Source organism: Pristiophorus japonicus, chromosome 6 (assembly GCF_044704955.1).
Source record: "Pristiophorus japonicus isolate sPriJap1 chromosome 6, sPriJap1.hap1, whole genome shotgun sequence".
Classification (NCBI taxonomy): domain Eukaryota; kingdom Metazoa; phylum Chordata; class Chondrichthyes; family Pristiophoridae; genus Pristiophorus; species Pristiophorus japonicus.
Genome location: NC_091982.1, coordinates 80,923,277 through 80,995,061, shown reverse-complemented (window position 1 = coordinate 80,995,061; position 71,785 = coordinate 80,923,277). Strand labels below are relative to the sequence as shown.

The 71,785-nt window shown below is 48.5% G+C and overlaps 1 long non-coding RNA gene across 1 annotated transcript; it reads left to right on the top strand.

The window, feature by feature from the left end:
• Positions 1 to 18,722: 18,722 nt before the first annotated feature.
• Positions 18,723 to 71,384, top strand: LOC139265173 (uncharacterized). Its single transcript, XR_011593490.1, has 4 exons — positions 18,723 to 18,808; positions 36,429 to 36,531; positions 70,847 to 70,999; positions 71,286 to 71,384. It is a non-coding gene; the product is annotated as an uncharacterized lncRNA (long non-coding RNA).
• Positions 71,385 to 71,785: the final 401 nt, after the last annotated feature.

Genomic DNA, 71,785 nt, shown 5'->3' with positions numbered 1-71,785 from the left:
CTGTGCCCTGTGCCCTGTGCCTTGTGTCCTGTGCCCTGTGCTCTGTGCCCTGTGTCCTGTGCCCTGTGTCCTGTGCCCATTGTCGTGTGCCCTGTGTCCTGTGCCCTGTGCCCTGTGCCCTGTGTCCTATGCCCTGTGTCCTGTGCCCTGTGCCCTGTGTCCTGTGTCCTGTGCCCTGTGTCCTGTGTCCTGTGCCCTGTGCCCTGTGCCCTGTGCCCTGTGTCCTGTGCCCTGTGCCCTGTGTCCTGTTTCCTGTGTCCTGTGCCCTGTGTCCTGTTTCCTGTGTCCTGTTTCCTGTGTCCTGTGCCCTGTATCGTGTGTCCTGTGCCGTGTGTCCTCTGCCCTGTGTCCTGTGTACTGTGCCCTGTGCCCTTAGCCCTGCGCACTGCGCCATGCGCCCTGTGGCCTGTGGCCTGTGCCCTGTGCCCTGTGTCCTGAGCTCTGTGCCCTGTGCCCTGTGTCCTGTGCCCTGTGCTATGTGTCTTGTGCCCTGTGCCATGTGTTCTGTGCCCTGTGTCCTGCGCCCTGTGCCCTATGTCCTGTGCCCTGTGCTCTGTGTCTTGTGCACTGTGCCATGTGCTCTGTGCCCTGTGTCCTGTGCCCTGTGTCCTGTGCTCTGTGCCCTATGTCCTGTGCCCTGTGCTATGTGTCTTGTGCCCTGTGCCATGTGTCCTGTGTCCTGTGCCCTGTGTCCTGTTTCCTGTGTCCTGTGCCCTGTGTCCTGTTTCCTGTGTCATGTGCCCTGTATCGTGTGTCCTGTGCCGTGTGTCCTCTGCCCTGTGCTCTGTGCTCTGTGTCTTGTGTCCTGTGTCCTGTGCCCTGTGCCCTGTGTCCTGTGCCTTGTGCCCTGTGTCCTGTTCCCTGTGTCCTGTGCTCTTTGCCGTGTGCCCTGTGTCCTGTGTCCTGTGCCCTGTGCCCTGTGTCCTGTGTCCTATGCCCTGTGTCCTGTGCCCTATGTCCTGTGTCCTGAGCCCTATGCCCTGTGTCCTCTGTCCTGTGCCCTGTGTCCTGTGTCTGTGCCCTGTCCTGTGCCCTGTGTCCTGTGCTCTGTGCCCTGTGCCATGTGACCTGTGCCCTGTGCTCTGTGTCTTGTGTCCTGTGTCCTGTGCTCTGTGCTCTGTGCCCTGTGTCCTGTGTCCCGCGCCCTGCGCCCTGTGCCATGAGCCCTGTGTCCTGTGCCCTGTGCCTTGTGTCCTGTGTCCTGTGCCCTGTGCCCTGTGTCCTGTGCCCTGTGTCCTGTGCCCATTGCCTTGTGTCCTGTGCCCTGTGTCCTGTGCTCTGTGTCGTGTGCCCTGTGCCCTGTACCCTGTGTCCTGTGCCCTGTGTCCTGTGCCCTGTGTCCTGTGCCCTGTGTCCTGTGCCCTGTGTCCTGTGCCCTGTGTCCTGTGTCCTGTGTCCTGTGTCCTGTGTCCTGTGTCCTGTGCCCTGTGTCCTGTGTCCTGTGCCCTGTGTCCTGTGCCCTGTGTCCTGTTTCCTGTGTCATGTGCCCTGTATCGTGTGTCCTGTGCCGTGTGTCCTCTGCCCTGTGCTCTGTGCTCTGTGTCTTGTGTCCTGTGTCCTGTGCCTTGTGCCCTGTGTCCTGTTCCCTGTGTCCTGTGCTCTTTGCCGTGTGCCCTGTGCCCTGTGGCCTGTGCCCTGTGGCCTGTGCCCTGTGGCCTGTGCCCTGTGCCCTGTGCTATGTGTCTTGTGTCCTGTGTCCTATGTCCTGTGCCCTGTGCTATGTGCCCTGTGTCCTGTGCCCTGTGCTATGTGTATTGTGTCCTGTGCCCTGTGTCCTGTGCCCTGTGTCCTGTGTCCTGTGTCCTGTGCCCTGTGTCCTGTGCCATGTGTCCTGTGCTCTGTGCCCTATGTCCTGTGTCCTGTGCCCTGTGCCCTGTGTTCTGTGCCCTATGTCCTGTGCCCTGTGTCCTGTGCTCTGTGCTATTTGTCTTGTGCCCTGTGCCATGTGTCTTGTGTCTTGTGCCATGTGTTCTGTGCCATGTGTTCTGTGCCCTGTGTCCTGTGCCCTGTGTCCTGTGTCCTGTGCCCTGTGTCCTGTGCCCTATATCCTGTGTCCTGTGCCCTGTGTCCTGTGCCCTGTGTCATGTGCTCTATGCCCTGTGTCCTGTGCCCTGTGCTATGTGTCTTGTGCCCTGTGCCATGTGTCCTGTGCCCTTTGTCCTGTGCCCTGTGTCCTGTGTTCTGTGCCCTGTGTCCTGTGCCCTGTGCCCTATGTCCTGTGTCCTGTGCCCTGTGTCCTGTGTCCTGTGCCCTGTGTCCTGTGCCCTGTGTCCTGTGCCCTGTGCAATGTGTCTTGTGCCCTGTGCCCTGTGCCCTATGTCCTGTGTCCTGTGCCCTGTGTCCTGTGCTCTGTGCCCTGTGTCCTGAGCCCTATGCCCTGTATCCTCTGTCCTGTGCCCTGTGTCTGTGCCCTGTGCCGTGCCCTGTGCTCTGTGTCCTGTGCTCTGTGCCCTGTGCCATGTGGCCTGTGCCCTGTGCTCTGTGTCCTGTGTCCTGTGCTCTGTGCCCTGTGCCCTGTGTCTTGTGTCCCGCGCCCTGTGCCCAGTGTCCTGCGCCCTGTGCCATGAGCCCTGTGTCCTGTGTCCTGTGCCCTGTGCCCTGTGCCTTGTGTCCTGTGCCCTGTGCTCTGTGCCCTGTGTCCTGTGCCCTGTGTCCTGTGCCCATTGCCCTGTGTCGTGTGCCCTGTGCCCTGTACCCTGTGTCCTGTGCCCTGTGCCCTGTGTCCTGTGCCCTGTGCCCTGTGTCCTGTGTCCTGTGCCCTGTGCCCTGTGCCCTGTGCCCTGTGTCCTGTGCCCTGTGCCCTGTGTCCTGTTTCCTGTGTCCTGTGCCCTGTGTCCTGTTTCCTGTGTCCTGTGCCCTGTGTCCTGTTTCCTGTGTCCTGTGCCCTGTATCGTGTGTCCTGTGCCGTGTGTCCTCTGCCCTGTGTCCTGTGTACTGTGCCCTGTGCCCTTAGCCCTGCGCACTGCGCCATGCGCCCTGTGGCCTGTGGCCTGTGCCCTGTGTCCTGAGCTCTGTGCCCTGTGCCCTGTGCCCTGTGTCCTGTGCCCTGTGCTATGTGTCTTGTGCCCTGTGCCATGTGTCCTGCGCCCTGTGTCCTGCGCCCTGTGTCCTGTGCCCTATGTCCTGTGCCCTGTGCTCTGTGTCTTGTGCACTGTGCCATGTGCTCTGTGCCCTGTGTCCTGTGTCCTGTGCTCTGTGCCCTATGTCCTGTGCCCTGTGCTATGTGTCTTGTGCCCTGTGTCCTATGTCCTGTGTCCTGTGCCCTATGTCCTGTGCCCTGTGCCCTATGTCCTGTGTTCTGTGCCCTGTGCCCTATGTCCTGTGCCCTATGTCCTGTACCCTGTGCCCTGTGCTATGTGTCTTGTGCCCTGTGCCCTATGTCCTGTGCCCTGTGTCCTGTGCCCTGTGTCCTGTGCCCTATGACCTGTGCCCTGTGCCCTATGTCCTGTGCCTTGTGTCCTGTGCCCTGTGCCCTGTGCTCTGTGCCCTGTGCCCTGTGTCCTGTGCTCTGTGCCCTTTGTCCTGAGCCCTATGCCCTGTGTCCTCTGCCCTGTGCCCTGTGTCCTGTGCTCTGTGCCCTGTGCCCTGTGTCCTGTGCTCTGTGCCCTGTGTCCTGTGCCCAGTGTCCTGTGCCCTGTGTCCTGTGTCCTGTGCCCTGTGCTATGTGTCTTGTGCCCTGTGCCCTGTGCCCTGTGTCCTGTGCCCTGTGCTATGTGTCCTGTGCCATGTGTCCTGTGCCCTGTGTCCTGTGTCCTGTGCCATGTGTCCTGTGCCCTGTGCCCTATGTCTTGTGTCCTGTGCCCTGTGCCCTGTGTTCTGTGCCCTGTGTTCTGTGCCCTGTGTCCTGTGCCCTGTGCTATTTGTCTTGTGCCCTGTGCCATGTGTCCTGTGCCCTGTGTCTTGTGCCATGTGCCCTGTGCCATGTGTCCTGTGCCCTGTGCCCTATGTCCTGTGTCCTGTGCCCTGTGCCCTGTGCTCTGTGCCCTGTGCTTTGTGTCTTGTGTCCTGTGCCCTGTGCCCTGTGCGCTGTGTCCTGTGTCCTGTGCCCTGTGTCCTGTGCCCTGTGTCCTGTGTCCTGTGCCCTGTGTCCTGTGCCCTGTGTCCTGTGCCCTGTGCTCTGTGTCCTGTGCCCTGTGTCTTTTGCCCTGTGCCATGTGTCCTGTGCCCTGTGCCCTATGTCCTGTGCCCTGTGCCCTGTGCCCTATGTCCTGTGCCCTGTGTCCTGTGCTCTGTGTCCTGAGCCCTATGCCCTGTGTCCTGTGTCTGTGCCCTGTGCTGTGCCCTGTGTCCTGTGCTCTGTGCCCTGTGCCATGTGGCCTGTGCCCTGTGCTCTGTGTCCTGTGTCCTGTGCTCTGTGCCCTGTGTCTTGTGTCCCGCGCCCTGTGCCCTGTGTCCTGTGTCCTGTGCCCTGCGCCCTGTGCCATGAGCCCTGTGTCCTGTGCCCTGTGCCCTGTGCCTTGTGTCCTGTGCCCTGTGCTCTGTGCCCTGTGTCCTGTGTCCTGTGCCCATTGCCGTGTCCTGTGCCCTGTGCCCTGCGTCCTGTGCTCTGTGTCGTTTGCCCTGTACCCTGTGCCCTGTGTCCTGTGTCCTGTGCTCTGTGTCCTGTGCCCTGTGCCCTGTGTCCTGTTTCCTGTGTCCTGTGCCCTGTGCCCTGTGTCCTGTTTCCTGTGTCCTGTGCCCTGTATCGTGTGTCCTGTGCCGTGTGTCCTCTGCCCTGTGCTCTGTGCTCTGTGTCTTGTGTCCTGTGCCCTGTGCCCTATGTCCTGTGCCTTGTGCCCTGTGTCCTGTGCCCTGTGCCCTGCGCCCTGTGTCCTGCGCCATGTGCCCTGTGACCTGTGCCCTGTGTCCTGTGCTCTTTGCCGTGTGCCCTGTGTACTGTGCCCTGTGCCCTGTGCCCTATGTCCTGTGCCCTGTGCCCTGTGCTATGTGTCTTGTGCCCTGTGCCATGTGTCCTGTGCCCTGTGTCCTGTGCCCTGTGCCCTATGTCCTGTGCCCTGTGCTTTGTGTCCTGTGTCCTGTGTCCTGTGCCCTGTGTCCTGTGCCCTGTGTCCTGTGCCCTGTGTCCTGAGCCCTATGCCCTGTGTCCGGTGCCCTGTGCCCTGTGTCTGTGCCCTGTGCCCTGTGCTCTGTGCCCTGTTTCCTGTGCCATGTGGCCTGTGCCCTGTGCCCTGTGCCCAGTGTCCTGTGCTCTGTGTCCTCGGTCCTGTGTACTGTGCCCTGTGCCCTGTGCCATGAGCCCTGTGTCCTGTGCCCTGTGCCCTGTGTTCTGTGCTCTGTGTCCTGTGCCCTGTGCTCTGTGCCTTGTGCCATGTATCCTGTGCCCTGTGTCTTGTGCCCTGTGCCCTGTGTCCTGTGTCCTGTGCCCTGTATCCTGTGCCCTGTGCCGTGTGCCCTATGTCCTGTGCCCTGTGTCCTGTGTTCTGTGCCCTGTGTCCTGTGCTCTGTGTCCTGTGTCCTGTGCCCTGTGTCCTATGCCCTGTGTCCTATGCCCTGTGTCCTGTGCCCTGTGCCCTGAGCCCTGTGTCCTGTGCCCTGTGCCCTGTGCTCTGTGACCTGTGTCCTGTGTCTTGAGTCCTGTGCCCTGTGTCCTTTGTCCTGTGCCCTGTGTCCTGTATCCTGTGTCCTGTGCAATGTGTCCTGTGCCCTGTGTCATGTGTCCTGTGCTCTGTGCCTTGTGTCCTGTGCCCTGTGTCCTATGCCCTGTGTCCTGTGCCCTGAGTCCTGTGTCCTGTGCCCTGTGTCCTGTGCCCTGTGTCCTGTGTCCTGTGCTCTGTGACCTGTGTCCTGTGTCTTGAGTCCTGTGCCCTGTGTCCTTTGTCCTGTGCCCTGTGTCCTGTGCCCTGTGTCCTGTGCCCTGTGTCCTGTGCCCTGTGCCCTGTGTCCTGTGCCCTTCGCCCTGTGTCCTGCGCAATGTGCCCTGTGTCCTGTGCCCTGTGCCCTATGTCCTGTGCTCTGTGCCCTGTGCCCTGTGTCCTGTGTCCTGTGTCCTGTGTCCTGTGTCCTGTGCCCTGTGTCCTGTTTCCTGTGTCCTGTGCCCTGTGTCCTGTTTCCTGTGTCCTGTGCCCTGTATCGTGTGTCCTGTGCCGTGTGTCCTCTGCCCTGTGCTCTGTGTCCTGTGCCCTGTGTCCTGTTTCCTGTGTCCTGTGCCCTGTATCGTGTGTCCTGTGCCGTGTGTCCTCTGCCCTGTGCTCTGTGCTCGGTGTCTTGTGTCTTGTGTCTTGTGTCCTGTGCCCTGTGCCCTGTGCCTTGTGCTCTGTGTCATGTACTCTGTGTCCTGTGTACTGTGCCCTGTGCCCTGTGTACTGTGCCCTGTGCCCTCTGCCCTGTGCCCTGTAGCCTGTGCTCTGTGCCGTGTGCCCTGTGCCCTGTGTCCTGTGTACTGTGCCCTGTGCCCTTAGCCCTGCGCCCTGCGCCATGCGCCCTATGCCCTGTGCCCTGTGGCCTGTGGCCTGTGCCCTGTGTACTGTGCCCTGTGCCGTGTGCCCTGTGCCCTGTGTCCTGTGCCCTGTGTCCTGTGTCCTGTGCCCTGTGCCCTGTGTCCTATGCCCTGTGCTTTGTGTCCTGTGCCCTGTGTCCTGTGCACTGTGCCCTGTGCCCTTAGCCCTGCGCCCTGCGCCCTGCGTCCTGCGCCAGTCGCCCTGTGGCCTGTGCCCTGTGTCCTGTGCTCTGTGCCGTGTGCCCTGTGTCCTGTGCCCTGTGTCCTGTGTCCTGTGCCTGGTGCCCTGAGACCTGTGTCCTGTGTCCTGTGCCTTGTGCTCTGTGTCCTGTGTCCTGTGCCCTGTGTCCTGTGTCCTGTGTCCTGTGCCCTGTGCCGTGTGCTGTGTCCTGTGTCCTGTGGCCTGTGCCCTGTGATCTGTGCCCTGTGTCCTGTGCACTGTGCCCTGTGCCTTGTGTCCTGTGCCCTGTGTCCTGTGCCCTGTGCCCTGTGATCTGTGTACTGTGCCCTGTGTCCTGTGCCCTGTGTCCTGTGCCCTGTGTCCTGTGTCCTGTGTCCTGTGCCCTGTGCCCTGTGTCCTGTGTCCTGTGCCTGAGACCTGTGTCCTGTGTCCTGTGCCTTGTGCTCTGTGTCCTGTGTCCTGTGCCCTGTGTCCTGTGTCCTGTGTCCTGTGCCCTGTGATCTGTGCCCTGTGTCCTGTGCCCTGTGCCCTGTGCCTTGTGTCCTGTGCCCTGTGCCCTGTGCCCTGTGCCCTGTGCCCTGTGATCTGTGCACTGTGCCCTGCGCCCTGTGTCCTGCACCATGTGCCCTGCGCCCTGTGCCCTGTGTCCTGTGTCCTGTGTCCTGTGTCCTGTGCCCTGTGTCCTGTGCCCTGTGTCCTGTGTCCTGTGCCTGGTGCCCTGAGACCTGTGTCCTGTGTCCTGTGCCTTGTGCTCTGTGTCCTGTGTCCTGTGCCCTGTGCCGTGTGCTGTGTCCTGTGTCCTGTGGCCTGTGCCCTGTGATCTGTGCCCTGTGTCCTGTGCACTGTGCCCTGTGCCTTGTGTCCTGTGCCATGTGCCCTGTGTCCTGTGCCCTGTGATCTGTGTCCTGTGTCCTGTGTCCTGTGTCCTGTGTCCTGTGCCCTGTGTCCTGTGCCCTGTGTCCTGTGCCCTGTGCTGTGTCCTGTGCCCTGTGTCCTGTGCCCTGTGTCCTGTGTCCTGTGTATTGTGCCCTGTGCCCTGTGCCCTGTGTCCTGTGCCTGGTGCCCTGAGACCTGTGTCCTGTGCCTTGTGCTCTGTGTCCTGTGTCCTGTGCCCTGTGGCCTGTGCCCTGTGCCGTGTGCTGTGTCCTGTGTCCTGTGGCCTGTGCCCTGTGATCTGTGCCCTGTGCCCTGTGTCCTGTGCCCTGTGCCTTGTGTCCTGTGCCCTGTGCCCTGTGCCCTGTGATCTGTGCACTGTGCCCTGCGCCCTGTGTCCTGCACCATGTGCCCTGTGCCCTGTGCCCTGTGTCCTGTGCCCTGTGTCCTGTGTCCTGTGCCCTGTGCTGCGTCCTGTGCCCTGTGTCCTGTGTCCTGTGTATTGTGCCCTGTGCCCTGTGCCCTTAGCCCTGCACCCTGCGTCCTGCGCCATGCGTCCTGTGTCCTGCGCCCTGTGTCCTGCGCCCTGAGTCCTGCGCCCTGTGCCCTGAGTCCTGCGCCCTGTGTCCTGTGCCTTGTGCTCTGTGTCCTGTGTCCTGTGCCCTGTGTCCTGTGCCCTGTGTCCTATGTCCTGTGTCCTATGCCCTGTGTCCTGTGCCCTGTGTCCTGTGCCCTGTGTCCTGTGCCCTATGTCCTGTGCCCTGTGTCCTGTGCCCTGTGCTGTGTCTTTTGTCCTGTGCCCTGTGTCCTGTGCCCTGTGTCCTGTGCCCTTTGTCCTGTGCCCTGTGCCCTATGTCCTGTGTCCTGTGCCCTGTGCCCTATGTCCTGTGCCCTGTGTCCTGTGCTCTGTGTCCTGAGCCCTATGCCCTGTGTCCTGTGCCCTGTGTCCTGTGTCTGTGCCCTGTGCCGTGCCCTGTGCCCTGTGCCCTGTGCCCTGTGTCCTGTGCTCTGTGCCATGTGGCCTGTGCCCTGTGCTCTGTGTCCTGTGTCCTGTGCTCTGTGCCCTGTGTCTTGTGTCCCGCGCCCTGTGCCCAGTGTCCTGTGCCCTGTGTCCTGTGCCCTGCGCCCTGTGCCATGAGCCCTGTGTCCTGTGCCCTGTGCCCTGTGCCTTGTGTCCTGTGCCCTGTGCCCTGTGCTCTGTGCCCTGTGTCCTGTGCCCATTGCCGTGTCCTGTGCCCTGTGCCCTGCGTCCTGTGCTCTGTGTCGTTTGCCCTGTGCCCTGTACCCTGTGCCCTGTGTCCTGTGTCCTGTGCTCTGTGTCCTGTGCCCTGTGCCCTGTGTCCTGTTTCCTGTGTCCTGTGCCCTGTGTCCTGTGCCCTGTGTCCTGTTTCCTGTGTCCTGTGCCCTGTGTCCTGTTTCCTGTGTCCTGTGCCCTGTATCGTGTGTCCTGTGCCGTGTGTCCTCTGCCCTGTGCTCTGTGCTCTGTGTCTTGTGTCCTGTGCCCTGTGCCCTATGTCCTGTGCCTTGTGCCCTGTGCCCTGTGCCCTGCGCCCTGTGTCCTGCGCCATGTGCCCTGTGTCCTGTGCCCTGTGTCCTGTGCTCTTTGCCGTGTGCCCTGTGTCCTGTGTACTGTGCCCTGTGCCCTGTGCCCTATGTCCTGTGCCCTGTGCTATGTGTCTTGTGCCCTGTGCCATGTGTCCTGTGCCCTGTGTCCTGTGCCCTGTGCCCTATGTCCTTTGTCCTGTGTCCTGTGCCCTGTGCTTTGTGTCCTGTGTCCTGTGTCCTGTGTCCTGTGTCCTGTGCCCTGTGTCCTGTGCCCTGTGTCCTGTGCTCTGTGCCCTGTGTCCTGTGCTCTATGCCCTGTGTCCGGTGCCCTGTGCCCTGTGTCTGTGCCCTGTGCCCTGTGCTCTGTGCCCTGTTTCCTGTGCTCTGTGCCCTGTGCCATGTGGCCTGTGCCCTGTGCTCTGTGCCCTGTGTCCTGCGCCCTGTGCCCAGTGTCCTGTGCTCTGTGTCCTCGGTCCTGTGTACTGTGCCCTGTGCCCTGTGCCCTGTGCCATGAGCCCTGTGTCCTGTGCCCTGTGCCCTGTGTTCTGTGTCCTGTGTCCTGTGCCCTGTGCTCTGTGCCTTGTGCCATGTATCCTGTGCCCTGTGTCTTGTGCCCTGTGCCATGTGTCCTGTGCCCTGTGCCATGTGTCCTGTGCCCTGTGTCCTGTGTCCTGTGCCCTGTATCCTGTGCCCTGTGCCGTGTGCCCTGTGTCCTGTGCCCTGTGCCCTGTGTCCTGTGTCCTGTGCCCTATGCCCTGTGTCCTGTGTCCTGTGCCCTGTGCCATGAGTCCTGTGTCCTGTGCCCTGTGTCCTGTGCCCTGTGTCCTGTGTCCTGTGCTCTGTGACCTGTGTCCTGTGTCTTGAGTCCTGTGCCCTGTGTCCTTTGTCCTTTGTCCTGTGCCCTGTGTCCTGTATCCTGTGTCCTGTGCAATGTGTCCTGTGCCCTGTGTCATGTGTCCTGTGCTCTGTGCCTTGTGTCCTGTGCCCTGTGCCCTGTGTCCTGTATCCTGTGTCATGTGTCCTGTGCTCTGTGCCTTGTGTCCTGTGCCCTGTGCCCTGTGTCCTGTGCTCTGTGACCTGTGTCCTGTGTCTTGAGTCCTGTGCCCTGTGTCCTTTGTCCTGTGCCCTGTGTCCTGTGTCCTGTGCCCTGTGTCCTGTGCCCTGTGTCCTGTGCCTTGTGCCCTGTGTCCTGTGCCTTGTGTCCTGTGTGCTGTTCCCTGTGCTCTGTGTCCTGTGCCCTATGCCCTGTGTCCTGTGCCTTGTGCCCTGTGTCCTGTGCCCTGTGTCCTGTGTCCTGTGTCCTGTGTCCTGTGTCCTGTGTCCTGTGCCCTGTGCCCTTCGCCCTGTGTCCTGCGCAATGTGCCCTGTGTCCTGTGCCCTGTGTCCTGTGCTCTGTGCCCTGTGTCCTGTGTCCTGTGTCCTGTGCCCTGTGTCCTGTTTCCTGTGTCCTGTGCCCTGTGTCCTGTTTCCTGTGTCCTGTGCCCTGTATCGTGTGTCCTGTGCCGTGTGTCCTCTGCCCTGTGCTCTGTGTCCTGTGCCCTGTGTCCTGTTTCCTGTGTCCTGTGCCCTGTATCGTGTGTCCTGTGCCGTGTGTCCTCTGCCCTGTGCTCTGTGCTCGGTGTCTTGTGTCCTGTGCCCTGTGCCCTGTGCCTTGTGCTCTGTGTCATGTACTCTGTGTCCTGTGTACTGTGCCCTGTGCCCTCTGCCCTGTGTCCTGTGTACTGTGCCCTGTGCCCTCTGCCCTGTGCCCTGTAGCCTGTGCTCTGTGCCGTGTGCCCTGTGCCCTGTGCCCTGTGTCCTGTGCCCTGTGTCCTGTGTACTGTGCCCTGTGCCCTTAGCCCTGCGCCCTGCGCCCTGCGCCCTATGCCCTGTGCCCTGTGGCCTGTGCCCTGTGCCGTGTGCCCTGTGCCGTGTGCCGTGTGCCCTGTGCCCTGTGCCCTGTGCCCTGTGCCCTGTGCCCTGTGTCCTATGCCCTGTGCCCTGTGTCCTGTGCACTGTGCACTGTGCCCTGTGCCCTTAGCCCTGCGCCCTGCGCCCTGCGTCCTGCGCCAGTCGCCCTGTGGCCTGTGCCCTGTGTCCTGTGCTCTGTGCCGTGTGCCCTGTGCCCTGTGTCCTGTGCCCTGTGTCCTGTGTCCTGTGCCTGGTGCCCTGAGACCTGTGTCCTGTGTCCTGTGCCTTGTGCTCTGTGTCCTGTGTCCTGTGTCCTGTGTCCTGTGCCCTGTGTCCTGTGCCCTGTGCCGTGTGCTGTGTCCTGTGGCCTGTGCCCTGTGTCCTGTGCACTGTGCCCTGTGCCTTGTGTCCTGTGCCATGTGCCCTGTGTCCTGTGCCCTGTGCCCTGTGTCCTGTGCCCTGTGTCCTGTGTCCTGTGCCCTGTCCTGTGCCCTGTCCTGTGCCCTGTGCTGTGTCCTGTGCCCTGTGTCCTGTGTCCTGTGTCCTGTGTATTGTGCCCTGTGCCCTGTGCCCTGTGTCCTGTGTCCTGTGCCTGGTGCCCTGAGACCTGTGTCCTGTGTCCTGTGCCTTGTGCTCTGTGTCCTGTGTCCTGTGCCCTGTGCCGTGTGCTGTGTCCTGTGTCCTGTGGCCTGTGCCCTGTGATCTGTGCCCTGTGTCCTGTGCACTGTGCCCTGTGCCTTGTGTCCTGTGCCCTGTGCCCTGTGATCTGTGCACTGTGCCCTGCGCCCGGTGTCCTGCACCATGTGCCCTGTGCCCTGTGCCCTGTGTCCTGTGCCCGGTGTCCTGTGCCCTGTGTCCTGTGCCCTGTGTCCTGTGCCCTGTGTCCTGTGCCCTGTGTCCTGTGTCCTGTGCCTGGTGCCCTGAGACCTGTGTCCTGTGTCCTGTGTCCTGTGCCTTGTGCTCTGTGTCCTGTGTCCTGTGCCCTGTGTCCTGTGCCCTGTGCCGTGTCCTGTGTCCTGTGTCCTGTGGCCTGTGCCCTGTGATCTGTGCCCTGTGTCCTGTGCCCTGTGCCCTGTGCCTTGTGTCCTGTGCCATGTGCCCTGTGTCCTGTGCCCTGTGATCTGTGTACTGTGCCCTGTGTCCTGTGTCCTGTGCCCTGTGTCCTGTGCCCTGTGTCCTGTGCCCTGTGTCCTGTGTCCTGTGCCCTGTGCTGTGTCCTGTGCCCTGTGTCCTGTGTCCTGTGTATTGTGCCCTGTGCCCTGTGCCCTGTGTCCTGTGTCCTGTGCCTGGTGCCCTGAGACCTGTGTCCTGTGCCTTGTGCTCTGTGTCCTGTGTCCTGTGTCCTGTGTCCTGTGCCCTGTGTCCTGTGCCCTGTGCCGTGTGCCGTGTGCTGTGTCCTGTGTCCTGTGCCCTGTGATCTGTGCCCTGTGCCCTGTGCCCTGTGCCTTGTGTCCTGTGCCCTGTGCCCTGTGCCCTGTGATCTGTGCACTGTGCCCTGCGCCCTGTGTCCTGCACCATGTGCCCTGTGCCCTGTGCCCTGTGTCCTGTGTCCTGTGCCCGGTGTCCTGTGCCCGGTGTCCTGTGTCCTGTGTCCTGTGCCCTGTGTCCTGTGTCCTGTGTCCTGTGCCCTGTGCCGTGTCCTGTGCCCTGTGTCCTGTCCTGTGTATTGTGCCCTGTGCCCTGTGCCCTTAGCCCTGCGCCCTGCGTCCTGCGTCCTGCGCCATGCGTCCTGCGTCCTGTGCCCTGTGCTCTGTGTCCTGTGTCCTGTGTCCTGTGTCCTGTGTCCTGTGCCCTGTGTCCTGTGCCCTGTGTCCTGTGCCCTGTGCCCTGTGCCGTGCCCTGTGCCCTGTGTTCTGTGCCCTGTGCCTTGTGTCCTGTGCCCTGTGTCTTGTGCCATGTGCCATGTGCCATGTGCCTTATGCCATGTGTCCTGTGCACTGTGCACTGTGCCCTGTGCCATGTGTCCTGTGCCCTGTGCTATGTGTCCTGTGCCCTGTGCCATGTATCCTGTGCCATGTGTCCTGTGCCCTGTGCCCTGTGTCCTGTGCCGTGTGTTCTGTGCCCTGTGTCCTGTGTCCTGTGCCCTGTGTCCTGTGTCCTGTGTCCTGTCTCAAGTGCCCTGTGTCCTGTGCCGTGTGTTCTGTGCCCTGTGTTCTGTGCCCTGTGTCCTGTGTCCTGTGCCCTGTGCCCTGTGTCCTGTCTCAAGTGCCCTGTGCCTTGTGCCCTGTGCCCTGTGCCCTGTGTCCTGTGCCCTGTGCCCTGTGCCCTGTGCCCTGTGCCCTGTGTCCTGTGCCATGTGTCCTGTGCCCTGTGCCCTGTGTCCTGCGCCCTGCGCCCTGTGCCCTGTGCCCTGTGCGCTGTGCCCTGTGCCCTGTGTCTTGTGCCCTGTGCTCTGTGCCCTGTGCCCTGTGTCCTGTGTCCTGTGCTCTTGTCATGTATGTACATTCTGTTTCTAGCCACCAGATGGCGTCATTGTTGGAGGCCACTGAGCAGCACGCACACGCTGCTGCTCAGGTATAAAATTCCAGCCATTTTGAGAGTCAGGCACTTTGGACCATAATAAAGCAGAGCCAAGGTTGTCCTTGTTCAGTTAAACAGTACTCAGTTTGAATCGTCCTTGCATGAATAACATTTGGCGACACAAATGCAAAATGAGCACGATTTGATTTTTAGAGCGATTCATGGAGGGAGAATATTGGGAAGACTTTGTGAGCTGTTTGAACCAGTACTTCGTGGCCAACAAAATGAAGAGGGTCGACAATGCAGATCGGAGCCGGGCCGTGTTCCTCACTGTGTGCGGTTCAAAGATCTACGGTCTGATAAAGAATCTACTCATGATTAGTGATCCAACAGAGAAAACGTACGAGGAGTTGTGTACATTGGTACAGGAGCACCTCAAGCCAGACGACAGCATCATCATCTCGAGATACAGGTTTTATACACACATTCGATCGGAGGGCCAGAGTGCGACAGAATTTGTTGCCGACCTGAGACGTCTAGCGGGACGGTGCAAGTTCAGGACGGTGTTGGCCGACATGCTGCGGGACTTCTTTGTTATCGGTATCAACCACGAGGTGATCCTGCACAAACTTCTGACAGCAGAGGAATTGGATTTAAAAAGGGCCATCCAGATCGCTCAATCATGTATGACAACGGACAGGAGTTTAAAGCAAATAGCGGTGAAGAACCGAACCTCGGCAAGTACTGTAAATGTGATTGATTCGGCGTTCGGCAGAGCGGCACATGGCAGGGCCTATCCGGCTGCGTTCGCGAAACCTGTGGCCGCCCAAAGTCTGCCAGCGGGAATGTATCCGACTTCTCCGTGTTGGTGTTGTGGGGGAAATCATCGGCACCAGCAGTGCCAATTTAAGCAATATAGTTGCAAAGCCTGTCTGAGAGTGGGGCATCTCCAGCACAAGTGTCCGCAGATGAGCGAGCGAGCTGACACATCACGTGGATATGAGAATCAGACTAGCGCGGATCCGGATACGCAATCTGAGATGTCAGAGGAGGAAGTGTATGGACTGTACTTCATGACCAAGAGTAAACCAATTTTGATTAACGTGAAGTTTAACGGGATACCGGTATCGATGGAACTGGACACGGGGGCGAGTCAATCGATCATGAATGATGGGGCATTTAATAAGCTGTGGGATACTAAGACTGTGAGGCCCAGGCTGAGCCCTGTTAACGCCAAGCTGCGCACGTACACCAAAGAACTGATAAAGGTGATTGGCGGTGCACAAATTAACGTGTCATATAATGGTGCAGTTCACGAGTTACCGCTGTGGATTGTTCCAGGCAATGGCCCAATGCTGCTCGTCTATTGCTTAAACAAAATAGTGGAGGGGAGGGATCAGGTGAGCGGAAATTTAAAAAGTCAAAGAGAAAGGAAATGGCAAAAGTACAGGTAGCCGATCGGGGTAATGATAACCAGAGCATGACAGGAAGGGACAGAGCATATAAACATAAGAGTGTATCAGAAAGTGGGGTCAGAGTAGGAAAAATGGTAAAAAGACAAAATTAAAAGCTCTTTATCTGAATGCACGCAGCATTCGTAACAAGATGGATGAGTTGACGGCACAAATAGAAATAAATGGGTATGATCTGATAGCCATTACAGAGACGTGGTTGCAAGGTGACCAAGGCTGGGAACTGAATATTCAGGGGTATCTGCCATTTCGGAAGGATAGGCAGAAAGGAAAAGGAGGTGGGGTAGCTCTGTTAATAAAGGAGGAGATCAGTGCAGTAGTGAGAAATGATATTGGCTCAGGAAATCAAGATGTAGAATCAGTCTGGTTAGAGATAAGAAATAATAAGGGAAATAAGTCACTGGTTGGAGTAGTCTATAGGCCCCCTAACAGTAGCTACACTGTAGGACAGAGTATAAATAAGAAATAATGGAGGCTAGTAATAAAGGTACAGCAATAATCATGGGTGATTTTAATCTTCATATTGATTGGGTAAATCAAATTAGTAAAGGTAGCCTTGAGGAAGAGTTCATAGAGTGTATTCGGGATGGTTTCTTAGAACAATACATTGTGGAACCAACCAGGGAGCAGATTATTTTAGATCTGGTAATGTCTACTGAGACTGGATTAATTACTGATCTCATAGTAAAGGATCCACTTGGGAAGAGTGATCATAGCATGGTAGAACTTCAAATTCAGTTTGAGGGTGAGAAAGCTAGGTCTCAAACTAATGTCCTGAACTTAAATAAATGCAATTACAAAGATATTAAGGCAGAATTGGCTAAAGTGGACTGTGAAAATAGATTAAAGGATAAGCCTGTAGAAAAGCAGTGGCAAACATTTAAGGAGATATTTCATAACACTCAGCAAAGATATATTCCAGTGAGAAAGAAAGGGTCCCAAATTGGTGAAGGCCCCCACCCGCCCAAGTGCCGCCCAAAGGACCGCTGATGGCCGCCGAGGTACCTGACAATACTTTGGGTGGGGTTTTCGTCAAAAATGTCCTTGAAAGGGCGGTGGGCGGCAAAAGAGGGACTTATGCCACTAACCTAGGTGGCAGCCGGCGGGAGCTCCCAATCTCGGGGGCAAAGGTGCTTGTCGCCGAAGTGCCGCCGAGGATGGAGTCGGGCCCATGGAGGGTCAAAGACCTGAAAAGGAAAATCATCAAAAAAAAACCATTGGAACACCTTCAGGGGACCCCATCCAGATAAGCAGCTCTTCATACTCACCGTCGCAGATAGAACAGTCTCTAGTCAGAGGTCCTTCCCCGTTCTGGCACCGATTCCCGCCGACTTCCGCCCGCATCAATATGGCACCTTGGCGGGAGGGAGCTCAGTTGCGCCACTCGGCCGTCCGCTGATGTCAGCGGACGGTTCCCAACGGGTCTCCCCTCCCGCCCGCTCCACAGCAAATGGAAAGTGGCACTGGGCACAACTTCAAGAGGAATGTCGGTGGCAATGGGCAGCAGTCAGCGGCAGTGGGTGGTAAGGCCATCAATTTCGGGTCCAAAGACTCTAAGAGAAGGATGAACCATCCCTGGCTAACTAAGAAAGTAAAGGATGGTATCAAATTGAAAACAAATGTATACAATGTTGCGAAGAATAGTGGAAGGCCAGAGGATTGGGACATTTTTAGAAACCAGCAAAGGACGACCAAAAAAATAATAAAGAGAGAAAAGATAGTTTATGACAGTAAACAAGCAAGAAACACAAAAACAGACAGCAAGAGCTTCAACAGGTATATAAAAAGGAAGAGAATAGCTAAAGTTGGTCCCTTAGAGGATGAGACTGGGGAATTAATAATGGGAAACAGGGAAATGGTAGAAACTTTGAACAAATATTTTTTATTGGTCTTCATAGTAGAAGACACTAAAAGCATCCCGGTAATTGATAATCAAGGAGCTATTAGGAGGTGGGAGCTTAGAACAATCACTATTACTAGAGAAAAAGCACTAGGTAAACTAATGGAACTAAAGGTGGACAAGTCCCCTGGACCTGATGGTCTGTTTTAAGGGCTCACTTTTCCCCAAAGCTGTTTTTTGGCGTACTTGAAGAGTTACGCCCATTTTTTGGGGGCCCAAGTACACCCAAAAAAATCTTTCAAGTTTCCCCATTTGATTTCTTCGTTTTGGTGCCACCTAGCCTGTCATTTAGTTTTGGGGGTGGAGCCTTGATTTACACCAAAAAGATCGGGTTGCCACGGTAACCAGGGACACAATGTGGGCTGAGGCTGGAAAGTGAAACATACAGCCAGCTCGCAACCTGCAAAAGCACATTGCACATTGCAGCAACTTACCTCCATTAAATTATTAAAGTCCCCCCCTCCCCCCACCTCCTGATGCGGGAGCCGGTCCCCGCTCTGATCCTAGGCCAAAGGACCTCCCGGTGCCGATCCCGATCCCCACACCTATCCCTGGCCGAATGGCCTCCCGGTCTCAGTCCCCGCATCTCTCCCAGGCCGAATGGCCTCCTCCCTCCCGAATCCCCACACCTATCCCAGGCCGAATGTCCTCCCGGTCCCGGTCCCCACACCTATCCCTGGCCAAATGGCCTCACGGTCTCGGTCCCCGCATCTATCCCAGGCAGAATGGCCTCCTCCCTCCCGGTCCCCACACCTAACTATACCCGAAAGGGCCCCCCCTTCCTCCCACTATCTCTTACCTCTCCTGCTGCTGCTGTCTGGGCATCAGCTGTGCTGATTTACTTACCTGCGCCGATTTCCTTACCTCACTAGAAGGTTTTTCTACAGGGGCTAAATACGCTGGCCTAAGAAGAACTAGAGTAACTCTGAGCTGGCCAAACTTGCCTAACTGGCCAGAATTGGTGTAGGTGGCAGGTTATGGCCCCTTTGACTGAAAAAAAAAAGTAACCTAAAAAAATCGTAACTAACTGAGTCACGCTGGTGTAAATTGATTGGGGAAACTTGAATTTTTTAACTTTGACAAAAAAAGCAGTCTGCGTCAAAAAAACGGTGCAAATCACTGGGGAGAATTGAGAAAGGAGGGAGACAGAAAGCAGGAAACTATAGACAAGTTAGCCTAACATTTGTCATTGGGAAAATGCTGGAGTTCATTATTAAGGAAGTAGTAGTAGGACATTTAAAATATCATAATACAGTCAAGCAGAGTCAGCATGGTTTATGAAAGGGAAATCATATTTGACAAATTTGCTGGAAGTCTTTGAGGATGTAACAAGCAGGGTGGATAAAGGGGGACCAGTAGATGTTGTGTATTTGGATTTCCAGAAGGCATTCGATAAGGTGCCACATAAAAGGCTACTGCATAAGTTAAAAGTTCACGGGGTTGGGGGTAATATAATGGGCCAAAAATTGCAGCCTCGCCGGGTCCGTGTGCCAAAAAACAACTTTTCCGATCTGTCAAGATTTCTCCATACAGATCCTCCGCATCCCCAGGAGAAGAACATCCGCGTGGGAGAGATTGGGTTTGCCCATTTCATGCCCAGCGAATTTCCTTCAAACTTTTACGCCTGGTAAAAGCAAGCGCATAGCTTACTTTTCCAAGCGTAACACTTTTAAAACATATAAAAATTTAATTTAAACACTCATTTTTATATTAAAAACCCTGGCCATTAAGGTAAGTTTCCCTATTAAAACAAATTATAAAACATTCCAAAAAATATATATATTTTCTAAAACATTTAATACATTTAATTTCAATAAATTTTACGTGCTTTATTTATTTATTGTGCTGTGTTTCAGAGGTTTTTCTCATTGATAGCAGTGGGAACCCGTACAGAGTTACTATTTTTAGCAATGAGAATACTGCATAGTGATTGATGGTCCAGGCCCACATGACTCTAGCATGTACGTACGTACATGAAAGACATCTCCCCATGTGCTGCGCAGCGAATCTAGGCCTCCAACCGGAATTCTATGTTCCTCTGGGACCATCAGGTAATTTTGTAGATCTTTTTCGGGTCGGAAGAGTTGGTATGAAGGAAGCCTCCGACCACAATTTTCCTCCCATTAGCATGGATAGAGGATTGGCTAACCAACAGAAAACAGACAGTCAGGATAAATAGGTCATTTTCTGGTTGGCAAACTGTAACTAGTGGGGTACCACAGGGATCAGTGCTGTGGCCTCAACTATTTACAATCTATATTAATGACCAGATTTACAGGTAGGTGGCGTTGAGTCGGGTCGGGATCGCGGGGCGGGTCGGGGGGAGCGCGGGTCGGGGGGGTGGTGGGAGGGAGGTCGGTTCGGTTCGGGTCGGGGGGAGGGAGGGAGAGGGAGGTCAAGTCGGGGGGAGGGAGGTCAGGTCGGGTCCAGTCCGGGGGCAGGGGCGGGGGAAAGCGGGAGTCGGGTCGGTGTCGGGTCCGGTCCGGAGGCGGGGGGCGGGAAGCGGGAGTCGAGTCAGGTCGGGAGGAAGCAGGAGCTGGCCGTGGGAGGCAGCCTTATTCACGCAGCCCCAGTGAGGCCATTCGGCCAGGGCTAGGGGCTGCGTGCTTCGGGCCCCTCCCACACAGTTTTGGGCGCCTGGAGCTACTGCACTTGCGCGCCCACTGTAGCGCGTATGTGCAGAGGTCCCGGCACTGTTTTCAGCGCAGGGTCCTGGCTCCGCCCCCTACAGCTCCTGCTGCACTGCGCCGAGGGCCAGAGGACCTGCAGGGAGGTGGAGAATACGGAGGGTTTTTTTAGGCGCACTTTGTGGCGCGAAAAACGGGCGTCCAGGTCGGGACTGTGCCGTTCTAGGCGCAGCCCGAAACTTGGGCCCATAATGTGGGAAAATGTAAGGTTAACCACTTTAATAGGAAAAATAAAAAAGCTAATTATTATTTAAATGGGGCGAGATTACAAAATGTGGTGGTACAGTGGAATCTGGGGATTCTTGTACATGAAACACAAAGGGGTAGAAATTGCCTCCCCACCCCCCCCGCCCCTTTCGATGGTTTTTACCGCAGCTGCGGCTCAGGTCGCCTTTTAAGCAACATTCGGCTCTTTGTTGTTTTCTTTTCCTTGGATCCGGAAGTCGTTCTTAATGGGAGCGGTGACAAAACCTGAGGGTCAGATATGGGGCGATGAGGACTCACTGCCACGATGATGTCATCACGGCGCCACGTCACCACGCTCTCCCCTTCACTTAAAGGGGAGAGCCTCCACGATTTTAAAACTTCAGCCTACTGGGCCGCCAGGGAGGGTTTCGGCCAGGCCAGTAGGCCAAGAGGGGTGCCAGGCTACCTGTTGGTGGCCCGGCTGAACCCGGGGTCATAATTGTCAGGCCGACCTGGCAGTCGGCTGACAAAAAAAGATGTGGGGCAGCGGCAGTGCATCCTCCCCTTTAAGGGAAGCCGCACCGCCGTTGCAGAAGGCCTCAGCCTCACTGGACCACCGGGAAACAACAGGTTTTGGCACCGCCGGGCGGGCCAAAGATTTTCAGAGGGGAATGTCGCCGTCGGGGGTGGGGGGGTAGATCGGCGGTGCGCACGGGTGTTGGCGCGCTTACCATGGATCGGCAGCAGTGGAATGGTAAGGGAGGGATCAGGGCGCTGCCAGGAAACCTCAGGAGGCAGGACAATTGGGTTAACAGCGGCCATTCCACGAAAAATCAGCGGTCGCTCCACTCGGCAGCGTAGCCGGCGATTTATGGCGGTAAGGAGAGGGGAAATTTCGGCCCCAAAATATTAGCATGCAGGTACAGCAAGTAATTAGGAAGACAAATGGAATGTTGGCCTTTATTGCGAGGGTGATGGAGTATAAAAGTAGGGAAGTCCTGCTACAACTGTACAGGGTGTTGGTGAGACCACACCTGGAATACTGTGTACAGTTTTGGTCTCCTTATTTAAGGATGGATAGACTTGAATTGGAGACAGTTCAGAGACGGTTCACTCGGTTAATTCCTGAGATGAAGGGGTTGTCTTATGAAGAAAGGTTGAGCAGGTTGGGCCTGTACTCATTGAAGTTTAGAAGAATGGGAGGTGATCTGATTGAAACGTATAAGATTCTGAGGGGGATGGACAGGGTAGATGCAGAGAGGGTGTTTCCCTTCATGGGGGAATTTAAAACTAGGGGGCATAGTTTCAGAATAAGAGAGTGCCCATTTAAAACGGAAATGAGGAGGAATTTCTTCTCTCAGAGGGTTGCGAATCTTTGGAATTCTCTATCCCGGAGAGCTGTGGTGGTTGGGTCATTGAATATATTTAAAGTGGAGAAAGACAGATTTTTGAATGATAAAAGTCAAGGGTTATGGGGAGCGGGCAGGAAAGTGGAGTTGAGGCCAGGATCAGATGAGCCATGATTTTATTGAATGGTGGAGCAGGCTCAAGGGACCAAATGGCCTACTCCTGCTCCTATTTCTTATGTACTTATGAGTGTCTCTAATCATCTGAAAGGCAATTTATTGAACACTTTAGTGAGATGTGGCTCTTTATAAATTAACTGGTTGATTTATTTTTAAAAAAATAATTGAATGAACAAAACATTTTTTATAGTAAATCTCATCTTACTTTGAATTATTTCCATAACAACGTGCACCACACTGTCCCTGTTAGTGGGCGATATTCAGTCTTCTGATCAGAAGAGTCCCTGAAAATGATCAGCCCTGAGTTTGAAGAGATTACCTTCACTCTCTAGGTCTCACTTCCCTGTCAGATCAAACGAGACTGTTCTTGACAGTGTGCTTCGTTGTTTCCTTATTATTTCCTTAGTTGGACAAGTAGCGAAGGGCTTGACTGCTTACTCTCGCCCAGCTTTCTATTTCCAGGGATTGGCCAGTTGAGTCACCAATTAAACCATCTATTGCCCTTTTAGCTGGGGGTTGCTGGCAGCTACTTTCTTGCAAGCTCAAATGAATGGAACCATGCCCACATAATGGGTGTGAGCATTTACTGGAATGTCTAAATGAGTCTTCATTGTCTTAAGTTGAAGTGATATATGTAAAGTACCAGTCTGGACAGATGACTCATCTGAACCTAAACTATATTTCTCAGAAATTACATGTTGTGGAATTAATCTATTTTGAACTGAATTTAATTTAATGTCATCGTGTTAATATAAATTACATTGAAATATGTCTGTGGTTAAATAGTTAGAACTACTGAAGAGTGACAGTTTCTTGGCTTTGACAGAATCACTTTTACGATGAAATAAAAGTTTTAATATTTAACAACACTTGATTAAATCCCTGTACCTAGTTGAGAGAGAGAGAACTAATTGCATTTATATACCACATTCTGTATCCTCAGGATGCACCAAAGCACTTCACAGTCAATTAATTACTTTTAAAACGTAGTCACTGTTCTTTAGTAGGCAAACTAGTCAGCTCAGTTGTACAAACAGCAATGAAATGAATGACCAGCTAGTCTGTTTCTAGTTGTCTTGGTTGAGAGATAAATACTGGACAGGACATTGCAAGAACTACCCTGCTCTTTAAATAGTGCCCTGGGATCTTGTATAACCACCTGAATAGGCAGCCAGAGCATTTAGCAACTCATCCAAAAAGGCAGCACCTTAAACAGTATAGCATTCCCTCAGTACTGTGTCAATCTAGATTATGTGCTCAACTCTTAGACAATAGTTTTAAACTAACCTTCGCGACAGGAAGGTGACACAATCAAATCACCCATCTGTTTTACACGCCACCAAGTTTGAGTGCTGGGTATGGTAGTGCAGTGGTTATGTTACTTCGTTGTCGGTCGTGTCTTCAGCTACCTTGGTCCTTAGCTCTGTAATTCCCACCCTAAATCTCTCCACCGCTCCGCCGTTTTCCTCCTTTAAATGCTCCTTAAAACCTACCTCTTCGACCAAGCTTTTGGTCATCTGCGCTAACATCTCCTTATATGAATTTTTTTTGATAACACTCCTGTGAAGTGCCTTGGAATGTTTTATTATGTTAAAGATGCTATATAAATATACGTTGTTGTTGTGACAAACCGCAATCAGCTTTTATTTCTGTTGGCACAGCATGAAAGCAAGATTCTAAAGTGAGTTGTTATAAAGTTTTAAGAACATAAGAAATATGTCAGCAGGAGTAGGCTGATCTACCTCAACTCCACTTTCCCGCCCCATTCTCATATCCCTTGATATGAGTGATCAAAAATCTATTGATCAAAGTCTTAAATATACTCAATGACTGAGCATCCACAACCCTATGGGGTAGAGAATGCCAAAGATTCACAACTCCCTGAATGAAGAAATTTATCCTCATCTCAGTCTTAATGGCCGACCCCTTATCCTGAGACTAGTATCCCTAGTTTGAGACTCTTCAGGCAGGGAAAACAACCTCTCAGTATCTACCCTGTCAATCCCCCTCAGAATCTTGTATGTTTCAATGAGATCCCCTCTCATTATTCTAAACTCCAGAGAGTATAGGCTCAATCTCTCCTCATAGGAAAACCCTCTCATCCTAGGGATCAATCTAATGAACCTTTATTGCACCACCTCTAAGGCATATATGTCCTTTCTCAGATAAAGAGACCAAAACTGTGCACAGCACTCCAGGTGCGGTCTCATCAAAGCCCTGTACAATTGTAATAAGACTTCCTCACTCTTGTACTCCAACCCCCTTGCAATAAAAGCCATTTGCCTTCCTAATTGCTTGCTGTACCTGCATACTAACTTTCTGTGTTTCCTGTACGAGGACACCAAAATCTCTCTGAACACCAACAGATTCTCACCATTTAAAAAATATTAATTTTTTTATTCTTCCTGAGAATAACCTCACATTTCCTACATTATACTCCATCTGTCACCTTATTGCCCACTCACTTAACCTGTCTATATCCCTTTGCAGGTTGCTTGTATCCTCCTCACAGCTTACTTTCCCACCTAGCTTTGTATTGTCAGCAAATGTGGACACATTGCACTTGGTCCCTTCATCTAAGTCATTAATATAGATTGTAAATAGTTGAGGCCCAAGCACTGATCCCTGTGATACCCCACTAGTTTCAGCTTGCCAACCAGAAAGTGACCCGTTTATCTCGACCCTCTGTTTTCTGTCTGTTAACCAATTCTCTATCTATGCTAATATATTATCCAAAACCCAATGAGCCCTTATCTTGCCGAGCAACCTTTTATGTGGCATCTTATCGAATGCCTTTTGGAAATCCAAATAAACTACATCCATTGGTTCCCCATTATCTACCCTGCTAGTTACATCCTCAAAAAACTCTAATAAATTGGTTAAACATGATTTCCCTTTCATAAAATCATATTAACTCTGCCTAATCATATTATGATTTTCTAAATGCTCTGTTATCACTTCCTTAATAATGGTTCCAGCATTTGCCTGAAAACTTGTGTCAGGCTAACTGGCCTGTAGTTCCCTGTTTTCTCTCTCCCTCCTTTCTTAAAATTCCTTCCAATCCGCTGGGACTGTTGTAGAATCTATCGATGATGAGAGCTACACTGCCACCGCAAAGGTCTGGGAGGGGAAAGTGGTGGACGGTATAGCCAGGCTGGGAGGCTTCATTTAGGGGTAAGATATCATCACCTCTCAGCCAGGTTTCCATCAAGGCCATGATATCAATGCAATCATCCATGATAAGCTCATGGCTGGCAAGGGCTTTATTCATCAATTTTATTAGATTGCACTCTGCACTGATTGTATGTGTTGGAATTACACGGACAAATCTGCCATAGTAAATTGTTTTCAAGTTGGTGTTGGCGCTGGGGAGTTAAGTATTTTTTCCATCCGGTGCCAGAGTAAAATACTTTAGGACAGATAAAGAAGACCAAATTCAGCCCAAACAAAGTGCTTTAATCCTATTCTCAAAAGACAGATCAGCATGAATTTTTCCCTTTCCCAAACCAGCCCTCTACATGAAATTGCCAATCTGTACTGAGTTAGGAGATTGTCTCAAACCCATTTTGTAAAGGAACCTAACACACAGCAGAGAGAGAGACGATGTTTTTATCCCATCACAAGGCTTGATTCCAATCCATTTGCTGGAGATGGAAGGAGAATGTATTAACCCACTGTACCATCTAGTGCCACTTCTTTTAAAATGTTTTTTGTTTTGATTGGCACCTCAAGTACCTTGCTCAATTGCCAATCTTCAAGTGTAACAACAACAACATAGCACCTTTAATGCAGTAAAGCATCCCAAGGTGCTTCACAGGGGAGAATTTTTCAGGGGGTTAGCAGGCACATTTGATGGAGGGTCAGGTGGGAAAATGTTATTTTTTGACAGCAGGTCGGGACCCCGCTGTCAACCCGCCGTCACACACCTTTCCCAAACATCAGGTTTGTCAGTGCTGAACAGAACCAACACGCAACCGGCGGGGGAGGCAATTGAATCAATTATTGGCTTGTTTACAAACCCTGAACAGTGATATTTTACTCACCTAACTTTACCAGATCACCCATGGATTTCTCGCTACTCCTGGACCCCGTCTGTTCATCTGAGGCAGAGGTTGAGTGGCCATTGAAGCAGATGATCGGTGACAGCGTTAAAACTTGTATAAAGCCTCACAATTTACATCTGCACACTTTCCAAACCCAGAGACTCTTTGGTTTCTCCCCTTGGAAGACAGATTGGGGCAAAATTACCCTGTGCCCCGTTTGGAGGCAGTAACCTTCCGGGACATTTATCACCCAACCCGGAAGTTCTGTCCCCGGCGCGGAATTCAGTCCTTCCGCCCAACAAAAGAAGCGCTACGCGGATGCTTCATGTAGCGCTGATGCGGCAGAACACACCTTCCCTTCAATTAAATGGGATGCCAGCTGCGCGCTCTGCAGTCCCTTTGGCGGCCGCCACTGGGCCACCAGGGACGTCCTCAACCAGGCCAACAGCCCGGCACCCATAACGGAGAGCCGGGTTGCAGGATGGCGGCCCGGTTGAGGCGAGGGCCGCCATTGTCGGGCCGACAGAAGAGTCAGCCAACAGAAAAATATGGCGGCCCACAGCGCAAACGGCCTACCCTTTAAGGGGCTGACATCAGCCGTGCCATCCTCGCCGCCCATGGGGCAATCCCCCCCATGAGCGTAAAAGTGTCAGCGCGAGCCGGTGAGGGGTTGGCATGCACGCCGATTGCGTCATTGCCGTGTGTGCGCTAGCCCGGGGTGAAAATTGCAGGGCACAGCACTAACAGCACAATACCCCCCAAACCTCTGTGGCAATATCCCCTAAGGTGCTATCGACCCCTTCCCTTGGGCGTTAACCTTGTTGCGCCTCATTAGTGCCCACCTGAAAACTCTCCAGCCAGGCTCACCTCATTGCAGCACCTTCTCTCACTTTGACAGAATGCTGCTGTCATCTCACCTTCAACTGGTATCTACCCCATCATGATGGGAACCATTTACACTCTGTTACCTTGGCCCTCAGAATCTGACCACGATGAACCCCAACACCAGCATCACCAGGCAGACCAGCAGCACCAACAACAACACCAACATTCTCCGCAATCAATTGATACCTTACAGAACACAGGGCATCAGCAGCCAACCACATTGCTGCCCGGGACACCAGGATTGGCCTCACCATGGTCAGATTTACTTCAACTGATGCTGTACACCCTGGCTATCACACGATGCACCAGGTTGACACCACCCCACACCACCAACATAAAGCATCCCTACTGTGATATATTCTTTATGACATCACAAACACACACATACACAAGATGGCTCTACAGGAACTTGTCATGTGACCTTGTCACGTGATCCTTTTATTGTATTTACAGCAGTAGTTGCACTACCACAGTAGTCCAATAGGTGGAGCAGTAGTCCACTAGGGTAGCTCTATATTACACCTCCCTCCTTAATGAAGAAGTAATCATAACAAAATAATCATTATACATAACTTACATGGTTATACACAACAAAAGATATGGACTTATTTTGCCATATTAACAAATCAAATTTAACCACTGGTTTTCTGTTTCAAAGAGGATACCTTCAGTCTTGAACAGAACTTTCCAAACATGTGTTGAACTTAGACTCATTCTAGGCTGAGCCTGAGGAGAGTTTTTCTCCAAGGGCAACCTTTGATCTACATTTGGACACTCTACAGCTTCAGACTGTTTATCTGCCTTTCTCGGACTCAGACTTAAATTCTAACATTATCTTGGACTTGTTTTTGGTACATCTGATGTAGGATTTTCTACTGGTACTCTACTTGTAACAAGGCTATATGACTCATCAGAAATAATCGGATAATTCAAATTTTCAACTCCTTCCACACCTGTAAAAAAAGATCAATGTGAACAAATCTAACCTTTCCATGATCAAACATCTTGACCAAATATCTGCGAGGACCATATAATCTTCACTATTCTTCCTGGTAATCACTTTAACCATTTATGGTGATGCTTCTTCACTCTAATCTTCTGATTCAATTTCACACTTCTCTCTCTTACTCTACCTCTATTATGATTCTCTTTCTGTCTTAATTGTTTTTCTTCTACTGGCTGTGCCAAGTTTGGCTTTAATAACGAAAATCTGGTTCGTGGCTGTCGTTTGAGAAACAACTCTTCTGGTGTTCTACCATTAATTGTATGAGGAGTATCACGATAAGTAATTAGAAAATTTCCCAATTTGTGGTCCAATGACAACTGCTGTTTCTTTGGATTTGGATCCAATATTTGCTTGATGAGGGCACGTTTTACAATTTGTACTGTGCGCTCTGCTGCACCATTTGAAGCAGGGTGGAATGGTGGAACATTAGTATATTTCACACCATTTCTGCTTATGAACTGTGCAAATTCTTCTGAATAAAATTGCAGCCCATTATGAGACACAATTTCTTCTGGGAGCCCAGATGAAGAAAACAATCTTCGAAAATTCTCTAGTGTTTAAATTGTTGTTATTTTCCGCATTGGAAACACCTCTACCCACTATCAATCACAATGAACAATTGCTGTCCTTCTAGCTCAGCAAAATCTACATGTAACCTTTGCTGCACCCTGGGAGACCATTTCCATGACTGCAATGGTACTGATGGTGGTTTCTTGTTTACCGATTGACATGTTGTACATTGACTAACGATGTACTCTATATGTTTATCTAAACCTGACCACCATAAGTAACTGCATGCAAAACACTTGGTCAAGCACATTCCCAGGTGCTGGTCATGAAGATCTCCTAATAATTTGGACCTGAATTTATTTGGGATAACTACTTTTGCACCCCACATGATACAATCTTTAGCTACTGATAATTCATTCTTATGAATAATGTATGGATGAATATCTTTCTCTGATACCTTGTTTGGCCAGCCATTTGCTATGTTATCATACATCTTTGACATGACTAGTCATGTTTGGTTGCTCTACCAATCTCTTCAGCTGTGACTGGCAGTTCAGCAATGTATGAAAAATAGAACACTTCTTCCTTATTGGGTGCAACTTGTGATGGGGATGGCAACTTGGACATAGCATTAGCATTACCATCTGACTTCGGTACAACAACAATGGGTGTAGCCCAATTACTTAGATTTACCTTAGAGATAATGTTCTCAGTTTCTAGTCTTTTGAGTTCCTGCTCAACTTTCTCCGTGAGTGCGTTAGGTTTGGGAGATGGCTTGCAGTAAACTGGTCTAGCGTCCTTCTGTATGCTGACACTTGTCTTGAAACCTTGGATTGGACTGCCTGTTTCGAGGAACACCTATGAATATTGCTTGATGACATCATCCTTCGATGCAAATTACGTTTCAACATGAAAAATCTAATTTCAATCCAGCTTCAGTGATCCCAACCAATTTCTATCTATCAAGACAGGCTTTCCCTGACACTACTAAGAGAGGCAAGGTCTGAAACTGATGTTTGTATTTCACGAGTATGGTAATACGTTCTACCACAGGGATTTGCTCTTCTGCATAGCCTGGAAGCTCTAACTTCGACTTCTCCAGTCGAAAATCACTCAACTTGTCAAGATATAGCGATTCTGGTATTATGCTCACGGATGCACCAGTGTCTATTTCCATGGGTATCTTGGTTCCTGCAACGTCTACTTGAATGACGATACGATGATGGATGGCGAATCATTGCCCTTTGTTCTCCTGCTGACATGTATCTCCAGAACCTCCTCGTCCTGTTGCTTCTCTTCAATGCTATATTGTCTCTGGCGATTTCTACTCATAGTATTGAAAGTTGGTGTACTCTTCAGTCGGCATGTCTTTCCAAGATGCTCAGTTTTCTTGCAGAAGAAACACTCTGCCTTCACATATGGACAGTTTTGAGCAATGTGTTGTCCCAGGCACCGATAGCATGACTTCAATGTATAGTTACCTTGGTCAGTTGCTGAGGCCTTGGGGCCCAACTGCCTTTTACTTTTAACCTGCAGGCGATTCACCTCAGTTGTCTGACGACTGGAAATGGCATGAAATTTTCAGGAGTATTGGTCGGCCATATCCATCGACATAGCTGCCTGACAAGCTAAATCAAAAGTCAAGTTAGGGGTTGTCAACAACTGATTGCTTCATTTTTCATCCCACAAACAAAGCGGTCAGCAGAGATAGTGGATGCATTGGTTGTAATCTACCAAAATTCCCTGGATTATGGGGCAATCCCTGCGGATTGGAAAACCACAAATGTAACGCCCCTATTTAAAAAAGGAGGCAGACAAAACGCAGGAAAGTATAGACCAGTTAGCCTAACATCTGTCATTGGGAAAATGCTGGAGTCCATTATTAAGGAAGCAGTAGCAGGACTTGGAAAAGCATAATTCAATCAAGCAGAGTCACATGGTTTTATGAAAGGGAAATCATGTTTGACAAATTTGCTGGAGTTCTTTGAAGCTGTAATGAGCAGGATGGATAAGGGGGAACCAGTGAATTTGGAATTTCCAGAAGGCATTCGATAAGGTGCCACATAAGAGGTTATTGCACAAGATAAAAGCTCACGGGGTTGGGGGTAATATATTAGCATGGATAGAGGATTGGCTAACTAACAGAAAACAGACAGTCAGGATAAATGGGTCATTTTCCGGTTGGCAAACAATGACTAGTGGGTTGCCATAGGGATCGGTGCTGGGTCCTCAACTATTTACAATCTATATTAATGACTTGGATGAAGGGACCGAGTGTAATGTAACCAAGTTTTCTGATAATACAAAGATGGGTGGAAAGTAAATTGTGAACAGGACACAAAATAATCTGCAAAGGGATATAGACAGGCTAAGTGAGTGTGCAAAAATTTGGCTGATGTAGTATAATGTGGGAAAATGTGAAGTTATCCACTTTGGCAGAAAAATAGAAAAGAAAATTATAATTTAAATGGAGAAAAATTGCAAATTGCTGCAGTACAGAGAGACCTGGGGGTCCTTGTGCATGAAACACAAAAAGTTAGTATGCAGGTACAGCAAGTGATCAGGGAGGCAAATGGAATGTTGGCCTTTATTGCAAGGGGGATAGAGTATAAAAGCAGAGAAGTCCTGCTACAACTGTACATGGTATTGGTGAAGCCACACCTGGAGTACTGCATACAGTTTTGGTCTCCGTATTTAAAGAAGGATATACTTGCATTGGAGGCTGTTCAGAGATGGTTCACTAGATTGTTTCCGGAGATGAGGGGGTTGACTTATGAGGATAGGTTGAGTAGATTGTGTCTATACACATTGGAGTTCAGAAGAATGAGAGGTGATCTTATAGAAACTTAGAAGATAATGAGGGGGCTCGACAAGGTGGATGCAGAGAGGATATTTCCACTCATAGAGGAAACTAAAACGAGGGGACATAGTCTCAGGATAAGGGGCCGCCCATTTAAAACTGAGATGAGGAGAAATTTCTTTGCTCCGAGGGTTGTAAATCTATGGAATGCTCTGCCCCAGAGAGCTGTGGAGGCTGGGGGCTGGGTCATTGAACACATTTAAGGTGGAGATAGACAGATTTTTGAGTGATAAGGGCGTAAAGGGTTCTGGCCAGCGGGCAGGGAAGTGGACCTGAGTCCATGAGCAGATCAGCCATGATCTTATTAAATGTAGGAGCAGGCTCGAGGGACCAAGTGGCCTACTCCTGCTCCTATTTCTTATGTTCTTATGCAATGCTCGCCCCTGAAAGTTTCTGAAATGACAGTGAATGGATAGCTTTTTTAAAGCTACAATGTACTCACCCTCATCAATTAATTGATCTCATGTTCCAAAATGATAACTTTCAGCAATTTCCAGGGGCTCAGGGCTGTAGTGCTGTTCTAACATGGCTAGAATCTCCATCAGTGGCATGTCCTTTGGCTTGACAGGAACAAGGACATTTTTCTGGGTTTCATACACCTCGGAGCCTGCTTCAGTCAGGAAAATAGCCCGTTTTCTTTCTAACACTACCTGATTACAGTTTTCATCATCGGAGACTTCGACCATACTATTTGTGATGGAAAACATTTCTAACCGCTCCACATACACTCCAAAAGTCTCTCCGTCATGATGGAACTCACCCAAGCTCCCTATTGTTCCCATAGGCACGGCCATGTGGACTCTTCCGTTCAGCCAAGTGTGCTTGTAATTTACTTTGGATTTTTTTTTAGCTGTGCTGCAAAACAAAGAATCACTCAAAGTCTCTCTGTTGTTTGGCTGGATGATCCACCAACAAACATTTCAGCTAGGGAATCCGATTATCCCATCCTTGTTGCCAATGTGATATATTCTTTACGATATCACAAACACACACGTACACAAGATGGCTCTACAGGAACTTGTCATGTGACCTTGTCATATGATCCTTTTATTGTATTACTACAGTAGTCCACTAGGTGAAGCAGTAGTCCCCTAGAAGGAGCTCTATATTACACCTACAATGTCCAAGCCATTCCTTTCACACTCATCACCATTGCGGGGTTACCATTAAGTTTCACCATTCACTGCAACTCACTAAGCCACTTCCAAAGGTGCACACAGAAGTCATTGTTTTCAGTCCCCGCCACAAACTCCGTTCCCGAGCCACTGACTCCCTCCCTCTCCCCAGCTTCTTTCTGAGGCTGAACCATGCTGTTTGCAACCTTTGAGTCATATTTAACCCTGAAATTAGCTTTTGACCACATATACGCAGCATAACTAAGACTGTCTATTTCCACCTCCGTAACATCGTCCATCTCCACCCTTTCCTCAGCTCATCCGCTGCTGAAGCCCTCATCCATGCCTTTGTTGCCTCTAGACTTGACTATTCCAACACACTCCTGGCTGGCCTCCCACATTCTACCCTATGTAAACTAGAGGTGATCCAAAACATGGCTACCAATGTCCTTACTCGCACCAAGTCCTGCTCAGCCATCACCCCTATGCTCGTTGACCTACCTTGGTTCCCAGTTAAGCAATGCCTTGATTTCAAAATACTCATCCTTGTTTTCAAATCTCTCCATAGCCTCACCCCTCCCTATCTCTGTCATCTCCTTCAGCCCCACAAACCCCTGAGATATCTGTGCTCCTTTAATTCTGCCCTCTTCAGCATCACTGATTATAATCACTCAACCATTGGTGACCGTGTCTTCTGTTGCCTAGGTCCTAAGTTTTGGAATTCCCTGCCTAAAGCTCTCCGCCTCTCTACCTCTCTTTCGTCCTTCAAGAAGCTCCTTAAAACCTACCTCTTTGACCTTTGGTCACCTGCCTTAATTTCTCCTTATGTGGCTCGATGTCAAATTCTTTGTCTCATACTACTCCTGTGAAGCGCCTTGGGACATTTCACTACATTGAAGGCACTATATAAATACAAGTTGTTGTTGCTGTGGTGATGAGTGTCACAGCTTTGCAGTAATGTTTCGTGATCTACTGAGATAATCGAAAGGTTTGTGCCACTGCAGCCTGGTCCTCCTGACGACATCCCTGCTTGTGCCCTCCTGTGCAATGTGCAATGTTGGTCTGCTGTGGAGGTCTCTTCCACCCATCAGAAGGGAAGAGAACCTCCCTGCTTGTTGTGACTCCCACCAATCAGGGGAAAATCATTTTGGACAGCAGGCTGGAGCCAGCAGCGGGGTTGGGACCGCCACTGATTTTGCCCAATCACGGACCCGCCAAGGTAGGGGAAATCGCACCACAGGAGCATTATCAAACAAAATTTGACACTGAGCTACATAACGAGATATTAGGACAGGTGAGGTAGGTTGTAAGGAGGTGAGTAGGTTGTATTAAAGGAAGACAGAGAGAGACATGCAGAGAGGTTTAGGGAGGGAATTCAAGAGCTTAAGGCTTAAGCAGCTAATGCACGGCCATCAATGGTGGAGTGATTAAAATCGGAGATGCGCAAGTCACCAGAATTGGAGGAGTGCAGAGATCTCAGACGATTATAGGGCTGGGAGAGGTTACAAAGATAGGGAGAGGCGAGGCCATGTAGAGATTTGAAAACAAGAGTGAGAATTTTAAAATTGAGGCGTTGCCGGACCTGGAGCCAATGTAGGTCAGCGAACTCAGGGGTGATGGGTGAACAGGACTTGGTGCGAGTTCATCGTCATCATAGGTGGTCCCTCGTATCGAGGGTGACTTGCTTCCACACTAAAAAGGGATGAGTTCACAGGTGTTTCAATGAAGTACTTAATATTCCAGGTCCCGAACTAGATGTTGAAGGTTGGAAGATGCCTCTGTGTGGATTTTTTTAACATGTGGTGGCTGTTGCACACCAGCCACCACGGGCTTGACAGAGCTAGGACTTGGTCCAGTGGTAAGGATTAACCAAGATGACTGGAGACCAGCTCTGCTGCACGGACCTAGTGCGCACACATATTGCAGTGTGGGCTGGCCCATGCTGCCCCTGGGCCCTCACCTCTTCTGGGTCCTGAACTCACGCCTCTCCTGGGCCCCGATCATGTCACTCCATGATCACTCGCTGCTCCTGTGCCCCGACCTCGCCGCTCCTGCAGTACCTGCCCATGCTCCAATCAGCGACCTGGATTTTGGTGACATCCAATCCAGTCGTCCACTTTACAGCCGTCGCTCTCCAGTGCGCGCTGTACCTTGCAGTGGTATGCTCCTTTGAGGCCCTGACCTGCTGATGGTCCTTGCAGGTCAGGGCCACTGCGCCGAATGCTGGGTTAGGATACGGGCAGCAGAGCATTGGATGAGCTCAAGTTTACGGAGGGTGCAAAGCAATGTTCCCTGTAATTGTTTTGGTCCTGTGTGGCCCCTTTAAGAAGCTGCGTGGGCCATTCAAAATACCACGCAAGCGCGGTTTTGTACATTAGAAAGCCGGCAAGCCGGCTGTGCCGGTTCCATGCTTAAACAAAGGGGACTACAGTGGGATGAGGGCAGAGTTGGCTAAAGTAGACTGGGAACACAAACTAAACGGTGGCACAATTGAGGAACAGTGGAGGACTTTTAAGGAGCTCTTTCATTGTGCTCAACTAAAATATATTCCAGTGAAAAAGAAGGGCGATAAGAGAAGGGATAACCAGCCGTGGATAACCAAGGAAATAAAGGAGAGTATCAAATTAAAAACCAATGCGTATAAGGTGGCCAAAGCAGCGAGGGAAACTAGAAGATTGGGAAAATTTTAAGCGACAGCAAAGAATGACTAAGAAAGCAATAAAGAAAGGAAAGATAGATTACGAAAGTAAACTTGTGCAAAACATAAAAACAGATAGTAAAAGTTTTTACCGATATATAAAATGGAAGAGAGTGACTAAAGTAAATGTTGGTCCCTTAGAAGATGAGAAGGGGGATTTAATAATGGGAAATGTGGAAATGGCTGAGACCTTAAACAATTATTTTGCTTCGGTCTTCACAGTGGAAGACACAAAAACCATGCCAAAAAGTGCTGGTCACGGGAATGTGGGAAGGGAGGACCTTGAGACAATCACTATCACTAGGGGGGTAGTGCTGGACAGGCTAATGGGACTCAAGGTAGACAAGTCCCCTGGTCCTGATGAAATGCAGCTAATGTAACGCCTCTGTTTAAAAAAGGGGGCAGACAAAAGACAGGTAACTATAGGCTGGTTAGTTTAACATCTGTAGTGGGGAAAATGCTTGAAGCTATCATTAAGGAAGAAATAGCGGGACATCTAGATAGGAATAGTGCAATCAAGCAGACGCAACATGGATTCATGAAGGGGAAATCATGTTTAACTAATTTACTGGAATTCTTTGAGGATATAACGAGCATGGTGGATAGAGGTGTACCGATGGATGTGGTGTATTTAGATTTCCAAAAGGCTTTTGATAAGGTGCCACACACAAGGTTACTGCAGAAGATAAAGGTACGCGGAGTCAGAGGAAATGTATTAGCATGGATCTAAAATTGGCTGGCTAACAGAAAGCAGAGAGTCAGGATAAATGGGTCCTTTTCAGGTTGGAAATCGGTGGTTAGTGGTGTGCCACAGGGATCGGTGTTGGGACCACAACTGTTTACAATATACATAGATGATCTGGAAGAAGGGACAGAGTGTAGTGCAACAAAATTTGCAGATGACACAAAGATTAGTGGGAAAGCGGGTTGTGTAGAGGACACAGAGAGGCTGCAAAGAGATTTAGATAGGTTAAGCGAATGGGCTAAGGTTTGGCAGATGGAATACAATGTCAGAAAATGTGAGGTCATCCACCTGGGGAAAAAAAACAGTAAAATGGAATATTATTTGAATGGGGAGAAATTACAACATGCTGCGGTGCAGAGGGACCTGGGGGTCCTTGTGCATGAATCCCAAAAAGTTAGTTTGCAGGTGCAGCAGGTAATCAGGAAGGCGAATGGAATGTTGGCCTTCATTGCGAGAGGGATGGAGTACAAAAGCAGAGAGGTCCTGCTACAACTGTACAGGTATTGGTGAAGCCACACCTGGAGTACTGCGTGCAATTTTGGTCACCTTACTTAAGGAAGGATATACTAGCTTTGGAGGGGGTACAGAGACGATTCACTAGGCTGATTCCGGAGATGAGGGGGTTACATTATAATGATAGATTGAGTAGACTGGGTCTTTACTCGTTGGAGTTCAGAAAGATGAGGGGTGATCTTATAGAAACATTTAAAATAATGAAAGGGATAGACAAGATAGAGGTAGAGAGGTTGTTTCCACTGGTCGGGGAGACTAGAACTAGGGGGCACAGCCTCAAAATACGGGAGAGCCAATTTAAAACCGAGTTGAGAAGGAATTTCTTCTCCCAGAGGGTTGTGAATCTGTGGAATTCTCTGCCCAAGGAAGCAGTTGAGGATAGCTCATTGAATGTATTCAAGTCACAGATAGATAGATTTTTAACCAATAAGGGAATTAAGGGTTATGGGGAGCGGGCGGGTAAGTGGAGCTGTGTCCACGGCCAGATCAGCCATGATCTTTTTGAATGGCGGAGCAGGCTCGAGGGGCTAGATGGCCTACTCCTGTTCCTAGTTCTTATGATCTTATGTTCTTATGTTCTTACTAAGGGTCACGCAACTTAAGAGGAACATTGGTGCATGGTCAGGAGAGTATTGGAATAAACAGTGAGTGTTGGCAAACTATTTAGCCACAGACTGCACTTTCCAAAAGGGATCATTGGATAGTGATCAGGAATGGAAACACTGACTAACTATTCACCTCTCTAGTCTAAGGGACACTAGGGCTCATTATCGAGTCCTTGACTGACATCAATTAAATCAGTCCAAACTGAATTTAAATGTGAAGGCTATTCCAGGTGAGATCAGCCCTGAAATTCCCCAAGTGCAGTCATTCTTCGATTTCCATTTTAACTCTTAGGTCAGATCTCCAAGTCCTGGTCGATGAGAACATTTCACGGCAACAATGTGGCTGAATACACTGTACTTGTGAAAACAACTTGAGGACAGGATGTTGCTTGAATGTGAGTAGTGTGGGAGGGGCTCACGTCAGAGATTGATGCAATTTCATTTCCAGTCACTGTTAAATGGTTTGTTGTAAACCGATGAATTTGATGGCCTAATTGTCCTCTGACTAAAATGTAGTAATTTCCTCCTGTTTTGGAAAGGATTGAAGGGGGATAATATGAAATATCACACCCTGTAGTTTTATCCTTTACGATTTGGCTCCATGTTCCCAACAAGAGTCAGAAAGGTCGCGGTTACTGTGGGGAAGCGCAGGTCTGTGTTTACAGTACTTCCTGTGTGGTTGAAGCACAACCTTTCCTCGTCTGTCTCTAACTGCAAAATGATTCACCAAAAAAAAACTTAATGCAAATTAGGTACGTTTTCATTTAAAAAAATGAATATCTTTGACATTCTAAATCACTTTGAACTTTCCCACCAGTGAGGTCATTGTTGCTAAAAATACCTACGCACCTATGGCAAAGCTAGTGTCTAAGAAACCCCCCTCCCCTCCCCTGTGTGTGACTCACCTGGTTCTAGAGATTGTGAAATTCCACTTACATATGCACACAGACTAGAGAGACAGCACTATTACCTACACCAATTAAAAATACTGTTGATTTAGTAGAAAAAGCCAAAGATGTTAATCACATTGTCAGTCTGAGGTGAGATAAGGCCACTTTGAACCTGCGCTTTAACCCTTTGCACACTGGGTGTGTAGCTCAAGCTTTACAGGCTCTCTATTCTTGCCATTGGTTCATAACAAGCAGCTTAAGCGTGACTTTGTGGTAACTATGTGACATCCACAACTCATTACAGTGCTGCCCGCTGTCACCTAATCTCATTCCTGTAGCCGTGAGTAAGACTGATGACAGTTCAGTGTTGAATTGCTGGGAAAGTCCTGGCAGGATTATGACTCCAGTAATCTCTCCAACCTTATGTTCTTATCCACAAAATTACAATCAGTGGATCCCCTAGCCTCAAAAATGCTTTAAAAAATAATGTAATTGTGTCTGCATAGAGCAGTTCTGGCATACAGATTTAGCAAATGAACTAACGATGTAATACCTATGATCCCATATCCATCCAGAAGTAACAGAATGTCAGCATTTAACTACCCGTTATTGTGAAACATTTCTTATATGTAATTTTCATCATTTTTGCGTTTTGGTGAACACTTGTGCTTATCAAAGTGAAAGATGTTAAAACTTGGCCCTCTGTATTAGTAACAAGAACTCAAGTGCTTCCAAGTCAGCATGGATTAGAGGCGAGTTAAAACTTCTTCTGAACTGTCCCATCCAAACAGGTCTAGCAGGTTAGGTATAGGATAAAGCACCTCCTAATGTCCTTCATCAAATCATCTTTACCCCAAACCTTAGAAAATCTCCCCCAACTTATTGAGTATGCTATTTCCATTTCCTGTTCGTGTCTTTTGGCCTCATTGAGTGATTTAAACTTTGCTACCACTCCGGTTACTTCTTATTCTTGAAGCTGACTCCCTACTTGTTTCAGTGATTCGACTAGATTTTCCACCCATCTAGCCATTATTTTTTTTCTCCTTCTTAATCGCTTTTTCTCAATCAATTTCTTCATGTTGTGCATACTTCCCTGATGTTTCCCGAACTGACTCGGGTACTGTAACTCATTCCTGCTCCTTTTCTTTTTACTCTCCCATACTGTTTATCACTACTGAGGACTTTGGATTAGAATACAAGAGAAATTAATCTGAAGCAAATCTCTTTTTGAGCATCCCATGGAAAAAAAAACTCAATTCAACCAACACAGTTGTCTCTGCTGAAAGGGAAAGTACCACAGAAACCTCAGCTTATGTCTGTACTTTGTGAGACAAGAGCAGAGGCTGCTCAGCAAGTCTCTCCCCCATATAAAACATCTTTTGTTCAGACAGATAGGCAGACTTTTATATCTCAATTTATTAAATGGACTGGTCTGTTGGAATACTTAACCTTTTGAGAATTAGTGGGACAGTTGATTCCTTTTGTTAGGATATCAAAGGATATGGAGCTAAAGCAGGTAAGTGGAGCTGAGGTACAGATCAGTCATTAGTAAATGGCGGAGCGGGTTCGAGGGGCTGAATAGCCTACTCTTGTTCCTTTATTTCTATGTACACCCTGTGGTTATCAAATGGTGAATGAGTCTGAGATGTAAAGAAGCCAGATCAGGTGATGAATTCTTACAGAAGTCAGTGAGGAAACTAATCGAACCACGGGCTTTGCTCACCAGTAATAGAACTTGATTGTTTCCAAAATGTCCACCAAAGAGTGGGTAGTCTCATATCTGCTTTATCTAACTGCGGCATAGAAAGACAGCTCAAAGAATTCGGCTCTATCTGACATAGAATGCCTCTGTGAATCCTGAGTGAATTTCCAACCTTGCACCATGAGGATAACTCATCCAACCTGCTGTTACATTTTGCACATGTTAAGAGTCAGCCCAACTTCATTATATCAGGGATTAGTTAACAAGGTCAGGTGACAGTGCAGGTCTCCTCCCCTGTACCATCTCTTTCTGGTATATGGTAAGTTGTGTGAGCAGATCTTAGAGCTTTAATTCTTTACTCCAATGCTCTCTGTGAAGCTAATGTATCCTTTTTCCAAAATGCATGAGCTTTTCTATTACCGCAGAGCAAAATTGTGATATCTCAATTTCAAGAGGGAGATTGTCCTGATGCAGAATCGCCACCCCAGCACCATCTTGGCAAAGGGCAGGCGGCATCTAAAGTGAAAGGAAACTGAGATCAGTTTGTTGCAAGATAGCAATAACTTCTCATGGTAGGATAGAACAAGCTGAGAAACAGATTGTTGGCGAGACAGAGTATTTTGGATGTTTACATGTTTAATATATCTAGACTGGAGAAAAGTCATGTCAAATCTAAGAATGATATCAAATGAAACAGCATAAAAAAGTGAATAACCAAAAATTGTAAAAATGAGGATCAGCTCTTTCTTAACTCAGATGAAGCAAAGCAGCTACATCAACAACAAGAACTTGCAATTGTATAATGCTCCCCATGCCGGACAGACACCCCAGCAGCAAATCACTGAAATGTAGTTCAGCCCCTGCTGTAGGCCTAAGAAAGTCCATCCCTACCCTCAATGCCTTCCTGATGGAGGTGGTAAGGAGTTGCAAGTATACACTGATATGGACTCCTTGCTGTTTTCTTTTTCAATACGTCAATACAGCTCTCCATTCTTGAATCATTTCTCCCAGTAAGTGGGCAATTGTTAAGCACAAGAAGTCCACAGATTACCAACACCGAGGAAGGGTGTGTTTGATGATCCCCTTGGCCATGGGATCCTCCAATTGTTGGCTCAGCATGACCGTCAATAAACATAACTCCAAGCCACACTCGCTCAAATTGAACCATTTTATGAGCTCTTCATGAAAGGATCCAGTTCCTATTAGCCAGAAAATCTTATATCTGACAAACTAGTTAGTAAAGTTAAGTAGTCAAAAAGAGAAAATGGAAAGGAGAAGGAGTAAAAAGTGAAAGCAAGAAAACTGGGATAAAAAGAGGCAAGATCTCCACTTATTGGCTGCTGTAAGTTACTTAATTTATTCTTGGGATGTGGGCGCCGCTGGCAAGGCCAGCATTTATTGCCCATCCCAGTTGCCCTTGAGAAGTTGGTGGTGAGCCGCCTTCTTGAATCGCTGTAGTCCGTGTGGTGATGGTACTCCCACACCTTTGTTATGTAGGGAGTTCCAGGATTTTGACCAAGCAACAATGAAGGACCGGCGACATATGTACAAGTCAGGTTGGTGTGTGACTTGGAGGGGAACTTGGAGGTGATGATGTTGCCATGAGCCTATTGCCCTTGAACTTCTACGTGCTGGAGGTCGCGGGTTTGGGAGGGTGCTGTCGAAGAAGTATTGGTGAGTTGCTGCAGTGCAACACTGCAACCACTGGCGGAGGGAGTGAATGTTTAAGGTGGTGGATGGAGTGCCAATCAAGTGGACTGTTTTGTCCTGGATGGTGTTAAGTTTCTTGAGTGTTGTTGGAGCTGCACTCATCCAGGCAAGTGGAGAGTATTCCAGCACTCTCCTGACTTGTGCTTTGTCGGTGGTGCAGGGGCTTTGGTTAGAACAGAACAGATCGGAATATGTAATGTTAATGGTTTGATGGTTAAATTTATGTACTAGATGTTGGAAAACTGTTGGCAGTCTGAAAATAACAACTTTAAACAGCTTGGACCAACCCATGAGGGAATTTCTCTTTTCATAAAAATAGGACAACGCTTGCTTCCTCTGCATTAATAATCCACATAATGCACAGTTTTGAAACATTCAACTTCATTAGTGGGTCATTTACTTACAGAGAAAAGGAATCCCTTCCGCTTCTCACCCCCCATGGAAAAACGGGAAAAGACTAAATCAGCTCCCACTGTCTCTTTATTATCTCACTTTAGGAGTATACAACCTCTACTTGTGCCTCTACTTCTTTGAAGGCTTAGATTTTAGATGCACGGAATTAATAAGCAATCCTTTTGGAAGGGTCTTCTTTCAAGCACAGTGGTTTTCTGCTTCATGCCTGTACCCCTTTCCAACCTTCCCTCAACCATGGCCTCAAACAAGTGCCGGTTGTGTGAGGTTGCTCTGCAACCACAATTGGGTGATTAATTTCTACTGATCAGCCGTAAGCATGGAATTGAAATGTCAACTTGATGCCGGAGGCTTTTACTGTTTGCTAGACTAAGCATCTTAAAAGGGTGACATCATTAACAGATTTTTCAAAAAAATATTCTGAACAGGCTCTTTTTCTTAAAAAGAATGACCACCGAACTTTCCTCAGGTGATGATGTGAGTGTCATGCAAATGAGGAGAAGCAGAATCAGCTGATGAGATGACACCTGGAACTTTATCTGACGTGAACAACTGTCAGAAAATCACAAGTCAGTCCCTACATTTCCTCTAAGTTCACTTTCCACACTCTTGACTCTTAGGGTTACAATTTATATAAAAATAGATGTGTATAAGCAGGGGTGAAAGACCAGTAAAAAAAATGGTGCCAGACATTTGTCAGTTTGTACTGGTGCGCTCAGTAGTGCTCCTATTCTAAAATGGGTTCAAAGGAATTAGCAAAATGGAGCTTTTTGCTTGCTAAGGGCTAGTTAAAGGACAATCATGAGAAATGTATGCAGAATTACACCGGGATGAGGGGGATTAAAACCTATAATGATTATTGAACTCCAGGTCAAATCTGGTGTTAATCAGCTGTTTTCTTGGTCCATGGCTTGGGTGCAGGGGCTATTGCTAGGTATCAGTTAGTGCAGTAGGAGAGGGTAGCCTGAAAGCCCAGAGGGCAAAGGTGGCGCACTACTCCCATAACATCATCATCATGGGCGGTTCCTCGTATCGAAGATGACCCACTTCCACGCCAAAAAGAGAGGAGTTCACAGGTGTTTCAATGAAGGATCTAATATTCCAGGTCCCGAACTACATGTTGAAAGGTGGGCCTCTACTCATTGGAATTCAGAAGAATGAGAGGTGATCTTATGGAAACATATAAGATTATGAGGGATGCAGAGAGGATGTTTCCACTGGTAGGGGAGACTAGAACTAGAGGGCATAATCTTAGAAAAACTGAGATAAGGAGAAATTTCTTCTCTCAGAGGATTGTAAATCTATGGAATTCACTGCCTCAGAGAGCTGTGGAAGCTGGGAAATTGAATGGATTTAAGACAGAGATAGACAGTTTCTTAATTGATAAGGGAATAAGGGGTTATGGGGAACGGGCAGGGAAGTGGACCTGAGTCCATGATCGGATCAGTCATGGTCGTATTAAATGACGGAGCAGGCTCGCTGAGGCCATATGGCTTACTCCTGCTCCTATTTCTTATGTTCTTATGTTATATGTTCTTATGAAACATGGAAGATGCTTGTGCATGGATTTCTTTAATGTGTGGTGCCCACTGCACACCAGCCACTACACGGGCTTGACAGAGCTAGGTCTTGGTCCAGTGGCAAGGATGAACCAAGACGACTGGAGACCAGCTCTGCTGCACGGACCTATTGTGCACACACATTGGAGTGTGGGCTGGCCCGTGCTCCCATAACAGGCTACAGCCGACAGCCATTCTACCACAACAGCGTCAGCTACCTGGCAATAAGTGAGAATGGCAGAGTCAACAGAGAGGATCCATGATGGCTTGCAGAGACATCGGGCTAGAACCTCCACTTTTTTTGCATGTTTAATGCCCACTTAACGCCAATTTTACTGCTGAAATGATGTATGACGCCCATATATCGCCCATTTTGGCACAAAATGGAAACTGATGGGCATTTTTAGGAAACTTAATCGGCGAGCGTTACTTTCCCCATGTGCTTAATGTCGTGAAAAAATATTACCGCCCGCCTGCTTTTTTTGGGTGGAATCACCAGAATGGGCGAAATCAACGCTCATAATATCGTCCAGCGTTACTTTCTGCACGGAATTAACGCCGAGATTCAATAATATCGCCTGCCCACTTTTTTTTGTCGTAAAGAGCACATCTGGCGAAACTAACGCCCAGGAGATCGTCCACCATCACTTTCACCACCTCGCACACATATCGTCCACAATATCGCTCGCCCAAAATAACGGCTACAAAAAGTGGAACTGTTCTGAACTTACGGCAGCAGTGTGGGTGGCAATTTTAACATCACACTCTTACATGAGGAGCTGATATCTGAGCGATTTGCCTGAAAGAGCATTGATGTGAGTGACAACGCTGACAGATTGCTGTGTGTGTGCAGCTCAGACATTAATGGTGCCCATCACCTTGGTGCCAGTTAAAGTTTATGTTGATTGATGTTAAGTTGTATTTAACCCTTTCATGTTAAGGAATCACCAGTGTGTAATGGTCCAGCTATCTGAGACAATGCGCAACAAGGTTATGTTCAATATAAAAATTAGTATACCAACATTGGTCTGAAATCATAAGTATCACAGGCAATAACACCCAACCCCCGCCACACCCCACTTTTTCCACCATTGACATCAATCAAATGTTCAACATGTCCAGCAACACAGAATACAAAGGCAAAGCAGGAGCGTGGTCCCCAGCCCCCATACATTACAACAAATTGCATACACCCAGATGGAGATATAACACAGCCATCACCTGTGGACTTGCACCTCACTTTCCTTCCCCCCTCCCCTTCTTCTCCCCACCTCTACCCCTTCCCCTCCTTGTTCCATGGCGTCTGGTCGAGGAGCTCCTCAGGCGGTGCCTCATTTGGAGGATGAAGGCAGATGCGGTGGTTGCACGGGTACGGGAGCGGGGGATGCCACGGAGGCAACATCCTCTGATGCAAAAGCAGGATCTTGGTCCTTGCTCTCATCTGTCGTTCGCAGTAGTGGTGTAGAATCTAGGGGTGGAGTACCGCGCTCGGGGACCACTGGGAGGCCTGTGGCAGCAGTGTTCCTGGTTATCGCATCCAGGGCCTCTGCCATCCGTGGAATGTACACGGTCATGGTGGCCAGCTGTTGGAATATGCCCCCCAATGCTTCGATGAACTGGTCACCAATGTCTACAGTCCTCCTGGACAACTGTACTATCTTTCCACTATCATGTGGCGCTCGTGGAACAGACCTGTTGCATCCAGGAGACACCCGCAGGGTCGGCGCCGTCCTGGGGACAAATGGGGTGCCCTGTGGCGAGGTGCTTGGGGTCGGTACCTCCAGTGTGGAGACGGGAATGACCGGAGGACTACTAGATGGCCTTGGGCAGAATGGCTTCTGGAGCGTGGCGATGCAGGTTCCTCCAAGTCGGCGCTCTCACCTGTGGAGAACAGGCCCAGCAGATTGAGGAGCGACAATGGGAGCTCCTCAGCACCAGATGTTGGATCGTCTGGAGAGTCGGGCCCCACGCCCCCACCTTCTGGCCTCTGTGGTCTTGCCTTGGGACGCGCTGCTGGCTGAGCTGCAAAACACAAATGAGGTTATTAGAGGAGAAGGGGCTGCCAGGGTCACAAAGTGAGTTCAGCGCTACACACAGCATATCCATGACAAAAGCACCACCGCTCTCAAAATCATCGCAGACATCACATTTCATGACCATCAACACATTGTGCATTGCAATGATTTTCATTAGGTCATCATTATTTCTATGACAATTTTAGAAATCATCTTTCATATATGATTGTTCGGATATGAGTTGGTGTGGCATCTATTGACTTTACATCATGCAATGGTGTAAGCTTTACTCACGTGGCATCACTTCAGGGTCTGCAGATGCGTCCGTGGCTGTCCGGAGGGTGCTTCTCCACAAATTTGATCCCTTGCTCCTCACTGGGGACTGGTGGCCCCCCCACCTGTTCGTCTCTGCATGGACCTCATCATCGATAGCTTCTTCTGTAAAAGGTGACAGGACAACATGGCATGAGATCATTGCATGATATCATTGCTAGGTACTGTCACAGAGACTGATACAACACATAACCAACAGATGTAATCATGATTAATATGAAAATTATCATTCTTTACCTAAAGACGTACACCATGACTGCAGGCTTTGAGTAAAACATCCCCGGTAAAAGTGAAAGACCTCACATCTGCTGATAGTCACTCATGGCTGTTACAAATCAAATTATATAAATACATAAGTACATGTAAATCAATGTAATACTTACTCTTGCGGATCCCACAAGGTCGTTCCATCATTTGCGGCATTGGTTACCCTCACGAATCTCATTGGTCGCTGATGAGACCATCTCTGCTATCTCGGTCCATATCCTCTGGTAGGCCTTTGGGTTGGGCTTCCCACGCCCTCCCTGTGTCAAATCACCCCAGCGTGACTCGACCTCCTGCAGGAGGGAGGCATTTGCCTTGTCCAAGAACCTCCTGGCTCTTTTGCGCCCTCCAATGTGCTCCTCTCCCACCTCACTGCTCTCTTCAGCGTCAGTCTCCACAGCGTGCTGTGATGCCTTCTCCTCTCCCTCCATTATAGGCCAAATTCGGTCAAATAAATGGTTGGTATCAGCTACTTTTAGTTTGCCTACTTGCTGTGAAGCTCTAAAATCTCCCTCCTTCCTCCCAAAGCAGCCACACCACACCCAGACACGCCTTCAGTCCCTCTGAGCTCCCTCTCTCTCTGTCTCCTCTTCTGCGCATGTCACGATGACCCTTGACCTCCTGAATCACGGGAATCGAGTGTTGCCATTCCATTGCTAAGGATGGCCACACTTTATGGCAGAAGGTCAAAAAAATTTAATACTACCGCCCATTTTATATTACTTGCGGTAACGCCCATTTTCAAAAATGGAGACTAGGTGCTTTGAGAATGGGCGAGAAGCCGGCGATCTGAAAACCCTTTTTTACCGCCCGCTGGAAATATCACCCATTTTTGGGCGATAAGCACAAAAGTGGAGGTTCTAGCCCTTCTTCTATTCACACTGCTGTAGTGAAGGCCACTGCCCTCAACCTTTGTGCCACAGAATCTTTCTAGACACTCACAGGACTCACCACAGGAGGCAGCTGCTTTTCTGCCCACCATTCCATTCTGGATGTAACTGAGGTTCTGTTCCATCCAGCAACAACGTGCTTTCATTTCCACAGTGACTATCTGCAATAAAGGTAAATCAAGATTTGTACTAATTTGGTTACTTCACCAAAGTACAGGGCACCATTGATGTTACACATGAAGTGCGGAACTTTCAACATCTATGGGGGAATAAATTGGACAGCAGTAAGTCGGCCATCCATTTTCATCCAGCCTGATTTTTCTTTCCTTTGAGCCGAAGTTGAAATTTCCAGCCGTAGACTTCTATTTATTTACCAATCATCCTATAACATACCTAAATAGGAAGGGGCTGTTATTCCATCAATGTGCAAATTATATCATCCCATAACCATATAATAATGCACATCAATTCATGCTTTTAGAGGAGCATGCCTGATGCTTGCATTTTGAGCTAATTAAATGTAACACAGCAGTTTGAAAGAGAAAGAAGGATGTCGAGCTGACTCCTGGAGATGTGAGCTATGCAATGCGATGATGGCTGATAATACCGCTTCAAAATCTGGTGCTGAAGCAGAGAGCAGATACAATGAGGCACAAGGGTAAACTAAGGCCCTAGTTAAGCAGACGTATGGGATGCTAAAGCAACACCAGATTTTTGAATCAGTTGACATGGAGCTAACAATATGCCCTATTGAAGTGTGGGAATATTATAATCATATATGCTGCAGAATCCTGTCTTGGGCAAACGCCTCAGCATGGACTTAGATGAGGAGTGGCTGCAAGCCATGCAAGTTGAGGAGGATTAGTGCACATGGAAGCCTCCAGCAGCAGACCAGCCAGGAAAACAAGTCCATATGGTATTGCTGTCCACTTCCAATGAACTCTGAAATTGGGCACAAGGAGGTAAAATTTCCTGATGCGCCACTCTAGGTACAGAATCAGGCTGGATGGGAAGATGGAGTGGAGAGTTGGACATGGAGGTCACCGTTCCCAGTGAATAATGACTGGCACAATTGGGCATTATTGATCTCTGTGCCTGACTTTCTGATTTGAACTTCTATCCGCATTGCAGGAGTCGACTATTAGAAAACTTACCCTTACTCCTCTTGATTGAATGTATCCATAGTCACAAACTGCTAGCTGCTTCCATTGTTTCTTTTTCACTAACAACAACAACTTGTATTTATATAATGCCTTTAAAGTAGTAAAACATCCCAAGGTGCTTCACAGGAGCGCTAGAAGACAAACGTTTGACACTGAGGCACATAAGGAGAAATGAAAGCAGATGACCAAAAGCTTGGTCAAAAGGTAGATTTTCAGGAACATCTTAAAGGAGGAAAGAGAGAGAGGGGTGGAAAGGTTTAGGGAAGGAATCCCAGAGCTTAGGGCCCAGGCAGCTGAAGGCACGTCCGCCAGTGGTTGAGCAAATGTAATTAGGAATGCACAAGACGGCATAATTAGAGGACCGCAGATATCTCGGGGGGGCTGGAGAAGATTACACAGATAGGGAGGGGCAAAGCCATGTAGGAATTTGAAAACAAGGATGAACATGTTAAAATCGAGACATTGCTTAACCGGGAGCCAATGTAGGTCAGCGAGCACAGGAGTGCTGAGTGAACGGGACTTGGTGCGAGTTAGAATACGAGCAGCCGAGTTTTGGATGACCTCAAGTTTACATAGGGTAGAACATGGGTGGTCAGCCAGGAGTGTATTGGAATAGACTAGTCTAGAGGTACTGTGGAAGAGGTGGAAACCTGATTGGAGGGATTCAAACATGGAGATGCGGGAATAATGGGCATGGATTTGGGAGGCGACAACAAGTTCAAGGACTTTGGAGAGGAAAGGGAGGTTGGAGATGGGGCGGTAGTTTGCAAGAACGGAGGGTTTGAGGGTTGTTTTTTGAGGAGAAGGGTGATGATGATAGATTTGAAGGAGAGGGAAACAGCACCTGAGGAGAGAGAACTGCTAACAATGTCAGCTAACATGGGAGCCATAAAAGGAAGTTGGATGGTCAACAGTTTAGTGGGAATAGGGTCAAGGGAGCAGGATGTGGGTCTCATGGACAAGATGAGCGTGGAGAGGTTATGAAGGGAGATCAGAGAGAAACTGTAGAGAGATGCGAGTTCAGCGCTAGAGCATGGGGAAATCTTAGAGGAAGTTTGGTCTGGTGGGCTAGGGGAAGGAAGGGAAGTGGCAGAGGCAGCTGATTGGATGGTCTCAATCTTAGAGACAAAGTAGTCCATGAGCTCCTCGCACTTGTTGTTGGAGGTGAGGATGGAGGAGACAGGAGAAAGGTGTTTAAGAAGATGATTAGTAGTAGAGAATAAAAGTCATGGGTTATCTTCCCATTCCAGAATGATTCTGGTATCATGAGCAGTTTTGGCAGATGAGAGCAGAACTGTGTATGGTCTGCTTGCTTTAACTTTGAACAAGTGACATTTTAATTTCTGCATAATAAACAAATGTGGCTAACATTTAAAGAAATATTCCAAAATTCTCAACGAATAAACATTCCATTCAGAAATAAAAACTCCATGGGAAAAGGGATCCATCCGTAGCTATCTAAAGAAGTTATTGGCACCGAAATCCCGGTTTCTTCTTCCTGCGGGCGTTCGACTAAAAATAGGACAAAAGATGCGGACGTACATTTTGGTTGAATGCTCGCCAGAGATCCCGGACTCGAAGCCTCCTCTTCTTGCACAACAGAGCGCGTTCACATTGGGACATCCGTAGGAGTCACGTGGGCCTGGACACCCAATCACGGTAAAGTATTTTTTCATTCATAATAATCATATCATAGACAGTCCCTCGGAATCGAGGAAGACCTGCTTCCACTCTTAAAAATGAGTCCTTAGGTGGCTGAACAGACCAATATGAGAGCCACCATCCCTGTCACAGGTGGGACAGATAGTTGTTGAGGGAAAGGGTGGGTGGGACAGGTTTGCCGCACGCTCTTGCCGCTGTCTGCGCTTGATTTCTGCATGCTCCCAACAATGAGACTCGAAGTGCTCAGTGCCCTCCCAGATGCACTTCCTCCACTTAATGCAGTCTTTGGTCAGGGACTCCCAGGTGTCAGTTGGGATGTTGCACTTTATCAGGGAGGCTTTGAGGGTGTCCTTGTAACGTTTCCTCTGCCCACCTTTGGCTCATTTGCCGTGAAGGAGTTCTGAGTAGAGCGCTTGCTTTGGAAGTCTCGTGTCTAGCATGCGAACTATGTGGCCTGCCCAGCATAGCTGATCAAATTTGGTCAGTGCTTCAATGCTGGGGATGTTAGCCTGGTCGAGGACGTTAATGTTGGTGCGTCTGACCTCCCAGGGGATTTGTCGGATCTTGCGGAGATATCGTTGGTAATTCATAGTAATAGGAGTTTTGTAAGTCCAAAACTCCTATTACTGTGAATGAGAAACACCCCCAAACACCCAAACACTACATAAAACATAAAAAAAAACACCTCACATATATACACTATAGAAATTAAAGTTGATAGAAATGTTTTTGAAAAAGAAAAATTTGCCGATTTGTTAAAAAATTTTTAATTATGATTTAAAATAAAATTACCTGAGTGGGCAAGGTTTTTAACATAAATATGTATTTTTAACTTTTATTTTAATATGTTTTTGATATGTTTTTAAACTCTTACGCTGGTAAAAGTACGTTATGCGTCTGCTTTCACCAGGTGTAAGAGTTTTAAGGTCATTCGCAAGGCAAGAGATGTGTAAACAGCCCAATCTCTGCCGTGGTAATGTCCTTGCTCCGAGATACGTGCGATTTGCCAAGCCAGAAACTTGACAGATCAGAAAAGCTGACTTTCGGCGCATGCGCATTGCACGCCGAAAACTGGCTTTTGCGATGCCTTCTCGGGTCCGTACACACTCCGTACGGACCCAGGGAGGCCGGAATTTCAGGGCCAATGATATTATTAATTAAAAGAAGAGGCTTATAATGTTACAAAGCATAGTGGTAAGCCTAAGGATTGAGAGAGCTTTAGAAACCATCAAAGGATGACCAAAAAGTTGATAAAAAAGGAAGAAAATAGAATGAGAGTAAATGAACAAGAAATATAAAAACAGATTGTAATAGCTTCTACAAGTATGTAAAAAGGAAGAGAGTAGCAAAAGTAATCATTGGCCCCATAGAGTCTGCGACAAATGAAATTATAATGGGGAATAAGGAAATGGCAGAGACTTTAAACAAATATTTTGTATCTGTCTTCACAGTAGAAAACACAAAAAACATACCACAAATAGTGGGGAACCAAGGGACTAATAAGAGTGAGGAACTTAAAGTAATTAATATCAGTAGAGAAAAAGTACTTGAGAAACTCCAAAGCCGACAAGTCCCCTGGACCTGATGGCCTACACCCTAGGCTCCCAAAACAGGTAGCAGCAGATGCATTGGGTGTGATCTTTCAAAATACCCTACATTCAGGTAAGGTCCCAGCAGATTGGAAGGTAGCAAATGTAACCCCGCTATTCAAGAAAGGAGGGAGAGAGAAAACAGGGAACTACAGGCCAGTTCGCCTGACATCAGTCGTCTGGATTAATGCTGGAATCCATTATTACAGAAGTAGTAACAGGGCATTTAAAAAATCATAATATGATTCGGCAGAGTCAACATGGTTTAATGAAAGGGAAATCGTGTTTGACAAATTTATTAGAGTTTTTTGAGGAAGTAACTAGCAGGGCAGATAATGGGGAACCAGCAGATATAGTACATTTGGATTTCCAAAAGGCATTCGATAAGGTGCCACATAAAAGGTTGCTACGCAAGATAAGGGCTCATGGGGCTGGGAGTAATATATTAGCATGGATAGAGGATTGGTTAATGGACAGAAAACAGACGGTCGGGATACACGGGTCATTTTCCGGTTGGCAGGTTGTAGCTAGTGGGATGCCGCAAGGATCATTGCTTGGGCCTCAGCTATTTACAATCCATATTAATGACTTAGATGAAGGGACCAAATGTAATGTATCCAAGTTAGCTGATAATACAAAGCTAGGTGGGAAAGTAAGCTGTGAGGAGGGCACAATGAGGCTGCAAAGGGATATAGACAGATTAAGTGAGTGGGCAATAAGGTGGCAGATTGTGTATAATGTGAGAAATTGTGAGGTTATTCACATAGTTAGGAAGAATAGAAAAACAAATATTTTGTAAATGGTGAGAAACTATTAAATGTTGGTGTTCAGAGATATTGAGGTGTCCTCATACAGGAAACAGAACGTTAGCATTCAGATACAGCAAGCAATTAGGAAAGCAAATGGTATGTTAGCCTTTATTACAAGGGGTTTGGAATACAAGAGTAAGGAAGTCTTATTATAATTGTACAGGGCTTCGGTGAGACCACACCTGGAGTACTGTGCACAGTTTTGGTCTTATCTGAGAAAGGACATACAAGTCTTAGAGGCAGTGCAATGAAGATTCACTAAATTGATCCCTGGGATGAGACAGTTGTCCTATGAGGAGAGACTGAGTAGAATGGACCTATACTCTCTGACGTTTAGAAGAATGAGAGGTGATCTGATTGAAACATTGTCTGGGTAGATGCTGAGAGGTTGTCAATGACTGGAGAGTATAGAACTAGGGGCAGTCTCAGGATAAGAGGTCAGCCAGTTAAGACTGAGATGAGGATTGTCAGAGGGGTGTGAATCTTTGGAATTCTCTACCTAAAAGGGCTGTGGATGCTGAGGCATTGAGCGTTTTCAAGGCTGACACAAATAGATTTTTGGACTCTCGGGGAATCAAGGGATTATGGGGATCAGGCTGGAAAGTGGAGTTGAGGTCGAAGATCAGCCATAATCTATTGAATGGCAGAGCAGGTTCAAAGGGCCGTATAATTTACTCCTGCTCCTAATTCTTCTGTTCTTATGTTACAAGATATATTAAAAGTGAAATAATTGTTTTCAGTGAAGGTAGTGGTTGGGTGGATATGAGTTATGTGTTCAGTGTGTTTTTCTGTTATGTTTATGGTGTTTTTTAGTGTATGAGATTTAAATTACTCTGTATGGGGGGTTAAATTTTAATGTATGAGTGTGAATTGCAGTGCCTCGGTGATTGAAATTCAAATCCCCTTCGACTAAAAACCAATGTATGGAGACTTTAATTTTATTAAATGAACTGACTTTTAGTGCAGTGTCTGGGGCTCTGATTTTTATTGTATGGGCATCCTGATTATTTTCTTTGGAGGGGGTGAGTGTCAACAGCAAACAGTGCAGGTGGTATAGCTAAAACTCTCAAATCCTGTGATGTTTGGAATGATTCATACTGCCTCTCCAATAAATGTGGAAACTATTTTTGGAAAAGAAAATGGTTGTGTAGGACATGGTGCTTTCTCTTGATTCTACATGACCCAAATGATTAAAGCACAAGTGACCCAGAACATTGGTTGCAGCTCATAGATCCGACCCTAAAGGTTGGACACTTCTATTCTAGGATGAGTCACTGCCTTCAGGAGAGTGAGGGAGCAAACTGGGGGCAAAACAATACTCCAACCATTCCTTAGATTAACTAGCAATCTGTTTTAAACACTCTTTGAGACCATTTTGTGTGCTAGTGAAAGGTCATAAAGATTTTAGAATTTATATTTTTAAAGTGCAATTGATTATTTTACTGATAAATTGGTGATGTAGGGATAAAGATACATGATTTAATGGCAATTATGAAGTGAATTTACCATTTTCTATCACTGTTCAACATCCACCTTCTGGCCTGGATTTTGCCGGTGCTCGGAGAGCGGGTTTGGAGTATGAAAGATTGACAGCGGTACGACAGCCCGCTGTGAACCCGCCTTCGTGTCAGTTTCCCAAGTGCGGGTCTGCCTGTGCTTCACAAACCCGACACTAAGCAGCGTATGAGTCAATTGAAATAGTTAAGAGTTTGTTAAAAGTTACTTAAACAGCATTTTACCATCTACTTAGCATTTTTCCAGCTTTTTCACCAGGTTCCCGGTGCTCGGGGACCACATCAGGTAAGTAGGTCGGGGTTTTCAATGACTCTCCATTCTTCTGAAAAGGTGACCGCTGCAAAAGTGCTTTAAAAGCTACCATTTCACAACTGTTCACTTTCCAATCTTAGAAACATAGAAACATAGAAACATAGCAAATAGGTGCAGGAGTAGGCCATTCGGTCCTTCGAGCCTGCACCACCATTCAATAAGATCATGGCTGATAATTCACCTCAGTACCCCTTTCCTGCTTTCTCTCCATACCCCTTGATCCCTTTAGCCATAAGGGCCATATCTAACTCCCTCTTGAATATATCCAATGAACTGGCATCAACAACTCTCTGCGGTAGAGAATTCCACAGGTTAACAACTCTGTGAGTGAAGAAGTTTCTCCTCATCTCAGTCCTAAATGGCTTGCCCCTTATCCTTAGACTGTGTCACCTGGTTCTGGACTTCCCCAACATCGGGAACATTCTTCCTGTATCTAACCTGTCCAGTCCCGTCAGAATTTTATATGTTTCTATGAGATCCCCTCTCATTCTTCTAAATTCCAGTGAATAGAGGCCCAGTCGATCCAGTCTCTCCTCATATGTTCAGTCCAGCCATCACGGGAATCAGTCTGGTGAACCTTCGCTGCACTCCCTCAATAGCAAGAACATTTTTCCTCAGATTAGGAGACCAAAACTGAACACAATATTCCAGGTGAGGCCTCACCAAGGCCCTGCACAACTGCAGTAAGACCTCCCTGCTCCTATACCCCTCGCTATGAAGGCCAACATACCATTTCCCTTCTTCACCGCCTGCTGTACCTGCATGCCAACTTTCAATGACTGATGTACCATGACCCCCAGGTCTCGTTGCACCTCCCCTTTGTCATGTAACCTGTATGTAACAACACTGCAATACTGTATATACGCAAGAAATGCACACCTTGACCACAGGGGGTGAACTTGTGGGAGACACTCCTCACCTGGTCATCCTGGTATATAAAGGGAGGTCTCACGCAGGTCATCACTTCTTGGTCCTGTGAATAAAGGTTCAGGTTATGGAGTGACCTTGTCCATAGAATGTGCCTCGTGTGGATTTGTGGTATTGTGTAAGGACATTAAATTGGTGACGAGAAACGGGAATCAACGACCCACGAGAATGGCCTCCGGCAGCCCAGATGAACGGTACTGTGTTGGTAAGGACTGGGCCGATTTCATTGGGAGGCTTCAGCAGAGTTTTGTCACGAAGGACTGGCTGGGAGATGCAGCGGCCGACAAGCGAAGGGCTCATCTACTGACCAGCTGTGGACCTAAGACTTACGCGTTCATGAAAGACCTGCTAGCACTCGAGAAGCCGGCGGACAAAACCTTTGAAGAGCTCAGCAAACTAATCGGTGAGCACCTCAAACCGGTAAGCAGCATACACATGGCCCGACACAGATTCTATACCTACCGACGTCGGGAAGGACAGAACATACTGGATTTCATTGCGGACCTCCGGCGCTTGGCCAGCCTTGGTAAGTTCACAGATGCCTGCAGGGGGGAGATGCTAAGGGATTTCTTTATTGAGGGCATCAGTCGTGCTGGGATTTTCAGAAAGTTAATTGAGACCAAGGACTTGACCTTGAAAGCGGCGGCGTTGATGGCTCAGACTTTTATGACGGGGGTGGAGGAAACCAAGATAATATACGCATGCAATTCTGCCTCCAACATGGCGATGGATCAGGGAGTCAATATCATAAATGTGACACAAAGCCCCGCAGGCAGGCAAGGGCAGTTCAACACACCCCAGGCAGCAATAGACCCAAGAGTAAGTCTCCAGCAGAGACAATGGCAGGCTGAACGGACATTTACAACCCCCCAGTGGACAATGCGGCCAGGGATGAGGCCATTGACACCCACTGACAGGGTGCTCAAGAGCAGTCAAAGGGACAATCAGTGAGGAATGCCTTGTAACAGCTCTTTTGTTCACAACAATGTGAATCTCAGTTCATGCTGGAGGTGTGGGAGCAGACATGCTGCCAAGACTTGCAGGTTTCAACAGTTCGTCTGCAGAAATGTAACCTCAGTGGCCATTGAGTCAGAATGTGCAGAAAGCCTGTAACCAGGCTAATATACGAGGTGAATGAACCAGATGAGGGGTCTGCGAGGCAGGATGATGCTTGGGGCAAATCAATGGACGCTGAAGTTCAGCGGGTTCATGTGGCAAACATTCACAACTCATATACCAAAACGCGACCTATGATGATGAAAGTCCTATTAAATGGCATCCCGGTACGCATGGAGCTGGACACGGGGGCCAGCCAGTCACTCATGAATGTTCAATAATTCGAAAAGCTGTGGCCACTCAAAGCCAGCAGACCCAAACTAGAACGCATTGAGATGCAATTACGGACATACACCAAAGAAATCATTCCAGTGCTAGGCAGTGCAATGTTGGCGGTCACACACAATGGATCAGTGAACCGGCTGCCGCTCTGGATTGTCCTGGGCAATGGTCCCACACAGTTGGGGAGGAGCTGGTTAGCTGAGATGAACTGGAAATGGTGGGATGTGCACGCCATGTCATCTGTGGAGCGAAGTTTATGCTCACAAGTCCTACAGCAATTTGAGTCACTATTTCAACCTGGCATCGGGACATTCACGTTACCAAAGTAGTGATACGCATCACCCTGGATGCCAGACCAGTGCACCACAAAGCCAGAGCTGTGCCGTATGTGATGCGGGAGAAAATTGAGAGCGAGTTGAACAGGTTGCTGAGAGAGGGCATCAACTCGCACGTTGAATTCAGCGACTGGGCAAGCTCCATCATCCCCATCCTAAAAGCGGATGGCTCGGGGAGGATCTGTGGCGACTACAAGGTCACTATCAACCGGGTGTCCCTACAAGACCAATACCCGCTCCCGAGAGCAGAGGAGCTTTTTGCCACACTGGCAGGCGGCAAGCTGTTCACCAAGTTGGACCTCACTTCAGCCTACATGACCCAAGAACTGGCCGACGAATCTAAACTACTGACCACCATCACCACGCACAAGGGACTGTTTGTTTACAACAGGTGTCCATTTGGCATTCGGTCAGCGGCCGCGATTTTTCAAAGAAACATGAAAAACCTGCTCAAATCCATTCCCGGAATGATCGTATTTCAGGACGACATCCTCATCACCGGTCGTGACAGTGAGGAACACCTCCACAACCTGGAGAAGGTGCTACGCTGACTGGACCGCGTTGGCCTGCGACTCAAGAAGTCTGTGTGTTTTTGGCTCCCGAGGTCGAGTTTCTGGGCAGGAGGGTTGCTGCAGACGGGATTCGGCCTACCGAATCCTAAACAGAGGCGATTCGACGAGCGCCCAGGCCCTGCAACACATCGGAGTTGCGTCCATTTCTGCGACTCTTGAACTATTTCGGGAACTTCCTGCCGAACTTAAGCACATTGTTGGAGCTGCTACACGTGCTCCTGTGTAAGGGTTGCAATTGGTTTTGGGAGGACTGTCAGGAACGGACTTTCAATCGGGTGCGGAATCTATTTTGTTCAAATAAGTTGTTGACCCTGTACGACCCCCGTAAGAAATTGGTTCTGACATGTGATGCATTGTCCTATGGGGCTGGATGCGTGTTGCAGCAGAGTAACGCTAAGGGCCAACTACAATCTGTGGCTTATGCCTCCAGGTCGGTCTCTCAAGTTGAACGGGGATATGGGATGGTAGAGTAGGAAGCACACGCATGTGTCTATGGGGTGAAAAAGATTCATCAGTACCTTTTTGGCAGGAGGTTCGAATTAGAAATGGACCACAAGCCGTTAATATCCCTGCTGTCAGACAGCAAGGCTATCAATGCCAATGCGTCAGCTCGCATACAGCGATGGGCTCTCACGCTGGCTGCGTATAACTACACCATCCGGCACCGGCCTGGCGCCGAAAACTGCGCTGATGCGCTCAGCAGACTTCCACTGGCCAACACTGAGGGGGCAGTGGAGCAAAGCGCTGAGATGGTCATGGCTGTCGATGCCTTTGACAGTGCAGGCTCCCCCATCACAGCCCGCCAGATCAAAATCTGGACCAACAGAGATCCCCTCCTATCCCTGATTAAGAAATGTGTCCTGACTGGGGATTGGGCGCCCGCACACGGAGCATGCCCTGAGGAGGTCAGACCGTTTCACAGACGGCTGGATGAGCTCTCCATCCAAGCCGACTGCCTACTATGGGGCAGCCGGGTAGTCATGCCCCAGAGGGGCAAGGAAGCATTCATCAGGGAACTCCACAGCGAGCACCCAGGCATCGTGCTGATGAAAGCCATTGCCCGGTCACATGTGTGGTGGCCGGGAATTGATTCAGACCTGGAACACAGTGTTCGCAGGTGCACGATGTGTTCCCAGCTAGGTAATGCCCCCAGGGAGGCCCCGCTCAGCCCGTGGCCTTGGCCCACCAGGCCATGGTTTCATATTCATGTAGACTACGCGGGCCCGTTCATGGGAAAAATGTTTCTCATTGTGGTTGATGCGTACTCGAAATGGATCAAGTGCATCATTTTGAATTCGTGCACGACATCCACCACCGTGGAGAGTCTGCGTGCGGTCTTTGTGACCCACGGCTTGCCAGACATCCTTGTTAGCGATAATGGCCCATGTTTCACAAGCTACAAATTCCGGGAGTTCATGTCGGGTAATGGCATTAACCATGTCAGGTCAGCACCGTTCAAGCCGGCCTCCAATGGCCAAGCGGAACGTGCGGTCCAAATCATAAAACAAAGCATGCTCCGGATTCAAGGACCCTCACTTCAATGCCGCCTATCGTGCCTCCTGCTGGCCTATAGGTCCCGACCGCGCTCGTTCACTGGGGTCCCGCCCCCGGAGCTACTCATGAAATGAACACTCAAAACTCGGCTGTCCCTCATTCATCCAGTCCTGTCCGACATTGTTGAGGGCAAGCGCCAGTCCCAAAATGAGTACCATGACCGAAATTCAAGGGGGAGATGTATAGAAATTGATGACCCCGTATTTGTTCTCAATCACGCTTTGGGGCCCAAATGGCTTGAGGGTACTGTAATAGACAAAGAGGGGAATAGGGTCATAGTGGTTAAACTTAACAATGGGCAGATATGCCGCAAGCATCTGGACCAAGTAAAAAAAAGGTTCAGCATGGACACTGAGGAACCTGAGGAAGATCATGAGATGGTATTCACATCTCCACCAAGGAACGAGCAACAAGAACATTTGGCAGCATTCACAGTCCCTGCGGTCAGCCCGGACAGGCCGGAATCACCACAGGTGACAGACACGCATACCAAGGCTCAACAACCAAAGCCCCAACTGCGGCGCTCCACGAGAGAGCGCAGACCACCCGAGAGACTTAACCTATGATCCCAATAAGATGTTGAGGGGGAGGTGATGTCATGTATGTAACCTGTATGTAACAACACTGCAATACTGTATATATGTAAGAAATGCACACCTTGACCACAGGGGGTGAACTTGTGGGAGACACTCCTCACCTGGTCATCCAGGTATATAAAGGGAGGTCCCACGCAGGGTCATCACTTCTTGGTCCTGTGAATAAAGGTTCAGGTCATGGAGTGACCTTGTCCATAGAATGTGCCTCGTGTGGATTTGTGGTATTGTGTAAGGACATTATACCCTTTTCCTAATCTGCTGCCATTCAGATAATATTCTGCCTTCGTGTTTTTGCCCCCAAAGTGGATAACCTCACATTTATCAACATTGTAATGCAACTGCCATGTATTTGCTCACTCACCTAATCTGTCCAAGTCACCCTGCAGCCTCTTAGCATCCTCCTCACAGCTCACACCACCACCCAGTTTAGTGTCATTTGCAAACTTGGAGATATTACTCTCAATTCCTTCATCCAAATCATTAATGTATATTGTAAATAGCTGGGGTCCCAGCACTGAGCCCTGCGGCACCCCACTAGTCACTGCCTGCCATTCTTAAAAGGACCCATTTATCCCGACTCTCTACTTCCTGTCTGCCAACCAGTTCTCTATCCATGTCAGTACATTACTCCCAATACCATGTGCTTTAATTTTGCACACCAATCTCTTGTGTGAGACCTTGTCAAAAGCCTTTTGAAAGTCCAAATACACCACATCCACTGGTTCTCTCTTGTCCACTCTACTAGTTACATCCTCAAAAAATTCGAGAAGATTTGTCAAGCATGATTTCCCTTTCATAAATCCATGTTGACTTGGATCGATCCTGTCACTGCTTTCCAAATGCGTTGCTATTTCATTCTTAATGATTGATTCCAACATTTTCCCCACTACTGATGTCAGGCTACCCGATCTATAATTACCCGCTTTCTCTCTGTCTCCCTTTTTTAAAAAGTGGTGTTACTTTAGCTATCCTCCAGTCCATAGGAACTGATGCAGAGTTGATAGACTGTTGGAAAATGATCACCAATGCATCCACTATTTCTAGGGCCACTTCCTTAAATACTCTGGGATGCAGACTATCAGGCCCCAGGGATTTATGGGCCTTCAATCCCATCAATTTCCTTAACACAATTTCCCAGCTAATAAGGATATCCTTCAGGTCCTTCTTCTCACTAAACCCTCGGTCTCCTAGTGCTTCCGGAAGGTTATTTGTGTTTTCCTTCGTGAAGACAGAACCAAAGTATTTGTTCAACTGGTCTGCCATTTCTTTGTTCCCCATTATAAATTCACCGGATTCTGACTGCAAGGGACCAACGTTTGTCTTCACTAATCTTTTTCTCTTCACATATCTATAGAAGCTTTTGCGGTCAGTTTTTACATTCCCTGCAATCTTGCTTTCATACTCTATTTGCCCCCTCCTAATTAAACACTTTGTCCTCCTCTGCTGAATTCTAAATTTCTCCCAGTCCTCAGGTTTGCTGCTTTTTCTGGCCAATTTATATGCCTCTTCCTTGGATTTAACACTATCCTTAATTTCCCTTGTTAGCCACGGTTGAGCCACCTTCCCCGTTTTATTTTTACTCCAGATAGGGATGTACAATTGCTGAAGTTCATCCATGTGATCTTTAAATGTTTGCCATTGCCTATCCACCATCAACCCTTTAAGTATCATTTGCCAGTCTATTCTAGAAGCTGGAGCCTTCAGGATTCGGAAGACACTTTTGAGCTTTACGCAGGTTGGAAGTGTTTGGCGTTAACTCTCTATCCACTGTCACTTCCTTGGAACAACCTATCTCTCCATTAACAGATTGCTTCTGTCATCTCAACTTCAGCTGTTATCTATTCCACCAGCATCGGTGCCCTTGAAAAAATATCAGCTTGGTCCTCAGAATCCCACCACGATCAGCGCCAACACCAACATCACTAAACATACCAGCATCACCAGGCACACCCACAGCACCATCAACAACACCAACCTTCTCCGCAATCACCTGATGCTACACAGGACACAAGCCATCAGCACCATGGCTACATTTACTTCACTTGACGCTGTACACCCTGGCTGCCATATGATGTGCCAGGTTGGCACCATCCCACACCAACACCATAAAGCATTCCTACAATGTCCAACCCATTCCTCTCACACTCATTACCATTGTGGGAGGTACCCTTATGTCTCACCATTCAATACAACTCACTAAGCCACTTCCAAAGGTGCACACAAATCTGTCCAAGAAGGCAAAGTGTTAAAAATAAAGATTTCAATGTTTGACAACACATTAGCAAAAACTCTACTTGAACATTGGCCAAAAGTCTCTAGTGTGTTGTTAGGTGGTTTGATTGGACAAGGATAAGGGTGATGGGATATGATAATGTAGATAGAGAGTGAGGGATGGGTGGAGGTGCAAGGTAAGTTGGTGTGAGTAAAGATGTGCACGAGTAGGATAAGGAAGGCAGAGTAATGGGAATGTGATGAGTGGCACAGCAGGATGAGGTTGAGTGTAGCTTTGCAGTAACGTTTCTTGATCTATTGAGATCATTAAAAGGTTTGCGCCACTGCAGCTAGGTCATCCTGACAACATTCCTGCTTGTGCCCTCCTGTGCAATGTGTAACCAGGCTGCGTTGGTATCCTGGGGAGGTCTCTTCCACCCATTGGAAGGGAAGAGGACCTCCTGCATGCTGTGACTCCCTCCATAAGCATATGGAGGAAGCCATGGGAGAGCCTGGGTGCAGCCGCGCACCTCTGTGCAGTGCTTCTCAGTGTTTGCAGCATCTCAATGCTACAGAACACTGACAGCACGACTGTCAAAATAAATCTCGATATGGACCCTTTAAGGAAACTGGCTGATGATGCATCATCAAATGATGCCATCAGACCCACTTCCTTTTAATTGGCCGGGAACCTTGCAGGGTGGGCTTAACAAACCCCATCGGGGAAAGTCGTGGGGGAAGCCGGCATGGAGCCAGGAACGGAGTCGCAGTCTGCCACCTACCTCGGCCACACTGATCCCGCCTCGATAGGTGAAGTTGCAGCCTCTGTCTCAGTAGTTGTGCCTAATTTTACCATTCTGTGCAGCATGAGATCCATTGTCATGTGTATTTATTTAGACTTGACAAAAAGGGGGCGAAATTGCCTCTTGCTCGGTTTGGGATGCTTAATTCAAATTAAATGATTTTTTTTCATCTAGTGGTAGGAGCCTCGGAATTGGGCACTTTAACTTAAAAAAACCATCAGGGCGCTCTTGGAGTGGGACGGGGGCGTTTAAAGGGCAGGGCCGCTGTGAACTCTGAAGCCACATCCGTGGTGCCCACTGGACCCCCCAGGGAGGGTTTCAGCCAGGCCAATGGGGATGCCAAGCTACCTGTCGGTGGCCCAGCCGAACCAACATTTGCCATTGTTATGCCAACTGCAAAGTCGGCTGACAAAAAAAAAGATGCTGGCCGCGGCGCGGGACCCTCCCCTTTAAGCGCAGCCAGGACGCCCCAGCCACAACAGCTTTGTGACCCACAAAGCTGTCGGTGGCACTGCCCCCCCCCCCACCAACCATCCTCGCTCCCTTGGGCAAATTCCCCCACTGGGCGATAAGGGATCGGCGTGGGGCGATAAGGAGTCGGCAATGATGTCATCGCCATGTGCGCCATTGACCGGGGCGATAAGTAAGGGAAGCCGCGCAAACCCGTTTTTGCCGCCGTCATGCCGGGGTCAATTCCGGCCGGATCGCTTCCATTGCCTGCCTCTGGGCAAAAAGTTTTTATCGCCCCATCAGCAGCTCCCGGAGGTGCTTATGGGCCTTTCGGAAAAGGCCAATTTTGGCCACAATGTGTCTTGTGATCAAGTGTAATTCTGTATCATTTTTGATGAGCTTATATGTGTAAACTGCATTTGTATTTTTAAGGTGCATTTTGGAAAATTATAATTTGAGTTCAATAAAAACGATTTCATGATGTTACATGTGCATTTAGAAGGGGTCTTTCTCGGCAATTGTACATCAACTGAATCGAGCTGAAAAAAATTAGCAGTGTTCTAAAGCCTGGAGGATTTCCTGTTTTTATCATGGTGTGGTAAAGCACTGCTCGCGCTGCCTTGTTTAACAACATCATAAATGCGTTCACGAGCAGCTCCTCCAATCAGGATTTCTAACACAATCGTACATCTGTTCTTTTTGATCATGGAACATTTAACTTGCATATTCTTGGATACAAAAATAATGGGCCGGATCTTGCTGCAAAAATAACAGTGTGTTAATGACGTACACCATTATTAATGTGTAAATCGGTCAAAAATTCAGGGGATTAAGAGATATGCCGTGAGTTACAAATTTCCAGAATTTGAGGATTGATTTAAGCCACTCCGCTGTTTGCTTCGCACAAATGGCATCTCGTCCTTAGCCTCCCTGTTCATTTTAAGAACTTTCTGGATTTGCAGATTAATTGCCCATTAAACATTAAAGAAAGTTTGGGCTGGAACTTTACAGTCCAGATTCATCTTCTAATGACGTGATAATTGTTAATACAATGCCAATCAACTTCTCTAGCCCAGAAAGGGAATAATGTAAACTGTTCAATCTCATTCCTGCCGGTAGTAAGGTGATGAGTGGAGGCTGCGGTTGTTGGAAAATTCTCCTCCAACTTGTAGCTCTCTCAGATACTGGTAGAACAGCGATTTTTGGATTTTATTAACTGCCGCTGACCTACACAATTCTCCTGCAAGTTACAGTGAGAACAAACAATAATAATGGATTTCTCTATAGGGATACCTATTTCTTTGTTTCGAAGGGGAGGATGTTGAAAAGATGGAAGAGGAAAGTGAGGAGGAAATGAGAATGAGGCCACTCTCACTCCAACCTGTAGATACATATTTCATGGGTTATACTGAGCTTGTCAATCATTATTAGCTCATCAACCATTAGAAGGCTCTCCACAGCCTCTCTACCACCTACAAGGCACAACTCAGGGGTGTGATGGAATACTCACCACTTGCCTGGATGGGTGCAGCTGCAATGGCAGTCAGGAAGTTTAATACGTTCCAGGACAACGGCGTCTGCTTGATCGGCACCCCATCTACTGATTTAAACATCTACTCCCTCCACCGTTGTACTGTGGCTAAAGTATACACTATCTACATGATGCACTGCAGCAACTCGTCAAGGCTGTTTTGGCAGCAATTCCCAAAACCGTAATCTCCACCACCTAAAAGGACATAGCCAACAGGTGCATGGGAACACCAGCACCTCCAAGTTCCCCTCCAAGTCACTCACCATCCTGACTTGGACATATATCACCATTCCTTCATCATCGCTGGGTCAAAGTCCTGGAACTCCCTCCTTAACAGGATTGTGGGAGCACCTTCACCACACGGACTGCAGCGGGTCAGGAAGACGACTGATCACCACCTTCTCAAGGGCAACTTGGGATGGACAATAAATGCCGGCCTTGACACATCCTGAGAAGGAATTAAAAAAATAAATCCCCTGTAATCTTGGCTGATTATTACTATTAGACATTAGCATTCAGAGACGACAACAGATATAATGAGGCCTATGGAGCAACTTGAATCATAATCGAACAGGCCACTGAAATCTTAAAATCTGAATGTGCTCACATTGGCTGCCATATTTATCTACAAAACGACAGTGACGAGACTTTAAAAGCAATTATTTAATTGTGAATTGCTTAAGGATGTTCTGAGGGTGTGAAAGGTGCTATATAAGTGCCAATTGTTTCTTCATGTACTGGCATTAAAAGACACTGGAAAGATGTCTCATCGTCATAGGTAGTCCCTTGAAGCGAGGATGACTTGCTTCCACGCCAAAAAAGGTTGAGTTCACAGGTATTTCAATGAAGGACCTAATATTCTAGGTCCTGAACTACATCCTGAGGGGTGGAAGATGCCTGTGTGTGGATTTTTTTAACGTGTGGTGACCGTTGCACACCAGCCACCACATGGGCTTGACAGAGCTAGGTCTTGGTCCAGTGGCAAGGATTAACCAAGACGATTGGAGACCAGCTCTGCTGCACGGACCTAGTGCGCACACATATCGCAGTGTGGGCTGGCCCTGGCTCCGAACTCACTCCTCTCCTGGGCTCCGATCACGTCCCTCTCACCGCTCCTTCGCCCCGATCTCGCCACTCCTGCTGTATCTGCCCACGCTCCAATCACCGACCTGGACCTTGATGACGTCACTCGTTGTTGCCGTCGCCCTCCTGCACCAGCTCGTGCTGCTTCCCGAAGTAGTACGCCTCCACGCTGCTCCCGGGGCCGCTGCACCTCCGCTCCTTTTATGCCCCGACCAGCTGCTGGTGTTCTCACGCAGGTCGGGGCCTGATTATCATTACCCTAGCAAACAGGTACATTGTTACCACTCCTTGCAGCTCACTAGTGCTGGCGATGGGCTCAGTGGGTCTAACGGTCAGCGTGGTTCCAATTAAATACTGGAATCCCTGTGAAATGGTCCTATTTAAGACTATCCCACAAGGCATCTACTGAAGCAGTTGCAGCTGCCACTCTGGAAGCCACTATTGTCCTTAGAAACTCTTCCAGATTCCTTGTTGCAGATATACCCTGGACTGTAACATTGTGCAGGGGTTCTTCATAGCCTGGCATACTTCCTGTATGGTTTTGCAGACGTAGGTATTGGACTCTTCCAACATATCCACCATCTCCACCATATACATGGCAACAGTTTCCACAGCCTGCACATGAGATCAGTGCTCACTTATCATGGCTCTTTTGAAGACTGTGTCCTGGAAATGTAGGTTCCTAGGTTTCTCAACCAAGGGCAGTCTTTTCTCCACTTTGTGAAGTAATGGCAATCTCCTCCTATTCCTCTCCCAATTCCTTCTGCTCACAAGTGCTCAGTGCTTCACCTAGTGGGTAGTTCCTCTGACTTTGTTAGTTGCATTCTCCCAAATGTATCGGGGCTGGTGTTGGAGTACATAAGATGCCGTGATAAAAATAGGGATGCTGAGTCAGGAGCTGCTGAACTTCGACATGCTAACTTGCTCTTCTGAATATGCATCTTCTTGTTTGTGAGATTCTCTAGGTGTGTAAAGAAAGGACATTCATTTTAGAAGGGTTGACTGTCATATGTCACTTTGAAAATGTTGAAGCCTGGTAGTAAACCAGCTGTAAATGTTAAATGTCTGGGGATTGCCACTGTAATGTGCAGTCAACCCTGCCTTTCCCAACCTGTTCTGGCAGCTCACCTAATATTTCCCCATGTCCCATGACCTCCCCATGTGTCTGCCAAATATTGTTAATGATTCAATGAGAAGAAAAACACTAGCACAAATGGGAAATGGGTTTGGAGAGTAAGATTTGATCTGTATAGTTGATTAATTAAAATCATATTCCCTTGTATATTCTCCAGAACGTGTTACACGGCCCAATAAATTGCAAGCCTTCCTAATCTGATGTTTGTCCACAGGAGCAGTGACTTCCCCATAGAGCATGGCATTGACTTCAAAATAATTAAAATTGAACTGAAGAAATGGTCAACTCTCTGTAGGATATAACTCGGCCTGAGAGGTCGCTGTGCACATAGATGTCAATCATCTCAGATCAAACGAAACCATTCACAATTGGCCTGCTCCTTTACAGAATTCACTGGTTCTTTCTCAAGGTTGGTATTTATAATTATTATTTCTGTCACCCAAAGGGGTATGCATTGCAGCCCATTGCTATTTGGAGAGATAGTTACTAGGTCATATCTGAAGACAAGGCTTTTGAAATTTCCATCGGGTATGACACCTCCTCAATAGTGAATCACAGATAATGAGCTCTGTTTCCTCTCACAATGGCAAATATGCACATAATGTAATTTCATACAACTGAAATGCTAGTCAGACAACTTAGACCTGATTAGATGTTGTTTATAGGCAATAACATCAACGTGTTGCTTGAAGCTAATTGCTAACTCAAGTCAACATTGTTTAATGCTTCAACTGCAATTCTAAGAAAGAGAAAAGTTATTTCCAGACTGCAACAGCATTTTATTTAAAATTTACATTACTTGGGCCTAGCTGAAAGTTCATATGAAAAGTTACAATGCATATTTTACAAAGCCCCATGAAAGTAATGATTTTCCAATTGTGACAAGATTGAAGATTTTTTTTATCTGTGTCAGATCATCCATCTATTGGTTCCTTTTAATGCTGTCCACAATATTACTGCAGCGTAAACATTGGTTTCTCTGAGCTACAGAAATATGCATTACAATCTGGATGGAATAATGATCTATTCAGATGCATCAGATGCCATTTTATTCAATTTGGTCAGTGCGAGAGGTGTCTTTGTATTTGAATGGAGACCCATTTAACAGCATGCTTCATCATGTTAGCATGTTTAAATGGCCAATCTCTTCAATTCAAATTTACTGACCTACAGGAGATCTAGCCTTGGTCAGTAGTATTGTCTGTCTTTGAAGGCAGCAGATAGAAGTCACTCTAATGTAATAATGAAGGATACAGTATTTGAACGTTCTCTTGTTTCTGTGTATTTTAAAGGATTTTGAATGCTTGATTTTATGCCAGTCAATCGTCAGTCTGAGGCCAGCAGAGATACTGAGCTAAATCAGTGGCTTGATGGTAGGGTTCTGTTACAGAAGAAGTGAGTGATCATGTTTCAATGGTCACTTGTACGTTAGGGAAAACTCAGGAGAATCATCTTTGTTGCTTTAACATATTGAGGAGGATAGTAAAGTTTGTAAACTTTAATATACCGTGTAATGTATTTGCTTGATGGATTCTTTGCTTAAGAATTCATAGCAACAATTGCTATTAAGAACTAGTTGGTTTATTAGCAAAGGTTTAACAATCACGTTACATATTACAGTTCATCCACCAGGCTCACAACCACCTGCCTCATCGTGGATCCCCTGAACCCAATTGTTTTATTGATTCTTATGAACATCACGTGACAGGCTAAGCCACTCCCAACTCAACAGCTCTGCAACTATTTTAAAATAAAACGATAAAGCCAAGTGCCCCCTTATGAAAGGGACACTAGAACACACAAATTAACAATAAAACTTTAGACTGAAGAGGATCAAATTAAATTTTGGTTGCCGGGGGTAATAATGCACTCCAGTCCCTCCGGTGCCCACCTCTCTTGGAAGGCCAAGAGAGCACTCCATTGGGGACCCCCGCCTCCTCTGGACGGCAAGATGGTGCGCCATGGCTTGTCCAGACGGCATCAACAGCTCTACAATTATTTTGTTATTAAAGGGGCACTAAAAACTGACAAACAAACAAATTAAACTTTTGGACACTAAACAGATCAAATTAAAATTTGGTTGCCGCGGGTGATGATGCACTCCAGTCCCTCCGGTGGCCACCTCTCGCGGAAGGCCGCGAGCGTACCGGTGGACACCGCGTGCTCCATCTCCAGGGACACCCTGGCTCGGATGTAACCGCAGAAGAGAGTCAGGCAGTCAGGCTGAACGACCCCCTTGACCGCCCGCTGCCTGGACCGGCTGATGGCCCCCTTGGCCGTGCCCAGGAGCAGTCCTACGAGAAGGCCCTCGGACTTACCCGCTCCCCTCCGCACAGGGTGCCCAAAGATTAGGAGTGTGGGACTGAAGTGCAACCAGCATTTGAGGAGCAGCCCCTTCAGATATTGACAGAGGGACTGCAACCTCGCACATTGAACATAGACATGGAACACAGACTCCTTCAGACTGCAGAAATTGCATGTGGTCTGGGAGTTCGTGAACCGACTTAAAAACCGATTGCACGTGTAACACCCTCCAGGCTAAGTCCCCAATAAATAAAAGGAGGACTCCATAGAGAGCATAGAGAGCACTCCATTGGGGACCGCCGCCTCCTCCGGATGGCAAGATGGTGCGCCATGGCATGTCCAGATGGTATCAACAGCTCTACAACTCTTTTAGTTGAAGACAAACAAATCAATTAAATCAAGTGCTCCCCTTAAGCGGGGGGAGGGGGGCGGGGGACACTCCAAACATTTTCAAACAAGTGCCCCCTTGTTTTTTGTTGCTTTTTGGGGGGGTTTTTCCCCGAGGGTACTGAAAAACAAATTATACAAGTGCCCCCTGACTAAAAGTGGGGTGGAGGGGGGGCACTGAAACCGGCAAATTAAGCAAATTAAACTTTAGACATATAAAATCAAATTAAAATTTGGTTGCCGGGGGTGACGATGCACTCCAGTCCCTCTGGTGGCCAACTCTCGCGGAAGGCCGCGAGCGTACCGGGTGTACACTGCGTGCTCCATCTCCAAGGACACCCTGGCTCGGAGGTAACCGCAGAAGAGAGGCAGGCAGTCAGGCTGAATGACCCCCTCGACCGCCCGCTGCCTGGACCGGCTGATGGCCCCCTTGGCCGTGCCCAGGAGCAGTCCTACGAGGAGACCCTCGGACCTGCCCGCTCCCCTCCGCGCAGGGTGCCAAAAGATTAGGAGTGTGGGACTGAAGTGCAACCAGAATTTGAGGAGCAGCCCCTTCAGATATTAACAGAGGAGCTGCAACCTCACACATTGAACATAGATGTGGAACACAGACTCCTTCAGACTGCAGAAATTGCATGTGGTCTGGGAGTTTGTGAATCGACTTAAAGATCGATTGCACATGCAACACCCTCCTAGCCAAGTCCCCAATAAATAAAGGGAGGACTCCCGCATAGAGAGCACTCCATTAGGGACCTCCGTCTCATCCGGATGGCAAGATGGTACGCCATGGCGTGTCCAGATGGCATCAACAGCTCTACAACTCTTTTGCAGAAAACAATAAATAAACATTAAATCAAGTGCCCCCTGATCTGGAGGACACTACAAACAGTAAACAAGTGCCTTTTGTTTTTGTTTTCTTGGGGGTTTTTTGGTGGTTTTTTTTGCTTTTTTTTTGGCACTAAAACATACAATACAAGTGCCCACTATAAAAGGGGAGGGGGACACTAAAACTGGCAATAAAACAAATTAAACTTTAAAACATATAAAATCAAATTAAAATTTGGTTGCTGGGGGTAATGATGCACTCTCAACAGCTCTACAACTATTTTTGTAGAAAACAATAAATAAACATTAATCAAGTGCCCCTTTATTAAAGGGGGGATCAACAGCTCGAAAACTCTTTTGTAGCAAAACATAAATATTCATTAAATCCAGTGCCCCCTGATCTGGGGGACACGACAAACAGTAAACAAGTGCCTTTTTGTTTTTGATTTTTTTTTGTGGGGTTTTTTTTGTGTTTTTTTTGCTTTTTTTTTGGCACTAAAACATACAATACAAGTGTCCACTATAAAAGGGGAGGGGGACACTAAATCTGGCAATAAAACAAATTAAACTTTAAAACATATAAAATCAAATTAAAATTTGGTTGCCGGGGGTGACGATGCACTCTCAACAGCTCTACAAACCTGTGAGCATACTCACAGGTGCATACATTACATACTGCTTATACTGATTACTGTTTAATGCTAGATAAATTTGTCAATTGGTTTATAGCCTGAGGCTTGGTGTGATAGGAGATCATGCGGTGGCACATGATTTGGAATACAGGTGACATTGTTTCTCTGTTTAATTCCTGAGGGCTCGAACTTGCACTTTTGTGATTATTGGCCAAAAATGGGCGATATTTCCGATGTGGGTGGTAAAAAAGGGTTTTCAGATCGCCGGCTTCTCGCCCATTCTCAAAACACCTAGTTTCTACTTTTGAAAATGGGCTTTACTGCGACCGATATAAAACGGGCGGTACATTACATTTTTTTGAACTTCTGCCGTAAAGTGTGGCCGTCCTTCGCAGCGGCATGGCAATGCTCGATTCTCGTGACTCTTAAGGTCAAGGGTCATCATGACATGCGCAGAAGAGGAGACAGAGAGAGAGGGAACTCAGAGGGACTGAAGGCATCTCTGAGTGTGGTGTGGCTGCTTTGGGAGAAAGGAGGGAGACTTTAGAGCTTCACAGCAAGTAGGCAAACAAAAAATAGCTGTTACCAGCCACATATTTGACTGAATTTGGCCTACAATGGAGAGAGAGGAGGAGGCATGACAGTACGCTGTGGAGACTGACGCTGGAGAAAGCAGTGAGGTGGGAGAGGAGCACATTGGAGGGCGCAAAAGAGCCAGGAGGTTCCCGGATGAGGCAAATGCCTCCCTCCTGCAGGAAGTCGAGTTACGCTAGGGTGATTTGACACAGAGAGGACGTGGGAAGCCCACCTCAAAGGCATACCAAAAGATATGGACCAAGATAGCAGAGGTGGTCTCGTCGGCGACCAAAGAGGTGCGTGAGGGCAACCAATGCCGCAAACGATGGAACGACCTTGTGGGATCCGCAAGAGTATTACATTGATTTACATGTACTTATGTATTTATATAATTTGATTTGTAACAGTCATGAGTGACTATCATCAGATGTAAGGTCTTTCACCTTTATCGGGAATGTTTGACACAAAGCCTGCAGTCACGGTGTACGTCTTTAGGTAAACAATGATAATTATTATAATACTCATAATTACATATGTCGGTTATGTGTTATATCAGTGTCTGTGACAGTACCTAGCAATGATATCACGCAATGATCTCATGCCATGTCATCCTGTCACCTTTTACAGAAGAAGCTATCGACAATGAGGTCCGTGCAGAGGCGAATGGGTGGCCACCAGTCCCCAGCGACATCACTGACATGGAGGAGCGTGTGCGCACACTCGTGGGGAAGCACCTCCGGACAGCCACAGATGCATCTGCAGACCCTGAAGTGATGCCACGTGAGTAAAGCTTACACCATTGCGTGATGTAAAGTCAATAGATGCTACATCCTCTTATATCAGAACAATGATATATGATAGATGTTTTCTAAAATTGTCATATAAATAATGATGGCCTAATGAAAATTATTGGAATGCAAATGTGTTGATGGTCATGAAATGTGATGTCTGTGATGATTTTGATAGCAGTGGTGCTTTTGTCGTGCATATGCTGTGTGTAGCGCTGGACTCACCTTGTCACCCAAGCACCCCCTTCTCCTCTAATAACCTCATTTGTGTTTTGCAGCTCAGCCAGCAGCGCGTGCCAAGGCAAGACCACAGAGGCCAGAAGGTGGGGGCGCGGGGCAGGAGTCGGCAGACGATCCTACTACATCTGGTGCTCAGGAGGTCCGATTCTTGCCCGTCAATCCGCTGGGTCTGTTCTCCACGGATGAGAGCATGGACTTTGAGGAACCTCCATCGCCACACTCCAGAAGCCATTGCACCCCAAGGCCATCTAGTGGTCCTCCGGTCATTCCCGCCTCCACTCTGGACGTACTGGGCCCAAGCACCTCACCACAGGGCACCTCATTTGTCCCCAGGACGGCGCCGACCCCGCGGAGGCCTCGTGGATGAGGCAGGTCTGTGCCACGAGAACCACATGACAGTGGAGAGATGGTACAGCTGTCCAGGAGGAGTGTAGACATTGGTGATCAGCTCATCGAAGCATTGGGGGGGGCACATCCCAACAGCTGCCCACCATCTCCGGCACCATGACCAAGTACATTCCGCGGATGGCGGAGTCCC